This window comes from Lupinus angustifolius, chromosome LG11, assembly GCF_001865875.1.
Source record: "Lupinus angustifolius cultivar Tanjil chromosome LG11, LupAngTanjil_v1.0, whole genome shotgun sequence".
Lineage (NCBI taxonomy): Eukaryota > Viridiplantae > Streptophyta > Magnoliopsida > Fabales > Fabaceae > Lupinus > Lupinus angustifolius.
This window is the reverse complement of record NC_032019.1, coordinates 15,291,365-15,352,066: the sequence shown is the minus strand read 5'-3', so window position 1 is coordinate 15,352,066 and position 60,702 is coordinate 15,291,365. Positions and strand designations below refer to the sequence as shown.

The following is a 60,702-nucleotide window of genomic DNA, read 5'->3' as shown; positions in this document are numbered from 1 at the left end:
TGGCCATGCCTTGGGACACAGCCTTGTCCCAATTAAAAATTTTGGGAATTCCGAACTGAGGTGTACACGGCCTGGTCATGTCCTGGGGCACGCCCATGTCCAACATTTTCCTCATTTTCACCAATATTCAAAGTTACACAATGAATGAAGTGAGAACTCCATTGATATGATCTTGGAGCACTCTCCTTGATACCTTTCATAAGGAATCCTAAGGCATTTTGTACCCTTTTGGCCCTTGCCCTTGTCATGGGACCACCAATGCCTCTTAGTTCATCATTATCTAACCTGGGCTCACTTGGGTTCACATCATCCCCTCCTTCTTGAAAAGATTTCGACCTCGAAATGAGTTTGCCATCACCTGTAGCAAAAGGAGTTAAATCAGAAACATCGAAAGTGGCACTTATGTTACCATACTCACTTGGCAGCTCAAGTTTGTAGGCATTATCATTCACTTTGTTCACCACACGAAATGGGCTATCTCCTCTAGGAAGGAGTTTGGATTTGCTTTGTTCAGGAAACCTTTATTTCCTCATGTGTACCCAAACCAATCTTTGGGTTCAAATATCACTTTTTTCGCCCCTTGTTAGCTTGTTTTGCATAACTTGCATTCCTTTTCTCAATTTGAGCCTTGACTTGCTCATGTAATTTTTGAACATACTTTTCTTTAGCCCATCCATCCCTATGCTTCAAGATATAATCACTAGGAATTGATAACAAATCAAGAGGTGTTAATGGGTTAAACCCATATGCAACTTCAAAAGGTGAGAAATCAGTAGTGCTATGAGTTGCTCTATTGTAGGCAAACTCATAGGGTAAACATTCCTCCCATGACCTTATATTCTTTTTTATCACTGTCCTTAGGAGGGTGGAAAGAGACCTATTGACAACCTCAGTTTGCCCATTCGTTTGAGGACAGCAAGTGGTCGAATAGAGAAGCTTATTGCCAAGTTTTCCCCATAGGGTCCTCCAAAAGTGACTAAGGAACTTTCTTGCATGGGATAAAGTGTGCCATTTTAGAAAATCGATCAACAACCACATAGATTGAATCATTGCCTTTCTTTGTTCTAGGCAGCCCTAAAACAAAATCCATGGATATATCCATCCAAGGTGAATCTGGAACAGTTAATGGGGTGTAAAGGCCATATGGCATGACCCTTGATTTGGACCTTTTACATGTTATACACCTTTCATAAAAGTTTTGCACATCTTGTTTCATACGTGGCCGATAAAAATGTTCTTTCAACATGTCTAAAGTCTTTTGAACACCGAAGTGCCCCATTAGACCCCCCTCCTCATGGGATTTTCTTACCAACACTTCCCTAATGGAGCTTTTAGGCACACACAATTGTTTTTCTTTGAATAAAAAGTCAGTGTGCCTAAAATACCCATTATGGGCCGAATGCATACAAGCAACATAGATTTGTGAAAAATCTTTGTCATGCTCATATTGTTCCTTGATGCATTCCAAACCAAACAATTTGGTTTCCAAAGTGGAGAGCAATGTGTGCCTCCTTGAAAGAGCATCGGCCACCACATTGGCATGTCCTTTCTTATGCTTTACCACATATGAGAACTGTTTCAAGAACTCAACCCATCTTGCATGCCTTTTGTTCAACTTACCTTGGCCCTTAAGATATTTAAGGGACTCGTGATTACTATGAATCACGAATTCCTTTGACAAAAGGTAGTGTTTCCAAGTTTGTAGTGCCATTACCAAGGCATACAACTCCTTATCATAAGTAGAGTAATTAAGGGTTGCTCCACTTAATTTCTCACTAAAATAAGAAATTGGATGTCCATCCTGCATCAAAACAGCTCCAATGCTAATGTTAGAAGCATCACACTCTAATTCAAACGATTTAGCAAAATTTGGGAGCAATAAAATAGGTGCACTAGTAAGTTTGACCTTAAGCTTGTTAAAGGCCTCTTCTTGTTTCTCACCCCAACGAAATACAACATTTTTATTTACAATCTCATTAAGGGGTGATGCCAAGGTACTAAAATCCTTAACAAACCTCCTATATAAGCTTGCTAATCCATGGAAACTCCTTACCTCGGTCACGGTTTTTGGAGTAGGCCAATCATGGATGGCCTTTATCTTTTCTTGGACCACATGGACCCCATTGGCATTTATCATGAATCCAAGAAAAATCACATGATCAACACAAAAAATGCATTTTTCAACATTAGCATATAACTTTTCTTTTCTCAAAACAAGCAAAACAGCTCTTAGATGTTCATGATGCTCATCTAAGGTTTTAGAGTAAATCTAAATATCATCAAAGTAGACAACAACAAATTTACCCAAAAATTCCCTCAAGACATGGTTCATTAAATGCATAAAGTTCTTGGGGCATTGGTTAGCCCAAATGGCATGACAAGCCATTCATATAAACCATAAGTGGTCTTAAAGGCGGTTTTCCATTCATCACCTTCTCGGATCCGAATTTGATGGTAGCCACTTTTTAAGTCAATTTTTGAAAAGATGGTGGCACCATATAATTCGTCCAACATGTCATCTAACCTTGGGATTGGATACCTATACTTTACCATTATGTTGTTCACGGTTCTACAATCAGTGCACGTCCTCCATGTGCCATCATTTTTGGGCACCAAGATGACTAGAACAGCACAAGGGCTTATGTTCTCTTGAACCCATCCTTTTTGCATCAATTCTCCAATTTGGTTTTGAATCTCCTTTGTTTCAGTGGGGTTGCACCTATAGGTTGGCCTATTAGGTAAAGATACACCGGGTATGAGATCAATTTGATGTTCAATACCCCTTATAGGTGGTAAACCGTGAGGTACCTCCTTAGGGAACACATCACCGAATTCTTGCAATAAATTCTCAACAAACATAGGCAATTCTCCTTCCTTAGAAGGGTTAGTAGTTAGACAAAAGCATGTTTTATCTCCCCCTTAGTTGCCATGTGCCCCTCTCTTTTTACAAACTCACTTTTTTTGTCTTGTGTGTATCCTTTTTCCCACTCATTTTCACTTTCTTTTCACTCGGATTTTCACACACTTTTTCTCTCTCCCTTTCTTTTCTCTCCATCTCAATCTTTTCTCTCAATTTCTTTTGATCATCACTAACTTGTCTAGGTGACAATGGAGATAGAAAAACTTACGGTTTTGGTGCTGAAAAGAGAACTTATTGGAACGCCCATCATGGATGGTTCCCTTATCATATTGCCATGGACAACCCAAGAGTAAATGGCTAGCCTCCATGTCAACAACATCACATAAATCATATTCCTCATACTTTCCAATTGTAAATGGAATTTCAGCTTGCTTGTTAACAAGCATTTCCCCAACCTCACTTAACCATGTAACCGGTAAGGAGTGAGATGTGACTTAATCACAAGATTAATTTTTGACATCAATCTTAAACTAACCACATTAGCACAACTTGCACTATCAATTATTAAAGAACATAGCTTACCATCCACAAAACGTCTTGTGTCAAAGATGTTTTCCCTTTGACTTGCATCATGTTCTTTGATTTGGCTTCCTAAGAGCCTCCTCACCATGAACAAATCTCCTTCGGGAATGGTATCTTCCTCCTCTCCATGATCATCCTCTTCATCACTAGAAGCCTCGGATTGAGACTCCACTTCTCCATTCTTCAAAATCATAGTTTTTCTAGTTGGACATTGAGAAGCAATATGTCCAAGGCCTAAGCACTTGAAACATTTCACATCTCAGCTCCTTCGATTGGACTCCATTTATGGTTTTCCTTGGTTTATGGCCACGGCCTCCTTGGTGCTAGGTGTACCATTTTTGAATGGTCCCCCCTCCTTCTTGGACTTGTCCATCCACTTTGAAGCTTGAAATTTAGAACTAGAACTTCAGCAAAATTTTGACTTCTTCCTCTTCAATTGTTGCTCCACTTTCATGGCTTGTTGAACCAAGTCATCCAATTCAACATAGTATTAAAATTCAACAACATCTTGGATATCTTGGTTTAATCCATGTAAAAACCTAGTCATAGTAGCCTCCCTATCCTCCTCGAAATTGGACCTTAGCAAAGCTAATTCCATCTCCTTAAAGTATTCATCATCACTCTTAGACCCTTGAGTGATTCTTTGGAGTTTGTTATGAATATCCCTTTGATAAGAACTAGGGATAAACCTCTTTCTCATGAGCAACTTCATCTCAACCCATGAATCAATAGGCTCGACTCCTACTCTCTTTCTCTCCTTGTTAAGTTGATCCCACCAAATCAAGGCATATTCCTTGAATTCAAGTGCAGCCACCTTAACCTTCTTATTTTCTTGGTAGGAATTGCACTCAAAAACTTGCTCCATTTTGAGCTCCCATTCTAAGTATGCCTCTGGATCATTTTTCCCAGTAAAGGTGCAAACCTTTATCTTGACCCCTTCAAGCTTGTCCTCCTCATCTCTACCTACGTGTTCCTCTTCTTGCTCTCCTCATTCCTCCTTCTTCCTCATCACTTGAGTAATCGTTTGCATGATAACCAAGCCTCTTATCATACTTTACTCTCATTTGCTTCATCTCCCTTCTTAAGGTTTGGAATTGTGTTGTCATCATTGCATGAAGTGTTGCTGTCCTTGGGGATAATGATGGACTCTCACTCTCATTAGACATGTTCACTCAACTCTCTTTGTGTTTCACTCAAATTTTTGGTGGAAAATGTTTCACTCAATACTCACTTGAACACTCAATATTTTGTGGAAAATGTATCTCTCAACACTTACTCTCCTCCACGGCCCTATTGAATGAACCAAGGGTAGAACCAAGAATTTGTGAAAGAAACACCCAAACTTACCAAGAAATGTTGTGACCTGAATTTCTTTGGAATTTTGACTCTTTGACACTTTTGATTTTTGTTTTGTTTCGAACTTTGACATTTTGACACTTTTTTTTGTAATAAAAAAGAAAACGAGCAGAAAACAGCTAACAAAGAACAATTTTACACCAAGTAAGAGCCTTAGCATTGATGCCACTTGATGTGAACCTCTTTTGGAAGTTATTGATAATGATCTATCTTGATTGGTGTTGCACTCTGCCCACGTTTTTATGAGCTATTTTGATAGTGAGTTTTGGCAGCGGATTGATATTATAAGATAAAAGAATATGGGTAAGAAATGGGGTGGTAGGCGCCACAACACTTGAGTGTTGATAAGCCGGGTGATGTTCACCACAAGAACTCGGTTCTTGATAAGAACTTTTAATCTTGGTTCAGCCAAGAAGTTTGGAGAAGACAAGCTCTCACACAAGGAAATACTCCTTAATTATTAACTCAAACAAACTTCATTCCATTCAGCAAAATATAATACACTTATAGACAAACCATGATGGTTCCCACGTGACTCTACCATGAATCAAGACTTATTTTTGGACTAGATTAATCCTAATACATGGCTGGTTACATTGGATCCCTTCCAGCCATGTTCAACACGAAATAATACAAGTAAATATCCCACATGGAAATTCCTAAGTAATTAAATTACAAAATGCAAGATACTTTGAATTTCCATGAAGAAGTTATGCACTTTAGTCTAGAATTCCTTGAGAATTCAGCCATCATTGAATGCATATGGTCCCCACGAGTTAAGGAGCCATCATTGAATGCATACGGCCTGGCCATGCCTTGGGACAAGGCCGAGTCCCAATTAAAAATTTTGGGAATTCCTAACAGAGGTGTAAACGACCATGTCCAGCATTTTCCTCATTTTGGCCAATATTCAAAGTTACACAATGAATGAAGTGAGAACTCCCTTGGTATGATCTTGGAGCACTCTTCTTGATGCCTTTCATGAGTAATCCTAGGGCATTTTGTACCAATTTTGGCCCTTGCCCTTATCATGGGACCACCAATGCCTCTTAGTTCATCATTATCTAATTTGGGCTCACTTGGGTTCACATCAGAATTTCCTTCCTTGACAAAAGGAATCCTATGCCATGCACAAGTGCACCCGAGGACCATTAAGGAGGTTTTAACTACAACAATTCTCATGTGCTGAATTAGAAGAATCCTATGGAGCTCATCAAAGCCTAGCCATGAGCATTATGGAGTCATCAAGTCTCATTAATCATGTGACTTAATTGTGAGTCATGCACTTAAGGAAGAATGGAATCTTATGCTCTTCATAATCTAATCGTGGCATCCTAGGCCTAAGTCATTATGTTTGTCTTTCAATTGTAATAAAGCACACAAAATACATGTGCTCATATCTTTACCATCCAAATGTAATCTAGTTTAGGAGTAGATTCATTTGGCTTATGGTATCCTATGTTAAGATTGTCATGCATTAGCCTTACTAGTTTAACGATAGCCAACTGTGGGAGCCTAGTTGCTTGCCTATATATGTAAGACTTTTGCAATGGAATAAACAAGTTAAGTTGAATCATAATTCTTTGTGAATTTAGGAGAATAAACAAGTTAAGTTAAGTTGAATTCTTTGTGAATAAAAAAGGATTATATCCTTGTGAGAGTATTCTCCAAACCTTCTTGGCTGAACCAAGATTAGAAGTTCTTGTCAAGAACCAAGTTCTTGTGGCGAGCATCGCTTTGGCTTATCAACACCTCAAGTGTTGTGGCGCCTTCACCTCAAATCTATTCCATCTTCTTTTATCCAATTTCATATTTCCGCTGCCTATTTTATTCTCAAAAGCTCTAGTCAACCGTGAGCTTGGGCCAAGCACCAACTAAGATAGATCGTTCAAGAGCCTTTTATTCAAGAGGTTCACATCAATATGCAGGTGGTATGAGCGAATTTTGTAACTATGATATAGCCAAACATGTCCCCCATGCCTGAAGAGGGTGTGTGCCATTAAGTAGTGGAGATAGCAAAAGAAGAGGGCCTTATTATTTGAAGGATTATAAGACATCATGATTGACTATACACTAAAAGCTGGAAAAGTGATATTCCATATACGGTGTCTTAGTCCTCCCATGGGCATACCAAATATTTCATTGAATTTAGCCATGGCCTAGCTAAAATTAGTATCGAGAAACAAAAAGGTTATTTGTCAAAATTGACAAAAAGGCCTTTAAAGGACCTGAGAGTTAATGAAACAAAATTTCGAAGGTTAGTTCATCATAGGTGGAGTGCCTCTCCATTATGAAACGAAACTAGTTGAAATTGTCACGCAACTTCGGCATAATAACACAATATCGTCCAAATAACAAGTTCATACTATTTTTCTAACTGCTAAAAGAGTGCGCTTAGGACTTAGAAATCAATACTTTGTCAATGAACATGATTTAGAATAAAATATTATAGCATTGTTCGATCCATATAGTCAACCTCACCTAGTGGGATAAATGTTTGATTGTTGTTGTAATGTGCCTAATATGCTAAGTTTAAGTTGCAAGTATAAGTTCACAGGCACAATGATTAGTATTACCTCTAGAATAGTTTCCTAGAGGTAATTTATGAAGGGAGAATGGAGTTTGGGTGGTGGGAAAGGTGGATTACGGAAGTTGGGGGTATGGAAGGTTACACTCTATGGTAACCCAATAGAGTGGGAAGATGAAGTGAAATGTGATGAGAATGGAAATAGAGGTATAGAGTGTTTAATGGTGTTTGGAAAGTATTTTGGTGAGGGAAATAGAGGTATGGAATGTTACACTCTATGGTAACCCAATACAACCCTAGAAAGCTTAAGACTATTCTCATGAATTGGGACTTGATTATTATAGGTTTGGTATTTAGGTTCTCTCGGTGTTTCTTGTTTACCCATAAAATGCAAATATATGGGCATCAAACTCACCAGGGTAAACACACTAACAACCAAATTACAATGCTGAACAGAATGAATAAACGATTGAGTGTTCATCATTATTTTCAAAGGACAAACTCCTATCCTAGAAACTATGGAAAGCACTCTCCTGTTATTGAAGAGAAAACTAAAAAAATAAAGAAGAATATCCTTAACACAAGAGGAATGGGATGAGGAGTTCTTCAATCTTCTTTGCCTCTCTTAATCACGGAAACAAAATCTAATTAAGACTCTAAAACATGCTAAGGTCTGAGTACTAACTGTATTTATACAAGTTCCAAGTTGGGTCCAAGCTCATAAAAGATAGAAAGAAAAAAGTACAGTTAAAAATAGTAAAAGGGTGCTGATCTACATTCATGCCACGATACACAAACAAGTTTTGGATCTCTTCATTGATCATCAGTTCTAGGGCGTTGGGTTTATATTGAAATTTCTGACAGAACCCTTTAGCCAAAGAATCTGGCCCTGATAATTGGCTCAAAAAAATTCTGACATGACTACTAGGATCATGGTGGTCATTACAGTAATATGGTACATTATCCATTGAAACCTTGTACTTAACTAATGTCTTCTAAACAAGTAATTTGGAAATCTGTATATCCAACAAATTGTACAATGAGATTGAGGTCCTACCATCCTCAAATTTATCCCAGGTCAGACTTTAAGCAAATCAGCAAGAATTCACCAATAAAATAAGAATGGAAAGAAGCAATAATTGTAACCATTGCATAAAACCCCATCATGGTTGAGGCTAGTAACTTAGGAAGGGCCAAAACATCAAAATGCAGTGATAACTTTCAAATGTGGACTCCTTGTCACAAAAAAATAGAACCTGTTGAGTTTTTCTGTCTCTCCTGCAGTTGATGATCATCAAACGTAAGTGTGTGAGATAGATAGAGAAGAATCAAATGGGAGAGTGGGGCCCTTACCTAAGATGAATTTAACGAAACTCGTCATGGTAATCGAATTCATCTTCATCGTCATTGAAAATAGCACTATAAAATGCATAGGGATTCTCAATCATCTCATCCAAAGTAAGCCTTCCATCTTTGTCAACATCTGCCTGTCATAGCATTATTCCAGGAGGCTATGTGAAGATTTATTTTTTATAGAATGTTGCAATGCATGTTGAGGTCATCAGCAAGAAAACTAAATTCAATGACTAGCATTTCTTAACAATAATAATATTAAAACGAAAGTCAAAAATCGTTCATAAACCACTGACCAACACCCACATCAAAGGAAGAAAAAAAACTTGTCCCTCCCTCCTAAATCAGTATTTATTCACCAAGACAACTTTTCTATGCAGAGAGGAGTGTTAGATGTACTCTGCTAGTGGTGATCTAAGCAATTATTACATGAGTAATAAAGACATGATTCCAAAAGGAGATGTAAAATGCATAGACGATATAGTAGAATTGTGATTAAATTAGTACATGTCACTCAACAAGCATGTAGTGATTCATGCAACTTAACGCATGGGGAGTAAGGGCATCATTCCACCACTAGCAACTGAAAAAGTTGCATTTTCTACATTTAAACAAATTTGAAACTGCAAAGAAATTAACAATGATGTCGTGATTTATTTAAGACATGTCCCACAACAAGTTACAATGATTAAAACAAGCAGAGAACATTTATCCGATAAAAGAATCTGCAAAGGTATATTCTGAAAACCATATTAGACTGGCCATCCAGACTAGTTCTACTGTGAACCAGACCACTAGCCAGTCTAGTCAAGCCATTCAAAAAAGTCACCTAAAAATGTGTCCTCCAACCCATTAAACTGGCCCTGAACCCACCACACCGTTTGATCCAGTGCGTATTTTTGCTTAAATCGGTTTGGTGTTCATTATCACAAAAAATTGTCAAGTTGGGCAGAACAGGGATCGAACTCTGGTACTGGATCATACACAGTGAGTTAACCACTAGGCTGCTGACATTCTTTAGTAAGAGGGCATATATTATATCTTCTATTGTATTATTTTCTGAAGATGTCATAGAACTTATTCGAATATATATACACAGTGCAAAACACATTTAAGTACATTTGTATAGAATAAATCTGGGTCAGCCACAGCTAGACTACAGCTTAACCAATAAACCATGAATGGAGAATCAGTTCCTTTACTAGTTCAATGACTGGTTTGGCTTTCAGAAACTAGCTTGTTAACAACAAATATAAAAAAGCAATATACTAATCTGGAGAAAATAAGAGCCCATTGGTGACAAATGTAGAAGAAATCAAAGCCAAATCAGACTTATAGATTACTAGATTATAAAAAAAAAGCAGCCTAGCACATGTGATTTCCATCATTGTTGGGTATGAAGATGGTCATATTTACACAGCATCACTCTCGTGGTCGGATCGGTTATTTCCACGACACTAGAACCCACGACTACCATTGAACCAAGGTGCGCCCTCTATTAGCTTAATATTTTTATCAACTTTTTTTCTTTTCTGTAAGATAGTATTGAACACAGAACTTGTCAATTAACGCCATGTATGGAGCATATGAAGAATAGTGCTCAGAACATATCAGTATGTTGGCTACTTAAAAGTTCTAGCAATAATTTTTAAAAGACTGAAAACATCAAGGTGAATAGACCATGGCTCAGTAAACACAACAGATACAATATTTACTCAAAAAAGCCATCATAGATATAAGAGTAAAGACCCTCAAAAAATTTGTGTGTACCAATTTGGTCCTTGAAAATTTGAAAACCCCAAAAATATCAAATGTGGGTCAATTAGTCCTTTTTAGCATTTTTGTGATCCCTAACCGGGACCATTTTGACTCACATTCGCGACCTTTGAGTACTAATTTGAATTTTTATTTTTCAAGTGATCAAATTGGTACGCGGAAAAACTTTTAAGAACCAAATTAGGTATTCACTCTAGATATAATTAATGTTATGCCAATATCAATAGCAATAGAATAAAATGTCATTTGCATGTTGACACCTTTGCGAACAATAACAGTATAATTTCATTAGGTCAAATTTAATACCTGTGAAATGATATAAGCTGCTTGTTGCTTTGCATAATAATGCTCAGATGGATGAATTTTCCCAACTACAGGCAGTAGTTCAACATCTGACAAGTACCTGCAAAAGAAGAAGAAATCTTAAAACTGAATGTAATATAAGGAGACTATCATCATAATCATTCAAACATACATAAACAGACTTATAATGAAAACAAAAAGGATAAATACCCATCACCATCTTTGTCAAGTTGAGCAAACAACATTCTAGCAGGAGCATCCCTTGAATCATCAGAATGATGTGAATCATCGTGACTTTCTTCATCATAGTTTCTTACCAAATCAAAGAGCCCATGAAAAAATTCTTTAAAATTGAGCTTTCCATCTCTGTCTGTATCTCTTTCCCTGTGAAGAAATAAGAATATCAAGCAAGACTGTAAGAGTAAGCCAAGGCAGTGACACAATGTGCTAAGTGCAGATAAACTGAATATCAATTTCAATTCACTTCAGAAAGATTAAATGACAAGATTTTCTACATTTCTAATATTTTCACAACGGCCACCTGGAAATTAGTTCTCATGGAAAATCCTCCAAAAGGAGTCCAATGACAGAAAGGGAAAAATCATTTTTCAAGAACAAACCAATAGTAGGTTCCACCATTTAGCAACTATGTTACTACGATATTTCATGAAGGACTGTGACATTCGACGTTTGTCCAAATAGCGTGCCTTAAGGATATAAAACTATTTCTTTGCCTCCTAAGCTTTGGCATTGACACAATCCGGTTGTGGTGGCTATTCAAATTGTAGGATTATATGGAGAAAGAGGGTCAAGAGGAGTCACTGAATAAGATTAGATATATGATTGTTTATAGATACAAAGCAAAGACACATTTTTATACTAACAATCTAAGGCAATTAGAACTACATGCACAAGACTATCCTAATATGATTACTAACATAAAAAGGCTCCTAAAATGAATAATCCCTAACAGTCACAATGTCAAGAATCAACTCTCCTAAAAGCTTAAGCTGTTATTAGGAGGAACAACATAAATGGTTTTATATTTCTAATACTCCCCCTCACATAAGGGTTTGCTAAATTAATTAAATTCTCAGTCTCTCATCTGAAGTTTGGCTTTGCATCCTTTTACACATGTGAAATGACTGCTAGGAGGGATTTTCCCCCTTTGTTTTAGCAATAGAGGATTGGTAACTTGCTATACTACCTACCTGCGAAAATCTTTGGGTAGAACCTTACTGCCGGATCGTTCCTGGACTTTTAGATATAATTGCTGCCATAACTAATGGTAATTAAAAGGGTGATGGAGTCTGGGGGTAAATGTATACAGCTTTACCTCCGTAACCAAAGAGGTTGTTTCCAAGACTTGAACATGTGACCTCCAGGTCATAAGGCAACAACCTTACTATTACATCGAGACTCACCCTCTATGGCACAATTAATGGTGATTGCTATTTTTTAAATGGTACATTTCTTTCCAAGTTCAATTTAAATCAAATGGCGGGTTCCCTTGTCAAATGTGACCATTCTCCTACCACTATACCTGTTGTAATTCTAAGATTATGCAAGACACTCTTTAAATTGAACTAGTGCTAGGTTCTATATTCAAACCCACTTCAGCTTTTCTTACTCTCAGCTGAGAATGAAAGACCTTGGGTGATGGCCCTGCATCATTCTCTGGAAAAGCTTAACAAAGATGAATACTGTTGAGCCTATTGCCTAGAAGGCCAACATTGCACCTTCAGGCTCCCATCTATTGAAGACTTGAAGTTTTGTGCATCCATTACCATTATATATTCTTTGTCCATGGATATGATATATGTTATTTGGTGTGTTCCTTGATGTTGATCCTGTTACATTACGGTAACTTATTTTATACCAGCAAAGATCTTCACTTATGGAAATCAAAACATAGCTTACCCGTTGATAGAACTTAAGCAATGTAAACCAACATGTTAGGTACACAAAGCTGCTACATACAGAAATCATATGTCTAACCAGAACAGAACATGGAAAATCACATGGTCTGAAAGAAGCTGTCAAAGAAGTTTCATAGGTTTTATGAGAGTCACCTTACTTCCTCCTTGCACAACCATTCAAGTAGCTTTGGGTTTTTACTGTCAGCTGGGTGAAGAAAGCTGAAAGATACAAGAAAAAAATGCAAAATGGAAAAGCATCAGCATAGTGTGAAGGAGATCATGAAGTAAATGTATTGCATATATCAAAGTTTTCAAAAAAGTAGCAAGAGCTCACTCATTATATTCAGTTAAGTTTAGAAGACCATCTCCATCTACATCTGATGCATTAAAATGCTCTTCTTTCCACCAACCCATATCATAACCAAATGAATTATTGTCTGCCAAAATAACACCATATAAGACACTCAATACTAACAGACACAGTGTATTTCAGAAACAGTGGGGATTTAGTATGGAAAATTAGATGAAACAGAAACCAGCATCAACAAGCAAATGTTACAAGCATACAGAACTAATCACCCAGAACTACTAAATACAAATTTCAGTACCACAACTTCCAAACAATCATAAATCCACATGAATTTATTCAACATTATTTTTTTCCCTTCTTGGTAAGGATGTCTTTGACACTAAGGTAGCAGACTTGGTACCAGGACAGAAGTTTCATGTTCTGTTTGCTTTGGTTTCACCCTTTTAGTCGAACAAAAATGTCCCACTTTCTAATTTTCCTGTCAAATGCTACCTAACTAATATAATGTGATGAGCTATCAAACATATATTAAATGTTGATTTCACAATACATATTTAAAATTCTTGGAAACACGTTTGAAAGATGAAGCAGTCTCCACTTTCCTTTCCAAAAGAAGAAAATCTAGCTTTTAATCCATGAAAACATTCAAGGGACGAATTGGACTATCACAATGTCAAGGACCAAATCGACTAGTTCATCCATTTTACTCTTTCATTAGCTAAGATGAGATCCCCAAGAGTTAGCTCAGTCAGTAGAGCTATGAGACATTAAACATGAGCTTCAAATCCCGGCAACCCTGATTAAAGGGACGAACTTGACTATCACAAAGCTCAATTTCACTAGTTCTTCCATTTTACTCTTTCATGAGTTAAAATAAGATCCCCGATAGTCAGCTCAGTCGGTAGAGCTGTGAGACATTAAAAATGTGTGCAAGGGTTCAAAACCCACAACCCACTTTAAAAAAACAATAGAAACTTTGCCTATAAAAATGAGCTAAAATGAGATTTTCCTAAAATGAAAACTAAGGGTGTACTCAATTTTTTGTTAAATTCAATCACCAATGAAATGCTAACTGATTCCAAATACAGCAACCATTATTAATTAAGAATGTGATATTTATGTACTATGAAGATTTATACACAGTGCATAAATACAGCAACCATCCATTATCATCTGATGCAATGCAGTGACAGTATATAAAAGTCAGTATACATTTTTTCTAGTTAATTAAGCAGATCCACATTTAAAAAAGCCACAACTTCCACACAAAAAAACCAAATATAAAAACTAGGTTATCATTAATTAACATTGATTAACCTAAGAATAAAAAATAGGACCTGTTTTTTGGACCCAACTAGGAGGATCATACTCGGAGAAAGAAACAAATCCATCATGATTCTTATCATGAACCACCATCTCTCTCTGGCTCCGATGCAAAACCTCTTTCTGAGCCTGCTGAACATTCCACTCCGTCAACTCACTCTCACTCAAAAACCCATCAATTGGATCCAAATCAACCTTCGGGAACAACAAAACCAACCTACTCGTAACATTAAACCTATCATCATCATTAATATAATCCTCAGCATTCATGAATTCCTCCCACTCCGGCTGCGCCTCCTCCCCCTGCGCGGCCGCAGACGCGGCCAATTCGGAGTGGGATTGTTCGATATGCTGCTTCTCGAACTCCCTGTCCTCGCGGCGGCGCTCAAGCTCCGCGAGGAGGGGGTCGAAGGGGACGGGGTCGTGGTGGCGCGTGTGGAGGTGGTGAGGTAGGGTGAAGTTGGAACGGAGTTTGAGGCGGCGGTGACGGTGGTGGAGGGTGGTTGATGGGTGGTTGGGTTGAGAGAGGAATAGGAAGAGTAAGAATGATAAGGTTATGTAAATAAGGATTGAGGCTTTGCCCATTATTGCAATGAATAATGAATTTGGATATTTATTTATTTAATTTACGGAAATAGAAATAGTAATAGGAATTTGGAGAGTGGAGATAGAATAGGGAATTGATTAGAGAGAGAGAGAGAGAGGGAAAGGGTTTTGACGATTTTTTGGAAAGAAGAGAATGTTAGATCTCTTGGGACGCCATGGATTATGGATGAAGATGTGTTTTAGTTTCATCAGATGCAACCAGGGGTAATTTAGACATTTCATGGTTAATTAGAGTGAGGATATATTTTGATTTAAATCTTGTTTATCAATTGGATTTTTGTGAACGACACTTGTTCAGAAATATAATCGTGTATCTTGAAATGGATTATTTCTTTATTCATACTTCATAGGGTTATACCAAAATAAATTAGTTTTTTATTCATAGGGTTATACCAAAATAGATTAGTCCTTAAAAAAGCTTGAAGCAAAAGATATGTTGAATTTGTTTTTTTTAACATTTTATGATCTTAGCATATGATTTAACTTATATTTTTGCTCTTTTTGAACACTAAATTAGATTTTTATTTTTTAGTATCAAATTGATTCTCGGAAAAAATTAAGGATTTAATACGTATATACTAACAGTGTAAGTGGTTTTTACACTGTCAGTAAATCATTCACCATTGATTTATTAATCATCATTGACTCGCAAACAAAAGTAACACAAATCAATGGTAGGTGGTGTGCTGACAGTGTAATTTACACTATCAATGCACACATTTTAAACTCAAAAATTAATATTTTACTCATAATAACTTTTTTCATTTAAGTGTAATCATTCTAAGAGCTAAACCAAATGGCGTTGGTTCAAGTGGTACATATTTGATTCTCCTTAAGCAATGTCTTGGGTTCGAGTCTTGTGGATGGAAAAAATGTCCACTCGGAGATTACCTCCACTGCGATGATACGGTAAACCAAAAAATACTAAGGGTTTAATAGTTATGTGGAATCTGAGGGATAAAACAGGTATCTTCCAAAGTTTTTACAATTAGGCAGTAGTATTAGCATTTATGGTTGCTGACCTGTAAAGGAGTGAAATACAAAATGGCCTGACGGTTACCAATTTGTACAGGCGATAAGCTTACCTCCACCCTGGTTTTACTAATAAATCCAACCAAAAAGACTTACATATACCATACAGATATTTATACTTTTTATTATTATCATTTAGGATTAAATTTTAATTAAATTTAAATTTTTAATGTATTGAAAATATTTTATTGTCTGTCTCCTTATATCTTCACACAAATTATGTGTTTTCCTTAGTAATATTATATTTTTAATTTTGTTTTATTTTATCTTAGTTTAGTTTAAGTCTATGTTTGATAATTAAGATTTTACCTTCTTTGCTCCAAATATAATGTATTGTTTTATTGACTACCTTATTATTAACGTTTAGTTTGAGAGAAGAAAATATAATGAACTAGCTTGTTGTGATGCCTCATTTCAATTAATTAGGAAATTAATAAGAGTTTGACTAATTTTTCATCAATTTATTGAAAATTATAGGAGGTTATTTCAAAAGTTGGAGAATAAAAACTTTTCTTAAGAAACAATTACTTAGTACATAATTACTTAGACCATTATCTAGGAGTTGTATCATAATATAACAAACAACCAATATAAAAAACTTCCTTGTTTGAATACACCACAACTCTACCTTCTAGTCATTTGTATGTATATCAACAATGTAAGAAGTAAGGAGAAATGACTCGCTAGGATAATTAATCAGACGACCAACAAGTGTCATTAGTCATTACATACAGTAGCGGATCTTGGTGCAACGTTTAGGAGGGGCAATAATATTTAATTAAGATTAATTTAGTAAAAAAATGTAAAGAAATATAATTAAGTTTCGAAATATCATGTTAATTCTAAATAACAATAATTAATAATTGAAGACATTAAAGAAAAATGTGTATTTATTTAAAGTGATGATATTCGTTCTTTTAAATATATCAATCTATCGATTATTGAATTATGAGTAAAATTTTAAGCTATTTTCTTTTCAATATAAATAATCATGTTGTCTACATGATTTTATTTGGTTGTCTTTGTTATGAAAATGATGTATGTGTAGCAGCTAAACATAAAAGGTAAGATAAAACGAATAACTCGATCATATAAATAATATGCTTTCATATTTCCTGTATTGTCAAAGTTACACTTAATTCATAGATGATTGAGAGTTTTTTAGACAAGAATGACCAATAACATCAATGATAAAATATTGACATTGACATCTTAAGTCAATATTCTCTTATTCATTGAAATCTATAGGATATAATTTTTGCACAAAAATATATATACTATCAATATTAAATAATTTATAAAATTTGACAGGATCCTATGACTTTTGATGTAAAGTTTGACAAACACAATATATGATTCTCGTAATCTATTTCATAAGAGTAAAATAATTATAAATATATTATTATAAACAATATCAATATCTATATATGTAAAAGAATTTGATCAAATATCTATGATTTTAAAAAGACCACACAAATTATACAAAGTATATATGTTGAAGAAAAAAAAAGTAAAAACTATAATTAAAATTTGAAAATAAAAATCCAGGGGGGGGGCAATTGCCCCCACCTGCCCTCACTAACATCCGCGACTGATTACATACATCTTAGAAAAATGTTTTTTAGTTAATTCCTAAATTAAAAAAACATTCTACTTTTTTCTTTTCTTCATTTAAAGTGAAGAATTATTAAAACAATTAAACCACTTGAAAAAAGTCTTAGTTTTGTTGTCGGAAAATAAAGTGTATAAATTTCAAATGTGTTTTTTCTATAGAAAGGGTATGTTACAACCTACATTTATTAGTAATGATGTACTTGAATTTTCCTAAGAATTTGCTTTTTTAGAATTCTAAACATCCTGATAAGTAAATGTTAGTATGAATTTTTAGTTTTCTTTCTTATGGAACAATCTAATTTCCATAATGAAAGCTCTTATTACTCACCTTATAGTCATCACCAAAATCCACAAATACTAAAGTTATCTTTCTTAAATCAATATCTATAACATCATATGTTGATGCTCTACTTTATTATATGGCAATAATGGCAGATGAAGCAAATTTAGTTTCCATCAATTTCAGTGTGACAATGATGTGGTTGATGGGCTTTCCAGGGTTCGAGAGAACTCAATTGTGTTCAATAAGTCTATCTTTAGTAACATCTTCTAGAGGAAGAGAAGAGTCGAGGTGAGAATTAAGGGTGTCCAAAGGAGTCTTGAGGAGTTTGATGATCACAACCTTGTTAGGCTAGAGATCTAATTGAGGCGAGAGTATAATCTCATTCTGGAGGAGGAAGTGCTCTTATGTAGTTAGAAATCTAGCGAGCAGTTGGTCAAGTTTGGTAACAGAAACACTAAATTTTTCAACACTCAAACAATTGTGTGTCAGAAAATAAATAAGATTCATGGTCTTTTTTGGATGACGGGAATTGGTACAATAATCCTGAGTTGTTGAGGGTAGAGACTAAAAAGGTATTTGAGAATCTTTTTTGTTAGAATATCCAAGTCAATAGTGCAAATCGTTGGATTGATAACCCAACTATTTCTCAGAAGGGGGTTGATGTTTTAATAGCCCCAATGATGAAGGAAGAGGTTACACATGTTGTTATGAGTATGAAATCCTACAAAGCTCCAGGTCCGGATGGTTTCCAGCCTATTTTCTAAGAAATATTGACATCTAGTTGGAGATGATACTTGGAAGCTTGTTTATGATGCTTTCAAGATTGGTTATTCTGATACTCGCATTGTTGAAATTATTGTTATTCTTATTCCAAGGTAAACAGTCCTACATCTTTGAGGGGCTTCGGCCCATTAGTCTGTGCAATGTTGTTTACAAAATTATTACTAAGGTTTTGGTGAATAGATTGAGACCTTTTCTAGACGATTTAATTGGTCCTCTATAGGGTAGCTTCATTCCTGGAAGGGGTACTTCTCACAATATCATTCTGGCGCAAGAGGCTATGCCTCATATTCACAAGACTAAGGCTAAGAAAGGGGTCTTAGCTTTCAAGGTGGATTTGGAGAAGGCATATGATATAGTTAACTAAGATTTTCTCCAATAAACAATCTTACAATTCGATTTTCCCATTATTATTGTTAACCTTATTATGTGATGTGACTGTTCTAGGAAGGTGTACCTTTTTGTGGAATGGAGCAAGGTTGAATACATTTAGTCAAAATATGAGTCTTCGGCAAGGGGATCTCATATCACTGTACTTGTTTGTTCTTTGCATAGAGAAGTTGGCTCTTCTCATCTCTCAGAAAGTCGATATTGGATTATGGCATCCAATTAAGCTTTCTAGAGGATGTCCGACTATCTTTCACCTCCATTTTGCTAATGATGTCTTATTGTTTTGCAAAACTACCAACTCCTAACAAAGTGTTGTTTCCCTTAATTACTTCTGCCAAGCATCAGGTTTGAAGGTGAATATAGATAAATCAACATTTATGTGTTCCAAGTTAGTGACTAACAGGAGGAAGAATAAGTTTATGTGTTTATGTTCTATGCAGGAGGTTAGCAATCTTGGGAATTACTTGGGGATTCTGCTGGTTCAGGTGGAAGGTTGGTAAAGTTGTTTTTTATCCAATTTTGGAGAAGATTCAGCATCACTTGGCTAATTGGAAAGCTAATCTTCTTAATAAGGCATGTCGTTTGTGTCTTGCTAAGTTTGTTATCTCCTCTATTCATGTTTATTCTATGTAGGTTTTGTGGTTTCCTAATGTTGTGTGTAACAACATAAATAGGATGAAGAGAAATTTTATTTGGGTGGTGATGTTAATAGTCGGAGCCTTCATTTGGTTAGTTGAGATGTCCTCACAAGACACAAGCAGGACAATGGGATGAGGATAAGGGATGTTAGATCAATGAACATTCCCTTCTTGGTAAAATGTGCTGGAATTTGACCAGTGGCAATAATAAATTTTGGTGTACGATCTTGAGAGATAAATATATGGGAGATAAGTATTTGCTTATTGCTCATCCCAAAGTTGTAGTGTCATACATCTAGAGAAGCATTATGAAGGCCTTTTGAAAAGCTCAAGTTGGGTTTCACCTTGCATCTGGGAAGTGGGGAGCAATCCTTATGGTATGATAACTAGACTGGACTAATGAGGCTTTGTGCTTATGTTAACTTTGTCCATATATCGGATGCTCAACTCCAAGTGAAGGATATTTGGACGGGAGGTAACTAGAGCTTCAATAGGCTGTATACTACGGTTCTGTCGGAGGTAAAGGGGTTTTATCTATGAGAATTACTCGCCTGGATCTCTTACTGCTTCTTATGGCTGGATTTAGGATGTTCATGTTAATGACGTTGGGTAGTATGATGCAGTCATTGCTGATGTTTGGAGGATGGTTTGGGGATTGAGGGTTCCCAAAAAGGTTAAACTTATGTGTTGGTGTGGTTTTCATGAGGCTCAACCTTAAAATGCTCTATGTTTCAAAAGGCATATGGGTACGAGCTTAGTTTATGCTAGATGTCATACGGGTGTTGATGATCTCATGCATATCATTAGGGATTGTCATCACTCATCTTCTTTGTGGGCATGTCTTGGTTTCTCATTGACTAACTTCCATGTGTCTTAGACATTTCAAGATTGGTTGATTGAGATTTACAAATGTAGTCATAGTCTGCTTTTTTGGTTGGTATTTGGTGGGTGTAGGGATGAAGGAATAACTCTATCCTAGGAGATACTTAAAGTGATGTTACTTTGGTGGCTCGTAAAACACACCATGACTTTTGGGAATGACGCAACTTTGGGTGTTATGCGATGTTGGAGGCTAATTTCCCCATGATCTATTGGAGCTACCTGGAGTTTGGTCAGGTGAAACTAAATGTTGGTGGTATCTGTATCAGAAGATCTTGTACAATGGGAGGGGTGGAGTTCTTCAAGATAATGAAGGCAACTAGATGTCAGGATTTTTAGCTAATTTTGGAGAGGGGTCCTCTATTTTAGCAGTTTTGGCTATGGAATATGAGTTGTCTTTAGCTTGGAACATGAGTTTCAGGAACATTATTAAGGAAAATGGCTGCTCAAAGTTGTTCAGATTATTTCTGAGAACTCTCAATTCAGATTACTCACATTTTATTGTGGTCAACAAGGTTTGATCTTGGTTGGAGCGTTGGGTCGTAAGGACCGAAATCGTTGTAAGAGAGGCTAATGTGATGGCGGACTTCACGGCTAAACTTGGTTCTCACTCTCCTAAGGACCTCAAGATCTGGAACTCAGCTCTAGTTGGTTGTCAAACTTAGATCCAGTTAGACCTCTCTGTGTTATCTTAATGTTATCTCTTGTTATTTTCAATTTATCAAAAAAATCAAATGGATGCATAATGTCGTGCAATATAAACAATTTTGTAATCAACTTAGTCAAGTCACTTTTCAAGTTCCAACAAATATTGTTAAGCATGAAAAAAAATTAAAAATAAATTCACATATATAAGAAATAAGATAAATCACTAAATATTCACTTATTACTTACTCATTGTCATTACCCTATTCCCCCTTTGGTAAATAATAATATATATTGCAAATTTTTAATATATTGATATAAATTAGATAGATAAAAAATTAAGAGGTTGTTGTAGTGATGACATTGAAGAAGATGGATGATGGTGGTTAGAACATTGTGAAGGTGAATGAGAGTAGTCAAAGATAACAATTGACAAAGTTGGTGATTAATGTTGGTGTAATTCACATGAAAGGAAAATGTCAATAGTCATTTAACTATTTATTTTACTCTTTTCATTTTAGTTACTCAAAATTTTAATAATAAAGCAATGATTTTGGAAGCTTGGACTGAAGTTAGACGAACCGAGATCCTCTGTCCCCAAATGTTTTTGTCATCATGTCCCAGTCTAATCAAATTCCATTAAATAACATTAAAAAATTATTTTTTGATTTTTTATTTTAAGAATGTGTCAACTTTCAATTGGTTTGGGACACAATGAGACATGAAAAAATGGGATAAGTGATCTCCATTCGAAGTTAGACCAAGCTTAAATGGATTGATGTAGAAATATATTTTGGCATTTTGAGTTAATATTATATTGAGCTAATAATTAATTTGGACTCTTTAACATTTTATAGTTATGGTTAATTTTGGTTGTTAGGTTAGTTAGTTTTCCTACCTTTTATATAAAGCATTCATTGTTACTTTGCCATTCATTCAATATCGATCAATTCATCCATTCAATCAATAAAATACATATCATTTTCGAGTGAGAATCCACTTACTCCAAGAGTAAGTTTTTTAAACTTACTCATCATCCTAGCCATCAATTCTAAGAAAATCTAATGATTTAGATCTACTCATTAATTCAAACCATTGGATTTTCCTAGAATTGATGGCTATGATGAGGAAAACTTACTCCTCGAGTAAGTGAATCCCCCCTCATCATTTTTTGCTCTTTGATTTCTAACATAGTATTAGAGCAATGTAATTATGTCTTCCATATTATGCTGTTTTGCACTCTTTCTATTCCTTCATTCTCCAGTGTGTACCAGATTGAGAACATCGCAACATCGTCATCTTCTTTTTTTATTATGTTGCATAAAATGGATCAATTGGTTTCTAAAACATGTCTAGGGAAGAGGCAGAAAATGCTGCAGAGTTGAAAATTTAAGATGACCTTTTCAAAGCGGAGTGCTTGATGAACCATGAAGTTTCATTTATTCTTTTGCAATACAAAAGTTCTTGTGTCTCTCCAAGTCAAAGATTTTTTCTCTTTGCATCATTAGATAGGCAAATATATACCTAAGAAACAAGCTTGAAAACAACCTCAACCTTAAGGTGTTTATTCTTATTTGCATGAAGTTGTAAGGCCAATTTATGGTATCTTTTGCGAATGATATTCACACACCTTTTCTTGATCCATCTTTATTATTCTCTTTTACAATATTCATATTCTATATTTCTTTAAATTCTTCTTGATACTTTTGAGGCAAATATTGCCCATATTTCATCAATTCTCCTTGTTATTTTTTAAGCAGTATTGTTCATATTTCATCACATTCTTCTCTTATTATCATTGAAGTAAATATTGCTCATAATTTTTCATATTATTCCTTTGTTATTCTTGTACAAGTGTTGTTCAATTTCATCATGTAACGCCTCAAAAATCACTTGATAAATAATGTAATTAATCTCTTAGAAAATGGGTAATTTTTTTTCTTTTATGTAATATATAAATCACACATGGTTTTCCTTATATCCATTCCCTTTTCAATACGTCACATTTTTATAAACAGTGGAAAGTAGGTAATTGATGCCTAATGGTAATTGAAAATGGTACATCACTTTTCTGAATGCTTTTCATTATAAAAGACTTGACCGCACAACAATACATCAAGGTGTTGCTTGACCCAGTACAATGTGGTTACAAAATACAAGGCATAATCTAATCATCACCTAAACTGAAAATAGTAAAGTAAAAATAAGTACAAAATAAGCTGAGGGCGTCAGCATTACAAAAGTATCCCACACAAGTATCCCTATTCCAAAAAACAAAAGAAGAGAAGCAACTCCTAGCGGGTAGCTCCAAGACTAGCGGGGTACTAGAGCCCTTGCTTGGATCCTCCTCAGGCTCTGAGTTCGATGAGAGGTCTACTACCTCCATAGAGTCCTCTATGCATACTAACTCCACATAGTCGACGTTGTCGTCAACCTCCATCTCCTTCACCGTGTCAAAGTCGAAACACGAAGTCCTAATCCTCGCCCTATCAACTCTCCAAGTCCCCTCCTAAGACATCGTGAATAGTAATTCTGAATCATTATCGATCGGTCCATTTGGACAATGATGTATACAAGTACACTAGAAAGAAAGAGAGTAAAACATGTAATGATTACACTTCATTGACATCTTTGAATTACACATAATATCACACAAAGAAAGAAAAACAAATAGAGATATAACATATTATCATATACGTATGTGCCGATGATGAATGATGCTTGTAACTCAGGATTTGAGAATAAATATCTAGGAGTACAATATATGAATGTTATGTTTGGTTTATCTATCCTTATGTTAATATCTTCCTAATAAACTATTCAAAAATAAACGAGAGTACATGTCCAATAACAAGCTGATTTGAACGCACGAAATTCATTCCACACAAGGATATGTGATCGATCTGTTCCAACGAAACTGTCCATTTCAGGACAATGTCGTATCAAACACTTTATGGGCATCCATCTCGTCGATCCTAATTGCAAAGAGGGTTTGTCAAAGATTGTCTAGTTGGTGCTATGAGAACTGTCCGATCCAATATAATACATCATCCAGGAATACAGGGGACTCGTCTCACCTAGACCTTCCCTCAAGGCTTTGCTGACGCATCACCACAATCACCGACCCTCTCAACATATCGGAACTCATTCGTCTCCCGAAATTTTCCTCTCTACTACTTCATTATTCACAATAAATATGCACACTAACCGGGGTTAGATGCAAAAGATTTTGACAACAAAATTAGAAAAAAAACTACAAAGCTCCCTACATCACCTTGAGATAATTATTATATCATATTGGTTGTTCAAAGCTAAATCATTACAAATAGAATCCAATTAATTCATTTCGTATAAAGAGATGTTTAAACAATGAAAAAAAAATTAAAGAATAAATATAAAAAGGTAGTAAAAATCATAAAAATGGGTTTGTTAAACAACAACACAAACAATAAAAAACGACAATGGTAGGAATGATTTAGAACATTCATCTACATATGCTCCACAATAAACCGACACATTAGCAACGAATCCATCAAAAGGTAGTAAAAAATTAGAGAAAATGAGTTTGTTAAACATCAACCTAAACAATGAAAAAATAGTAATAATAAGAGAAATTCAAAAAACATTATTCTACACACATGCTCTAAAATGAACCAACATATTAGTAATTGATCCACAAAAATGATGAGAAAGAATGAAGATAAAGAAATGAATGTGAATGAAAGGTTAAGAAACTAAGAGGCAATGAAATGGAATGAAGAGAAAGAGAAGGAAGTGAAACATATATATAGTGATACGAGTGTAAATGGGTTATGATATAGTTTGTGACTTATTGCATTATAGTTGATGTGAGTGTTTTTGGGCAGGAAAACATTGTATAAGAGGATGACATATGTTTAAGAAAAATAGTGAAACGAGTTTTTTTGTTATATAAACTAGCGTGTTGATGGACATTTTGTGTCTGCCAACCCGTATTCTTATTTTATGATATTAAGTATTAAATTTGTATTTTTATTTTAGAGAATTAGAATGTTTTTTATTGGATGTACTTCATGTTATAATTTTTGTATTTATTATAATATACAACTTAAAATGAGATGTACTAATTATAGTTATCTATGATTTTACTTTAAATAAAAAATATTAAGGGTAAAATAGGAAAATAAAATCATGGTGATAATTATTTAAAGTTTTGACTTTATATATAATATATATATAGATAGATATAGATGGATTAATATAGTTAATTATAGTTGATATGAATATTTTTGGGCGGGAAACCATATCCAAAAGAAATAGTAGAAATTTGTTTTTGTTATATTGTTAAATAGATTTAGCAATGTATCTAGATATTTCGATCTTGTTGAGCAATTAATTAAAAAGTAAACACTAGGAATTTTAAAATAATGAACGCCGACGTTACCTTGAAACGGTGTCTATTCCCCCCAACGCTGACAATCTTCCCTCACTCCACTTCTTAGTGCATAACTTCTTCAATAACACTTTTCATTCATTCCTTTTGTTATTCCGTGGTTTTCACTTCACACCTTAAAAACAATACATTTTGTAGCTATTTCAATTCCCCACAAAAATAAAACCCTAATCTCAACCGTGATTTGATGACGAGGGTGTACGGAACAGGGACCTACGATTTCCGCCGTCACAGAGTGGCGGAATACCCCGTGGAATTGAAGGCAGTAGAGTTGAGTCAAAAGCCCGGTGGAGGTGGCGTGATTTCAAGCACAATCACTCTCTCAGAGATTCAGCGTGACCGAATTACCAAAATTGCTGAGGAGAATTGGTTGAAAACCAGTGAGGAGACGGCAAAGAAGCCGTTCGATTCGGAACTCGTGAGGAAGATGTATGAAACGGAATTGTTGGTGAAGGAGGGACAGAAACCGGTTCCGTTGCAGAGGGTTATGATCTTGGAAGTTAGTCAGTATTTGGAGAATTATCTTTGGCCTAATTTCGACCCCAAAAGTGCTACTTTCGAGCATGTCATGTCCATGGTACTCATGATCAATGAGAAGGTATTGTTCTATTCTCTTGTTAAAGTCATTGTTTTCATTCATGTTTAGATCAGCTTCAATTATTAGAACATTTAGAAACTATTGCGTATCCTTGGAAAGCTCTTGCGAGCTTATATAAGCTACTTGAAAAGTTAAGTAGTTCGAGCTGAGAAAACCTACAAGTGGTTTATTTTTGTCAAATATGCTAGTTGGCTACATTATAAGCTACTTATTCATTTTACCAAACACATGATGTTCAGATAGGTGGAAATAGATGCAACGGAGCAGAATGGAATGATACTAGGTTCCTTTCTTCGGATTGTTAAAAATAGGATATATTGGTATGTAATTTGAAATCAAATCCCTCCCAATTTTGTGGGTATGAGATGGAATGAGACGGAACCAAAATATTTTTCGCTCCATTCTATTATAAAACATTCCATCCCTTTCCACCTATATTAAATATAAACTGTATATTAAATATCTAAACATAGCCTCACCAAGCTTTTGAATATAAGTTGTTTATGACATAGAAATAAGCTGATCCAAGCACACTAAAATATGATAAATGATTGTTTATTTAATTAAAGCTATTTAGAAACCTTTTATTTTTAAGGTGATTTTAACACAAAATAAGCTAATCTGAATACCCTTTAAGTATGGATGTAGCTACAAGTTGTTATGGTTTGCAGTTTCGAGAGAATGTTGCAGCTTGGGGTTGCTTCTATGATAGGAAGGACATTTTCAAAGGGTTTCTTGAGAGAGTTCTACGGCTAAAAGAGGTCTCTGTCCATCTCCCTCTTTCTTTTATTTTCATTTATTTTGTCAGTAATCTAATTTATGCATTTTGGTGGGATGTCACGATTGATTCTATATCCTACTTACTATTGTTTTTATTGTGAGTATGCGACACATGATCACATAATATTTCTCAAGGTGACTTGTTTTCAGTAGCCATTACTGAGTTTCAAATATTTAGTTGAGAGTCTAACTGTCTTGTCACTATTCAGCTGGACTTTCAAGTGTTTGTTTTGTTTTTCGATCTTCTCCCTCTCATGTGAAGTTTGAGGGTAGCATTTGATTGTCGGATCCTATATATATTGAGCTGTTCTACTGAATCTAATATTCAAATTTGACTGCAGGGAAGAGAATTAAGTATAGCAGAGAAGACAAATTACCTAGTTTTCATGATAAATGCCTTTCAGGTATGTTGCCATTGAATTATTCTTTACTGAAGTCATAATGATTGTTATACATGCTTTCACAATTAGGGATATTCTAATATGTGCTCATGGGTGTTTAAGATTCAAAAAAAAAATCTCATGGTGGAAGTGATACATTATTATCCTTGAAATGTGATATGCATAGTTTTCCCACATGAACTTGCTTTTATTGGAATTAATCATTGACATGTGCCTATGGGTGCACATTAGAAAAACCTTTATAATCGCAGTACAAGTTTATTCTGTTATTAATATTAAAGTACTTTAGATGAACCATTACGCCTCAGCAGTTTTTCCACTAAAGCATTTTTTGGGAGCTCCTAAAACTGAGACAAATGATGGTGTGTTTTAATTTTTAATTTTGGTGAAAGCTATGCTTAAGGAAGATACTTACTTTCTTTGTTTCGAACCATGAATGTTGTACCTTTTTGGTCAATGGAAAATAACCAAAAGTAGCAAATAATTGTAAATTCCAAGTCACCTATTCCGATCTCAGAACATGTATTATGCTAATCTTTCCATCCCTCCCCGAACAACTTTTAAATTTGTTTCTGGTTAATGACTGTTAGTAGGTGCTGCATAATGAACTGATCATGCAAGTCTCACATAGGAATGAAACAGAATTGTCATTTCATTCCATTATTACACATATCTAACAAGACTTTTGGAGTGGGCATCTTGTTATATTCGATTTCCTTTCCCATTCTCACTGAAATAATCCAATGAACCAAATTTGCTCTTAGATCACTGTTAAATGTATATTTATTTGTCGGAACATGATAGCTAAACTAATGATATTGCATTTCAGAGTTTGGAAGATGAAGTTGTTAGCATGACGGTCTTGAGACTGGCCAGTTTGAAATCCTGGTACAGTTTGTCTTATGGTCGTTTTCAGGTAAGATTAGATGGATGGTCAACTTTTTGTGGTAATGAAATATTACTTTTGTTTCGTTTTCTCTTTCTTAAAATTTTGTCATTAATGTTAAATATATTTCTCTGCATGCTAAATGCATTTTGGCCATTGGTCTTCCCTTGCGTAGATGGAGCTTTGTCTTAATCCTGGCTTGGTCAAGAAATGGAAAAGGATGGTAAGGAAGGAAGCCTCAAAAGGAGGACAACATTTAGATCCCTCAACTACAACCGAAGTTATGTTCTTGAGAAACCTCATAGAAGAATTTATGGAGGTTGAGATTTTTGATGCACTTTTTAATCTCAATTTCAATCTGGCATGTTTTCCAATACAAAAAAACCTTTTGGCTCAAAAGTATTAAGGCTAATTCCTTTTTCTTGCCTTTCATTTTTCTTTTCAGATACTCAATTCAGAGGTGTTTCCCCAGATACAATTATCTGGTGAAGATGATGAACTTATTGATGCTTCTGGTTTGGGGTTAGCTAATGATGCATGTATCCTCTATTGTGAGAGGTTTATGGAATTTCTTATTGACCTCCTGAGTCAATTGCCAACGAGAAGGTATGTTGATACGATTATCCGCAGGCTCTCTCATCTTAGGTTGAGTTTTAAGTTATTATGCTTAATACTAAACAACAACAACCAACTCTTAGTCCCACTAGGTGGAGGTTGGCTACATGGATCGAACGACGCCATATGCTCTACTATAAATTATGTTCATTGACAAAGCATTGATCTGTAAATCTTTCTGAATCATTTTGTCTATGGTTTTTCTTGGCCTCCCTCTTCTTCTAGGGATTGGACTAACCTCCATTTATTTTACTCTACTTGTTAGGGATTTTACCGGTCTTCTCCACACATGTCGAAACCACTTAAAGTGCGACTCTATCTTCTTTTCTGTAATCTGAGATTTTCTCTCTAATGCATTCATTTCTCATCTTTTCTATATGAAGTTAATTCTCCTGTCGGTATTTTACCACCCAACATTCAATCCCAGATAATATTGCAGGTCTTATAGCCATGCGATAAAACTTTCTCTTAAGCTTTAGTTGACCTTTTTATCACATACGATACTCGAAGCGCTTCGCCATTTCATCCAACTTGGTTAAACCCTATGGCTAAGTAGTCAATAGCGCGTTATCGCGTTGGGATAGCGGCGTTGCGGTGGTTGTCGGCCCTCCACCGCGACGGAGGGAAGTGTAGCGGCGCGGATGGCCGTCACGCCTGTCGCAGGTCAGAAAGCAGTGACTTCCCTGGCCAAATCGCGGGTCAGAACCTGCTCCAACAAGGTTATGCAATGGAACCCTAATTTTTAAAGGGGAAATGCCCCTTTTACCCTTATTTTTTTAATACGTGGTAGCAAGGCTGTATGGAAGCCTAATTTTTAATGAGGAAAAAACTCTTTTTGCCCTTATTTTTAAATACATGGCAAGGTTTTTTTAGGGTTTTGCTCCCTTTCCTTCTCTCTTCTAACGTGAAAAACTTCATGTTATCCTTCTTTTCCTCTTTCTGCAGCAGAATACATGAAATCCTCTCCCCCTTCCCTTCTGCCCCTTCCCCTCTCCCCCTTCCCCTTTTACCTCTTCCCTTCCCTTCTATGAATTTCTTTTGGTTTTCACTCTACATGTTCAACACTTTCTAATTTTAATGAATTACTTGTATTTTTATGTTCTTTGGTATATTTGTATATTTATATGTGTAGGGTTTAACATATAATTTTGTGTATTTTAAGTTTCTCTTTGTATATTTATATGTTTAGAATATACATTAGTTATATTTTTCCCCTTTAGTTATAGCGGTTATCCCGCCACCCGCTATAGTGTTTTTGGGTTCGTCCGCTATCCGCAATTGACTACCTAGCCCTATGGTTTATATCGTTGTCAATTTTCCCATCATCTTATATTATTGACCTAAGATACCTAAATCTAGTGAGTTGTGGTATATTGTGATCCTAATTTTTTACCTCTACAAAAGGGTTTGTCTTTCTCTTGTTAAACTTTCATTCCATATACTTCGTCTTACTTCGATTTATACAAAAATCATGAGCTTCTAAAGTTTGTCTCGACATTTCTAGCTTCCCATTTAATTCCTCTGTTGAATCTCCTATTAATGCAATATCATCCTAAATAAGTATGCATTGTGGCATAAGATCATGGATGTGCTTAGTAAGCACATCAAATACTAATGTAAACAAGTACGGGGTCAATGTTGCCCCTCTCTATTGTCCCTCCCTGTTGTCCAATGTCAATAAGGAAATCTTCTCTAAAGCTTTTTGCAAAACTTTGCTAGATACCTTATCATGTGTCTGATGCAAATTAATGAATATCATGTGTAAGTCTCTTTGGTTCCTTCTACATCTCTCTATCAATCGCCGCAAAATGTATACAACCTCCATGGACGACCACCCCGATATAAAATCAAATTGATTTTCATTTATACCCGTCTCTTGTCTCAATCTTCGTCATTCCCGTAACTTCATAGTATGACTCATGAGCTTAACCCCCCTATAGTTTGCACAACTTTATATGTCTCCCTTGTTCTTACGTGAATTAAAATGTCTTTCCTCCACTCGTCTTACATGTTTTTAAACTTGATGATCTCATTAATCAGCTTGCAAGTTAACTAATGTCTTGCTCTCCTAGAACCTTTAAGACCTCAATAGGTATATTATTTGGTCCAACCGCTTTGCATTTTCCATCATTTTAAAGTTTTTTCATCTTCAACTCCTGAATTTTACGATAAAATGAATTTTGATTATCGCCTTTCATGTTTAGTATATTAGAAAGCAAGGGGTCATGTCCTCATTGAAAAAGTTGCGAAAATACTTCTTCTATCTTTTCTTTATATCTTTGTCATTCACCGAAGCTTTTTATCTTCGTCTTTAATGTATTTCACTTGGTCCAAGTCTTTCTTTCCCTAATCTTTGAAAACATATAGTCACTTTTTCTCCTCCGTTGGTACCTAGAGATTTGTGTAATCCATCATATGCTTTATCTTTAGCTTTGGTCATGCTTTCTTGGTCTCTTTCTTAGCTACCTTGTGTTTTTTCTAACATTCAGTATTTTTATAGAAAGACCATGATTTATATGGTTCTTTTTCCGCCCTAACTTTATCTTGGAGAGTTTTGTCCCACACCATGATTCTTTCCTTTTTGGTCCAAAACCTTTAGATTCGCCCAATAACTTCTTTGCTAGCTTCCTAATTCCTTTAGCCATCTCTTCTCACATACTGTTTGTACTTCCTGGTGCCTCCCAAAACCCTTCTTTCAAGACCCTTTGATTGAAGGTCCTTCATTCCCCTCCCTTTGATTGAAGGTCCTTCATTCCCCTCCCTTCAATTTCCACCATTTGATTCTTGGGACTCTATGTTGGTCTTTTCTTTTCACACTACTCTTAACCTTTACTTCCATAACCAAAACAATATTGAGTTGTCAAGCTCTCTCCATTATGACTTCACAGTCTAAGCAAAACTTTCTATTTGATTTCCTTGTAAGAGGGAAATCAATTTGAAAATGTGCAACCCCACCCTTAAGAAAGCTCTTTTAGACAATGTTATTTTTTCCGAACATTATTTTCTGCTTTTCCAATATATCAATTCACCCTGCTTTTCTTTTGTGATGCAGGTATTTGAGGCCTCTTGTGGCTGATGTAGCTGTAGTTGCCAAATGCCATTTGAGTACACTCTATAGGCATGAAAAGGGCAAACTTTTTGCCCAGCTGGTTGATTTGTTACAATTCTATGAAGGGTTTGAGATTAACGATCATACTGGCACACAATTAACAGATCATGAGGTTCTTGAATCTCATTACAGTCGTCTGCAGTCATTCCAGCTCCTTGTATTTAAAAAGATGGACAAGGTATGTGTTGTAACATTAGGAGATTCACTTTATTATTAGCAAATCTTCTCATATTGTTATTTTATTTCATAGTACCGATTATGAGATTTTATATAAATTACAGAGATTTTTTACATGTTTACTTTCTTAATTAGTTCAATCTTAGCCTATAAATTGTACTCACCGGTTGTATTCTTATTCAAGCAATAAGATTATCGTTCATCTTCTTTCATGTGTATGTTTAGATGTAATTAGTTTGAAAGTTTAAAATCTAAAAGCTATGTGCCTCTAATGTGTATTGATTGTAATATCATGTAATCTAAACTGGGTTTCCCACTAATATCACATTTGCTGGTATGAGCAGATTCTAATATTTAATTTCTGTTTCTGTTGTGGTTGTAGTTGCGGGAGCTTGCTTTGACTAACATTGGTTCAATTCACAAGCGTGCAGATCTATCCAAGAAATTGTCTGGTCTTCCTATTGAGGAGTTAAGGGATTTGGTTTGCTGTAAGGTGTGATTAATAGATGTAACTTTAAATCTTCAGTCTTTTATAATGTGTATGTTAGATCCGAACTATTCTCTGTACTACATGGGAATGTCGAGATTTGTGAAGTATAGTTGCACCATTAAAAGTTCACTTCGTCTTCATCATGTCGTGGTTTCTATTCCTTTGTTTCTCTTTTTGTTGGTTTACAGTTCTGTGATCTAGGCAATTTTCTGAATGTAAAGTATAACAGTTTTTTTTTCAAACTTAGTTATCATTAATATACTTATCTACACGATTGTGAGTTCTGTCTAAATATAAAGCTTTCTTCACCCTCCTAAAGGCTTCCTTACTTTAGATTATAGGATTACAAGATGGGGAAGTGATCTTTGTTATATTCACAATATGTTAGTGGGCTAGAGTTGTACATTGTACCAAAAGTGTCTTACATAGTATTATGTACTGGTTCTGTCGATTAATTTACAAATAGTCTAATAATGCTTGTGAGTGTGAGCCATGCATCGACTTTCCATTCCACAAACATCTGTTTGTGACAATGTTTCTTAATGCAGCTCAAATTGGTCTCGAAAGAAGATCCCTGGTCAGAGAGGGTTGATTTTCTCATTGAAGTAATGGTGTCTTTTTTTGAGAAGCAACAATCTCAAAAAGAAGCTATCAATGCTCTTCCTCTTTACCCAAATGAGCAGATTATGTGGGATGAAAGTGTTGTACCAAGCATAAATTATTCTGGAGAAGGTTGCTTGGCATTGCCAAAGCTAAACTTGCAGTTCTTAACACTTCATGATTATCTTCTTCGAAATTTTAATCTATTTCGACTGGAATCAACATACGAAATACGTGAGGACATTCAGGAAGCCGTTCCGCATCTTCTTGCATATATCAATAATGATGGAGAAACTGCTTTTCGAGGTTGGTCAAGAATGGGTGTACCAATTAAAGAGTTCAAGATCAGTGAAGTCAAGCAGCCCAACATAGGAGAAGTCAAGCCATCATCTGTTACTGCGAAAGTTACTTTTAGCATTTCAAGCTATAGAGCACAAATTAGATCAGAGTGGAATGCGCTCAAAGAACATGACGTATTGTTTTTACTTTCTATTCGCCCATCATTTGAGCCTCTTAGTGCAGCAGAAGAAGGTAAAGCTAGTGTGCCACAGAAGCTTGGCCTACAATATGTACGAGGATGTGAAATTATTGAAATATGTGATGAAGAAGGAACCCTTATGAATGATTTTTCTGGAAAAATTAAACGGGATGAGTGGAAGCCGCCAAAGGGGGATTTGAGAACAGTAACTGTTGCTTTGGACACAGCACAATACCACATGGATGTCACTAACATTGCAGAGAAAGGGGGAGAAGATGTTTATGGCACATTTAATGTGTTGATGAGGAGGAAGCCAAAAGAAAATAATTTTAAAGCCATCTTAGAATCAATAAGGGATTTAATGAATGAATATTGTATTGTTCCCAAGTGGTTGGAGAACATTTTTCTTGGTTATGGGGACCCTTCGGCAGCACAATGGACTAATATGCCTGATCTTTTGGAAACAGTAGATTTCAAAGATACTTTCATTGATGCAGATAATTTGAAAGCAAGCTTTGTGGACTATGAGGTTAGTAAGCCATCTTCTGATTTATAGATAGTGTTGCATGGATTTGATTGATGTCTTCCATTTATAATACGAACTACAAAGTTAAGATAGTGATGTGACTTGCATCCTACTTTTTCATATGTTCGCCAGGTTTCTTTTGTCAATCCTGACGGCACAGAAAACTTGAATCCTAGACCTCCTTTTAAGATCAAGCTTCCCCGAATGCTGAAAGGAAGTGGTGGTGCCCTTAACGGGAGTACAGTGTCTACTGCTGGTGCGGTGAATGGTATCAGTATGATTGATGGTAATCATCAGAAAGAAAGACTAATTATTGAGACATATACTCCTCCTGACCCTGGCCCTTATCCTCAAGATCAGCCAAAACAGAATTCAGTTAGATTTACATCCACACAGGTGCACTCATCTATAAATTCAAGCTCATAATGTAACTTTTCATGCATGATGGTATTTTTCTTGTAGTACAGTCTTTCACAGTTTTATCTTGCATTTGGTGTTGAGGAATGTCCGTATTTTTAGGTTCCCTTGGCACTTAATTTTTTTTTTAAAATTGTGTGTCGAAGAATATCCAGTTTATGACTTTTTGTTGATGCTCTGCTGATGGCTCTTCTAAAGAAAGTTCTACTACTGAGATATGATAAGAATTTTGGGTCATGGTTGCTTGCTGTTCGCTTTTTTATGCTTTCAGGCAGTGTATTTGTTATCCTTCCAATATGTTATCTCCTTTCTTACTATTATACTCTCCATTTCGGAGTACTAATAATGTGGAATGTTCCTGTCAAGCAGGTTGAAGCAATTATCTCAGGCATTCAGCCTGGCCTAACCATGGTTGTGGGGCCACCTGGTACAGGAAAGACTGACACAGCTGTTCAAATTCTGAATGTTCTCTATCATAATTGTCCTTCACAGAGAACCTTGATAATTACTCATTCAAATCAGGCTCTGAATGACCTGTTTGAGAAGATAATGCAGGTATGATATTTATTTTTTCCTTGTCTTTTCTATGTTACATTTCCTGGGATTTTAGAATTTTGATTTCCATTTAGCTGTGATTCAGTGAATATTATTGTGCATGCTGTGTGATGTTTACCAAGTACTTATGCAGGGTAAGATCTTAATACTGAAAACATTGTTTTATACTGACCATTGACTGCATATGAAGTACTATTCTTGGTAATTAATTGGCGGAGAATAAAGAAACATTTTTATGTATCAATTAAGAGCTTCAAATTTGTATTATTTGGGAGTGTTATATGATTTAGCTACTCAAGGGTCATGGTTCTATGTATTGATAAGTTTATCAATTAAGCCTAGAAGATTTCCACAATTAGGGTCCTAAAAAATGCTGATACCCCGAAAGTAAGTTAAAAGTCATTATTAGGCCACTTTAAGCCCAGTCTGTTATAGAACATATTGAGTTTAAAAATAGCAGTTCTCTATGTAATTTCAATAGCCTTTTAGATTCAGAATCAAGTTAAGTATATCCACAAGGTTTTTTTGTCTGTTTCAACTTAGGAACATAATTTTTTTTATATCTTAATCCCATTCTGTGCGCTGCACTCTATTCCCACACAAACTTTTTATCCTTCATTCCTACAATCCTACCTAACCTTTTTCCTTATTTTCTCTTTCCATCTAACCTAAATTTAAACAAACTTTGGGGCTACATCAGTTCAGTAGCAGGTTTTCTCTCTGATACCAAATAAGAGACCTGTTCTGAATTGAATTATATTCGGAATATATTTGGTGCAGAAAGATAATTATTACTTGAGAGTAATAAATATTTTTACTCAAGTCATTGATTTATGTATTTAATTGTAGAACTACTAGAGTCATGGTTCTCTGTATTTGACAAGTTCATGAAGTCTAGGGAAGTCCAATCTTGTACTTGGAGTCTAAGTAATTAAAATGATTCCAGAGTTAGCAAAATAATATTAATTTTACTCACTTATTAATCCATTCAATATGGAGTCCTATGGATTTAAATAGTCATTTTCTATGTTCTCATGAGAGCAATTCAGACTTCAGAGAATTCAGGGAGTTCAGAAAAGTTTCAGTTAAGTATATTCAGAACTTTCATTCCTGTGCGGTTTCGAATTACAATCATGACAATAACCGATTCTGTCCAAGTAGGGTGACTCCATCATCATATACTGTTCTCCATAATTTCCTTTCCACCCAACGCTTAATTTTAAATAAATTCCTGGGATGCATTTATATCTTCTAGAGTTTCTTAATCCTGATCATATCATATTTCCACATTTTCCATATTCTAAAGTTTAAGCAATTCCTGGTCAAGCTAAAGTCTTCTACTGGCATGATGGTCATTATGCATGTAAAATTTTGAATCTACTACGTATTGGAATGTTTGAAATAAAAGTTGTTGTCATGAGGTTGTGTTATACCAACTTTGTAGTACGATTGTTGGTTACTACTGTTGAGTTGAAGTCTTGCACTAGTGATTATCACCATGGCATCATGCATTTAGTGTCATGGATATCCAATATTAAAAAGTTTATAAAAAAATTTATAAAGTAATACCGAAATGCTATTTAAGTATAACACACAATCATTCTTGGTCTTTGTATGAGTTTAGAAGTTTACATAAGGCATCGCAATAAGTATTGGGCACTCCTCATTTTTCTCGAAGATGAATCTATTCTTTGCTTTTGCTTTTTTCCCTCTCTGGGATTAACTCATGCTAATCCATTGAGGGGTGTTAGGCTTATAGCTTAGTTACTCTTCCTTTGTAGATCCTTGCCTTCTATGCAGAAGGGCATGTATTTCATTTTATTCTTCTTCTTCTTCTTCTTCTTCTTATTGTAGAGAGATGTACCTGCACGTTATCTTCTTCGACTTGGGCAAGGAGAACAAGAGCTAGCAACTGATCTTGATTTTAGTCGGCAAGGCCGTGTTAATGCAATGCTTGTTAGACGGTTAGAACTGCTTAGTGAAGTGGAGAGGTTAGCAAGGTCTCTTCAATTACCAGAGGATGTTGGTTACACATGTGAAACTGCAGGATACTTTTGGTTGCTTCATGTCTATTCACGCTGGGAGCAATTTCTTGCTGCTTGTGCTGAAAACAAAGATAAGCCATCATTTGTCCGAGATCGTTTTCCCTTCAAGGAGTTCTTTTCTGACACTCCACATCCGATATTTAAAGGCGAGTCTTTTGAGATAGACATGCGGGCTGCTATGGGGTGCTTTCATCATCTTAAGACTATGTTTCAAGAACTGGAAGAGTGCCGGGCATTTGAATTACTTAAGTCAACAGCTGATAGGGCTAACTACTTAATGACCAAGCAGGCTAAGATTGTTGCAATGACTTGTACTCATGCAGCTCTTAAAAGGAAAGATTTCCTGCAGTTAGGTTTTAAGTATGACAACTTGTTGATGGAGGAAAGTGCCCAAATTTTAGAAATTGAGACTTTCATTCCAATGTTACTCCAGAGGCAGGAAGATGGTCATGCACGGCTTAAACGCTGCATTCTGATTGGTGATCATCACCAGTTGCCTCCTGTTGTGAAGAACATGGCTTTTCAAAAGTACAGTCACATGGATCAGAGTCTCTTTACAAGGTTTGTCCGTTTGGGCATTCCTTACATTGAGCTGAATGCCCAGGGAAGAGCTAGGCCAAGTATAGCTAAACTTTACAATTGGAGATACAGAGATTTGGGAGACCTTCCTTATGTAAAGGAGGCAGCTGTATTCCATAAAGCAAATGCTGGATTTGCTTATGATTATCAGTTAGTGGATGTTCCAGAATACCTTGGCAAAGGTGAGACAACTCCATCTCCTTGGTTTTACCAAAATGAGGGAGAAGCAGAATACATTGTCAGCGTCTATATATACATGCGTTTGTTAGGGTATCCTGCAAATAAAATATCAATTTTGACTACATACAATGGCCAGAAACTTCTGATCCGTGATATTATAAATAGGAGGTGTGTTCCACATGACTTCATTGGTCCACCAAGCAAGGTATATGCTGCTACTCAGTCATTAATCTTTACCTTTGTACTATTATTTAAGATCAAAATCCTCATCAATTATTTAGTGAAGGATGCCCCCCTCTTGATTTCTAAAGATAAATTCTGGCAATGCCATTTGTCATTCACTTTATCACCATGTATAATGTCTCAGATAGTAGTTTAAATGCATATCTGTGATGTTATTATACATTTTTGAAAGTTGTGATCTCATTCGAGTTATCTTTCTTTTCTGTTGATGACTGCTACCAGGTTGCTACAGTTGATAAGTTTCAAGGTCAGCAAAATGATTTTATACTGCTGTCTCTTGTGCGTACCCGATTCGTTGGTCACCTGCGTGATGTAAGAAGATTGGTTGTTGCCATGTCACGTGCTCGGCTTGGTTTATATGTGTTTTGCCGTCGTTCTCTCTTTGAGCAATGCTATGAGCTGCAGCCTACATTTCAGCTTCTTCTCAAGAGACCTGACCAGCTTGCTCTTAATATGAGTGAGATTACATCATATACTGAACGGGATGTTGAAGATCCTGGACCTAGACATCATATACATCTTGTTAGTGGCATTGAGGAGATGAGCAGTATCATAGACAGGCTGTATCAGGTATTTCTCTCATCTCTTGATACACAAGAAAGTTCGGTTGTTTGCATGTCAGTGGCTCAATTCCGATTCTCAAACCTTAAAGGTTAATATTGAGATACTCTCAAAAGTAGCCTTTCCTAATTATTATTGATAAAAGAAGAAATCCATTAACGTGAATAGAAGGTAAAAATGAATGGAGCAAAGCTGCTCATTCCCTCAACATACCAGAGAGGCTCTATGCACCATTTGGTTTATGCAGAATAAAGCCAAACTCTCAATAATCAAGTGTTGTGCCATACAAACCTCCTCGAAAATACTATCGTTATGCTCCAACCAAATACATAAAAAAAATAGCGTAGACTACACATGCTATACGTTCCTTACATCTGTGTATCTCATAAGCAGATTACCCACTGCCTCTTATACAAGGGACTCTTTTTGTCACATTGTTGGCAATTTCTAGACTATTAGTTTCTTAAGCTCTTTTGGATGTGCATGCTACCCCTTGCTAAGACCTTATGTTATAATCATCATGAAGGTTGTACATATTTGAGATTTGATGGTAGCATTGTTTTTCTCTTATGATGTTTTTTTCTAATGAATTCAGGTTTCTCATTTCACAGTTTGCATTTACTATCTTTATCCTTATGCAATCTGTTTCTGCCTTTCCTCCCGTTTTTCCTAATTCCGATTTTCAGTTCTCACATTATTTTTCTCTTCACCACCTTTAGCATCTAGTTCTGTTAATCACTTAATTCTAACTAACTTTCTACTTGAAATTCTGCTTCTAGGCTTCTTGTCAGACCAGACACTTATCATTCTTCTTCTGTGTCATTCTCTAGTTCTGTTCCTCAATTCTCTGCCTGACCTACTCCTCTGTCATCTCCTGTTACTCGTTCTGTTTCAGTTGTATTGGTGACAAGTGAACATTACGCCAGAGATATTTGAGATATTTATTGTCACATCTTAGATGGATGAGCCTTGGCATGATGGTACAGTTGCAGCTGCATTGTGATTTGAAAGTCACAGCTTTAAATCCCGAAATCAACCTTTTTGCTTTCAGTGTAAGACAGTGTACCTTTATCTTTCCTACCAGGATTCTGTCCTACCAGGATTCTGTCGTCTGCCATTTCCATCTCGTCTCGAATTCTAATAAACTCTGTTCTACAAGACAATAAGTTCTAAAATCAGTGAATACTAACTTTCTTCCTAATTTTGTTTTCCAGGAACGGTTGACACATCAGTTTGTGCAAAACGGATCTTATTTTAGTCATTCAGCGCCATCATTAAATTCAGACGAGGTGCAAAGTAGGAAGCAGACTGTGGCCACTGGCACACCTGAACAAGCAGAGGATATGGATATTCCACACGAAAGCGAGGAGACTGAAAAAGTTGATAACCATGTAGCTGTAAATCAACCAGAAAGCAACGTAGAGGATGTAACAATGGTTGATAGCAGTGCTCATATTTCAAATCAGAGCTCAATGCCATAGGAGCCCTTCAAATGAGGAGTTAGGTATTGGGTTGCCACAAAGGTATGCAAATTAGCACTACAATGTGTAAACATTCCAGTTAAGGTCCATTTGCAAGTTAGAGTTTGGAGGAAAATGAAGAAAAAAGGAAGACTTTAGTACAATGAAATCTGAAGCCTTCTTTTTCCCTTCTTCTCCTCCAAAGCCCAACTCGCAAATAAACTCATAGGTTTTAGGGTGGATTTACAAGTATCAATAGCAAATATGAGGTTTTGGATTTCTGATGTAAAATGGTATGATTTGTTGGGCTATGGTGGGTGCTAATGGTTAGAGGAAGCGTTGGCTTTCCTCGGAATTTTGATAGACCATGAGGGATCTTTACTGTAAGATTAGATGTTTCCTAATTGAGAATTAATGTTTTGTATCTTTGGCCTATGGGAAAAGAGCGAACATGCTAATTACATATTATGCTGTACAGTGGTATATTTACATTCTTTTTACTTTATCAATCAATGAAATTTCATCAATGGAAACCAAACTGAAGACCTTTTTTACTTAGCTGTTAGTTCATTTTCATTGGCTGGGTGTATTTCGGAATTTAGACAGCAAATACTGCACTCAGTTTTGCTGTTGTAGTTACGAATTGTGAAGTTGCAGTTATTAATGACCCAAAAGGGTAGTACTTCAAAAGCATAGTGCGATAGTTATAATAGATAATAACATGCCAACTAATATTATGATACTTAATGTCCCTTATCGGGTCAAACAAGTTTAATCCGTTAAACCGTGTGATTTAGCAGAAAATGTCATATATAATTATTAGTTAATAATCATAATATATAAAACCAAAACAACACTACTCGGACCTGCCCTATTGCTTTATTTTTAGACCTAAACTCGTCCTAGATCCATGTGGATACCTGCTGGGTCTACTACCCACAAGTCATTGGGTATTCAGTAGATCTGGAGGTACTTGTAAATTAAAAATATTAAAAATAGTTTTTAGTAATTTATGTAATTGTGTATTTATTTACTATAATCTTTATATGTTATTTAGGTAATCAACAACAGAAAAATTATAAAAAATAATTTAAAGTTTTAAACATATTCTAAATTGAATATTTCAACACTAGGATAAAAAATTGATTTAATAAAAAATTGTTCGATCAATGTAATATTATATTGCATATCAATTAATAATATAACATTATATCATTATTTAACAATGTAACATGACATATCTATAATGTTTACGAATTAATAATATAACATTATAGATTAATAATACATATATATATATATATAGATCCATATATTTTATATCTTAGCCATTAATTCTTGAGAAATTGGATGGTTTAGGCCTACTCACTAATTCAATCATTGGATTTTCCTAGAATTGATGGTCAAAATGTGAAGTAAGTTGTTTAAATTTACTCTCGGAGTAAGTAGATCCCCTTCTATATATGTATAGGAAGAAATAATGGGTCGGATACTCATAAGTCTGAATACCTCATTGTCCGAATCTAAAATTATCTAACACCGAGTCTTAAAATCTCGAGTCTTATTATCTGCAATTCCAAATGAACACAAATGAACAATACATTTTGGGCATGACATGATTGAAGGTGGGTGTAGATATGACATGATGGATCGTGCTTATTGGGCTAGAAGCTTGAAAAAGAGTCCAAGTAACTTATGGTTTGGCCCGATAACAAAATAACTTTCTTTTCCACTTCCCATTCGCAATCAGACAAACATTTGTAGTGTTCTTTTCTCTCTCAAACTGAAGCAAAATTCATGGCCTCATTTCGTCTCTCAAATTTGCAGACGCAATGTTTCTTTCTTTCACACACAAAAGAACTCCATGTTAGACTCTCTTACGTGGTTATCACTCATGCGAGATAGCTCTATGCTTCCTTTGTTCTACCCAATCTCTAATCACTATTACTAGTTGTTTTCTGATCTAGTGGGACATGTTGGATGGTAGCAATAGTAGGGTTATGCTACCCACCATGTGAAGGATCCTGGGATTCATGGTGGAACATAGTGCAGTGAAAGTTATATGGTTTCATGAACCTATGCTATTAAGAAACTAGATTAATTTTTTTTAATGATCATGTGTACTTCTCCAAACATAAATTATATATAAAAAACAGGTTATAAAATTCTGTTTAAAATAATAGAATTTTTTTTTTCACTCTGGCTCGAGGCGAACATAGGCTGGACAAGGATCACCTGTCCCATTGTTTTCATGTCTCCCTATTTCGGACTAATCAAACATCATAAAATAATATAAAAATATTAATTTTTGTTTTTGTAATTTTTCTTTTTGAATGAATGGAGCTATGTGATTGGCTTGGTACACCAAGTGAAATATGAATAGAGACATGTGATCCCTATCCAACATAGGCTAGCCTGAACCCATCTGAATTTCCAATTTTGACAGGTATAGGTGGGTGTGATATAAGCCCTATGAACCTAAGAGTAATACAGAAATTGAAGAGCAACTACAAGAGGTCTTTCTTACTAAGAAAACTAAATCATATTGGATGGTTCAATCAGACACTCAAGTAACATTTATTTATATTTTTAGAGTATGGTCTACCATTGAGTAACATTTATTTAACAAATGATGTAAATAAAAATAAATATTATCTTCTTTATTAAATTTTTAACATTAATGTTAGTATAATAATATGTATATTTAACCTAACCGATATGCTATTTAATTAGAGAACCAAATAACATTTGTTTATATTTTAGAATATGGTCTACCACCAAGTAACATTTATTTATATTTTTAAAATATGGTCTACATTTGTTTATATTTTTAGAATATGGTCTATCACCAAGTAACATTTATTTTAACAAATGATGTAAATAAAAATAGGTATTATTTTCTTTATTAAATTTCTAACATTAATGTTAGTATAATAATATGTATATTTAATTTAACTGATATGTTATTTAATTAGAGAACAATGCTATACCACCATAATAGTTTCTTGACCACTTTTGATGATGGATGCCACATTAATAACGCTAATCTTTCTCCTCATCTTCATGTCTGAGTGGTCGACCATGAGACAAGAGTGGTCAATGGATGTACAAGAAGAAGGCACATATCTTTCATTTTCAACTCTTTTGTGTTTTATCATTCTCTTAGCTAAGATGGCATTGTACGATGAGATATGGGTGGTCGATGATTTTCTATGAAATTTGAAATGAAAATAATCATATGAAACCATGTTTATGAAAACAGTTTAGCAAAATGGGTATTCAATTTTTGTCGATCAAACCTTATATGACAAATAGTTTCCCTTTGGACTATTCGATCATGGTTCCATGTCACTAAATATGTGTTTGATGTAGATTATGTTACTTAGTTTTAGTTTATAGAAAGTAATATTATATACCGTAAAATTATAATTTGTTCATAGTATAATCTGCTTATGTTTGGGTACTTTAGCCAAATACTGAATATAAATTTATATGTTTCGTTTGGGAAAAATAAAAAGATTATTTTTTACAGAATAAATTACAAAACAAATATGAATTTATTTGTTTATTTATGATTATTTTAAATTTTTATAATATTTTTACCTTTTTAATCTTTATCATAATATATATTTTAACTATAAATATTTAACTTTTAATATCTCATAACAAATGCTAAAAAATATTAAAATATGTGTGATCAATGACTTTCTATGAAATTTGAAATGAAAATTATCTATGAAACCATGTTTACGAAAATAGTTTAACAAATGAGAATTCGGTTTTGATAGATCGAACCTTATATGACATATGGTTACCAAAGACCGTTATGATCAAAGTTCCATACCACTAAACATATGTTTGGTATAATTATGTTTCTTAGTTTTAGTTTATAAACAAATACAAAAATATATCCTAGCTTGTTTATAAATTAATGTTTCGTTTGGAAAAGATAGAAAAATTAGTTTATCACAAATGAAATTACAAAATAGTATGATGTTTTTTTGGTACATCTTTTTTTTCTTTTAGAGTTCGTGACTGCTACTCCCAACAAGGGTCGTTCACATGAATTAAACCCTTGACTTTAAGGATCCAGTGAGGTCTTGCACCACTAGACCAACATATTGTTGGTAAAAAAGATGAAGTTATTTATTTATTTATGATTATTTTGGTTTTTATAATATTTTTAAAGTGTATCTTTATAATATTTATCATCATATATATTTTTAATATAAATATTTAACTTTTAGTATCTCATAACAAATGCTAAAAATATTAAAATAAAATATAATACAAAAACCAATATCAATATTTAAAAATAAGATAACATAAAAATAAATAAAAATTACTAAAGTTGAATTAGATAACCTACAAAATAAATAGTGCACAAAGGATACAAAAATCAATTTAAGGATAGACCAATCCAAAAAAGATGAAAGTACTATTGAAATTCGAATGGTAAATATGAACTGAAGTTAGTTAGAAAAATAAGAAATAGAAAAAGCAACTCATCATAATAAAATGTCACTTTTCGCTTATTTTCATAAATAAAAGTTATAAAGATATTTATATTACAATTTTAAACTTATTTAAAAAAAAAGCAAAAACTTTAAACTTTAGTACAATTACTAATGTCTCAACAGCATTACAAATTGAATGTGGAGGAACCAAGCTCACTAAGTAATTACGCCTACCCTGGTGAATGGAATCTAGGTGATCGTTTCAGGTAGAAATTATTGAAAGAATGCTCTAAAAAATATATTATGAAGGCAAGTTTGTTTGTCACCTTTGTGATGACGAATCTGAAATCCAGAAACAGAGTGTGTAAGATATGTCAAAAATTAAAATAGTAAATATTATCAAGATGAAAATATTAATGTCAAAATTACAAAATTTAAATATATTTCATCACATAAATTGCATATTTTATAATTAATTTTAATCCGATTTCACATTTTGAAATCGTTGAATGATCAACTCGTTAGAAATGTTGTTGAATACTTCTCGCTAAATATGACTCACTAGACAATTATTCATCAATGCATCTCTCATTTGATTATATAACTTATTTTTCAAAATTTCATAGTTGAAAAACTCTTTCTATAAACGTATTGTTAACTTCAAAAGAATGTAAACTAATGTATAAACAATTCACTTTCAGAAAAATTATTGATTCACTTCAAAGAATTAAATTCAACATTGTTATGCATTATTAATAATGTATAGTAAGTCTAAAGTTGATTATCAAATATCACTGAATCAATTGAACAAAAATCATGTGGATAAAACATTGCAAATTTAATCAGCATTGTCATATCAAAACTAAAAAAGAAATCAGTTAAATTCAAACAAGACATAATTGAGTAGTTGCCTCGGAAAAATTATCATGAAGTTCCTTAAATTACATATTCATAATGTTATAAAATAATTCAACACGATAATGATTATTTTTTTTAATGAAGCATGTCATATGGTTTATAAAAAATAAAGTTGGGGGACTTATAGAGTTATAAGTAATATAAATAAATAATTTTTTTTTGGAGGGTATGCATTTGCACACCCTCACTAATTTGTTTTTGAGGTTATGCATTTACACACCCTTACTAACATATAGCAACGTCCCTGCCTTTGTCGGTCTTGCAAATTTATAACATTGTGCAATTGGAAACATTGGAAAAAATATAAGATAGGCTGGACTATTGTTATGTCTATCCCACACTAAAAGAAAATGAAAAGCTTAATATTGTTGAAATATATTTGGTTTTTGGATAATATTATATTGAACTAGTAATTAATTTAACCTATTTACCTTTTACCGTTAGAGTTAGTTGATTAGTTAATTTTAGTTGTTAGGTTAATTAGTTTTCTTATTTATTCTATTCATTTAGTAAATACAATACACATTCTTGACTTGCTCTTTGATTTTTAATAAAGATAGTGTTAACTGTTAAATTGACTTTCAAATAACACTAAAATTTTATAGCACTTAACAACTTAATCAAGTAATTCATTGAAAAAACATACTACTACGTGATTAAAAAAATCAAATTTTAGGCTAAGTCTACTCCTAATTGGTTTTGTAGGCTTATGATGGACAAAAGAACATGAAAAACCAAAAATATGATTTCAGAAGGTTCACACTCAGCGTCATATCCGCACCTAATGAATTTGACAACATTTGATAGTTGCGCTCAACGCCAAGTTCATGCTTAGTGCACATCCTGCGTTGAGCGCACAACTTCGAAGAAAAATTCATGGTTACTACATGGAATACGCTTAGCATCGCTTCCATGCTCAGCGCCTTGGATGACACACTCAACACATGCTTTCACGCTAAGCACAACATGACTCAACCAAACGTCATGCTCAACACATAACTTCACGCTCAATGCAGTCTGACACATCCATGACTCAGGTGAGACAACTAGATCCCACGTTCAGCACATTGAATGACATGGTCAACGCATGCTTTCATGCTAAGCGTAACAATGATCAACCAAACGTCACACTCAACTCAGAACTCCACGCTCAACATAGTTCGGTGCATCCAAGCGTTAGGCCAGGCAGCTGGATCCCACGCTTAGCGCAACAACGATGCGCTGAGACAAAAGCCAACATAAGAGCACTATTTAAGGAGTTTTAAACCATTTCATTTGTACATTTTTTTACTACTTCGAATTGTATATGCAATTTTAGCTTTTCTTTAGAGAGTTTAGCTCACTTAGGTTACTAAAACTAAGTGTAAGCATAATAGGTGATAATCGTTACTCAATTGTGCTTGGTTTTACCATCCCATGAGTGTATTATCCTTATCATTCTTACATTTTATGAATATGAGCAGCTAAGAATCCTTTAGTTGGGGTTAAATGTAGCGTAAACTCAATGTAACCATATTTCATTCAAATATATTCCATGACGTTCATTTCCAAATTTGAGTTTTGTCGTTACTTAATGCTTGCTTTAGTATTGATCAACTTTAGCATAAACTTAGAATAAATTGCTTAAGTTAATTCTGCATGAATTTTGAATTTACATTACTCAACAAATATTGCATTTGCTAGACATAGATTTGCTTTATTTGTCTTTGCATGCATGTCACTTTTTGGTATCTAGACATATAACTAATATTGTGATTTTATAACTCTCAAACTGAATAATATATGTTACTAGACATAGAGGTATGTTTGAAGATTCATATATCTGAAATTTGTTATTATATTTACTAGACATAAACTTACCTATGATAAAGTATTAGCATAGACCAAGACATTGGCAGCTAACACACTTGAGGTGTTGCATTTTCACTCAACATACATACTTGCATCACTTGACATAGGAGCTTGATATTGCAAGTCATAAAATCACTCTTGTGCATCAAAATCACTAGATATAGGTTTTTCTCGCATAAGTAACTAAATGACTAAGACATTAATAAGTAGCTAATTTGAGGTAATTTGTGGACTGATTGTTTTGATTGATACAAAAATAAGAATCAAGATGGAAACTGAGTGTGAGTGTGAAGTTTAACCCCGACTACATTCACCATAAGATAAAGTACATTTGAAGTGTTTGTGTCACACAACAAACAACCCAAATTCATTGAGCTGAGAAACTGTTAAAATACTATAGTTTTAAGCAATTCCATGTGTAGATGATGAATTACTTTCTATACTTGTTTGCGAGGTAAAACTCCGAAAAATTGTATCTTATATGCGAGGTAAAACTCCGAAAAATTGATTACAATTTGATTCGACGATTGAAAGAACTGCAAGAAATAATAACAATCAGACAAGGAGATAAAGGCTCCTAACCCAACAAATGGTACAAAATTCCCATTCGGAGACCACAACCGAAGAAGCTATGGCAAAACAACAATAGAACCAAGCCATCGGGGCCGATGGCTTGGGATGTATGAATCCCCCTTATCGAAATTTCTTTAATGGTGATACACCGAGGTACCCACTGAGGGATGCTCGGTGTATGGAATTGGAAACTAGCATTGTCCAGTTATTACAAGGTGTACCCTTCACAGGTATGGACTATGAAGATCCTCATTCTCAATTGGTCAAGTTTTATGATTTGTGTCGTACGATCAACATGACTGAAGAGGAGGAACTCAAATTGTTCCTCTAAATATAAACGTTTTTGTTGATCGTAGAGGATTGAGAACTTTTAAGAACTAGGTTCTTAGCCCGATTCTTCTCCCATTTGAAATTTATGGAGGCGAAAACAATGATATCGAATTTTTCCCAAAATGTCAATAAAACCTTAGGTGAGGCATGAGAGAGATTCAAATCGTTATTAAGGAAGTGTCCTAATTATGAGTGTGACAAAGAAATCGATATACACTTCTTTTGGCATGGATTGCAACAACAAAATAGGCTGATCCTAGATGCTACAAGTAGTGGCTCTCTTGCTGATAAGAGCTATGATGATGCTGTTAAGGTTATTGGAGCCATGACTCTAAGCAACAAACAAAGTCACAATGACCAAGGTAACCCTCTTAAGAGGGGAGTTTTGAACTGGGCACACACAATGCTATTCTTTCCAAAATAAATTGCTAACTCAATAGCTTGAAGCGCTGACAAAGCAAATGACATACTTGTCACATCAGCTTAACATGATTTATGAGAGTCCCTATAGCCAACAAGCTATGCAGTGTGATACTGCTTTGGCGATCACCTAACTCAATGTTGCATTCCTCAATATGAGGAAGTGTAATACGTGGGGAACCAACAAAGGTCTTTTGGTTACTATCTGAATGACAACATGAGGTTTAATAATCAGAATTATAATCATCCTTGGAGGAATGATATTGGCCCCTCCAATAGGCAACCCCCATTTAAACCACCATATTAAGATAAAACAACCAAATTAGAGGATACCGTTAACCAATTCATGCAATTGTTCTTGGCCAAACAAAAGAGTACCAATGCCTCAATTAAGAATTTAGAAATTCGGTTTGGACAAATTGTCAAGCAAGTGAGTGATCAGAATTGGGGTGCCTTTGCAACACATACTAAGTTGAACCCCAAAGATCAATGTCAAACAATAACAATTAGATGGGAGAAGTAGTTAGTTATGATGTGGGTGGTGAAGAGAAAACTAGGAGGGCTGAAAAAGAAAAAACTCAATGAACCTAGTCCTCATTAGAAAATCCCGAACCAAGTGGTTCAAAAGACAAAGGGAAGGTAGATGATGAAACTTCTGAGTTGAATGAAAAACCAACTAAGATAGTTCCTTATCCTGAGGTGCAAACCAAACAATGTCGTGAACGACAATTTAAGCGATTTGTGGACATATTCTGCAGATTGCAAATCAACATCCCTTTTGCTAGAGCATTAGAACAAATGTCGGCCTATGCGAAGTTCATGAAGGAACTTCTCACTACCAAGCGCCAACTTCCTGAAAATGAGAATGCGGAATTAGATGCGAGCTGTAGTGCCATAACTCAAATATTCACCCCACCTAAGTCCAAAGACCTCGATAGTTTTACCCTACTAGTTACTATTGATAATATATCTATAGGAAAGGCCCTCATAGATTTAGGAGCTAGCATCAACTTAATGCTCTTATCCATGCAATGTAGGATAGGTAATCTTAAGATTAGGCCAACTCAGATGTCTATACAAATCGTAGATCGTTTTATGAAGTATCCTCATGGAGTTGTAGAGAATGTTATAGTAAGGGTAGACAAATTTGTCTTCCATGTTGATTTTTATCCTATACATCGATAAGACGTCATTTTGCCTCTCATTCTTGGGAGGCCCTTCATGAAGACCGCCAAAGTCATCATTAATGTGGATAACTGAAAGTTGAATGTGAGGGTCCAAGATGAGGAAATCACATTCAATGTCTTTGATGATCCTAATGATAGGGGAACTATTTTTCGTTAGATGTCGGCGATGAAGTGTGCATAGAAGCCAATGATGAGACGTCTTTGATTGACCCCTTAGATGAGGTCTTGGACTTCGGTCCAAAAGTGTCCTCCATATTATCTAATGATATGGAGGAAGGAGCTACTGAACTCATTCTGGTTAAGAAATCAGATTTAAAAACCTTGTTTTCCCATCTCAAGTATGTATTCATGGAGGGCAAGGAAGAAAAAACCAGTTATCATCAACAACTCCCTATTTGAAAGGGAAGAAGAACAACTAGTACAAGTGCTCAAAGCCATTGTGGGCCCATCGACTGGACCCTTGTCTATTTAAAAGGGATGAACCCGAGTTATTGTATGCATAAGATACATATGGAAGAGGTGTATTAGCCGGTTGCTCAGCCTCAAAGGAGGCTAAATCTCACCTTCAAAGAGGTGGTGCAAGGTGAAGTCAGGAAGCTTCTTGAAGCTGGAATGATTTACCTCATTTCGGGGAATGCATGGGTAAGCCTCGTGCAAGTGGTTCCGAAAAATAGGGATAACGATTATCCCCAATGAGCATAATGAACTCATCCCAACTCGCACGGTTACAAATTGAAGGATGTGTATTGATTACCGAATACTTAACAAAGCCACCTAGAAAGATCACTTTGTGATGTGACCCTACCTAGGGCATACAATGAAGAGGATTTATTTGGGATTGGAGGGCCCATGACTCGGTCCAAGATCAAGGCCATACAAGAATGGCCCACCCCCAAAACTGTCACTAATGTTAGAAGCTTCCATGGCTTGGCTAGCTTCTACCGACGTTTTGTTAGGGACTTCAGTACCCTAGCTGCACCTTTAAACGAGGTTGTAAAAAAGAACGTCGGGTTCAAATGGGGTGAGAAACAGGAAGAAGCCTTTAAGAGGCTTAAGGAAAAATTAACACATGCACCCATTCTTGCATTACCTAATTTTGCTAAATCTTTTGAAATAGAATGTGATGCTTCTAATGTGGGTATTGGAGCTGTGTTGATGCAGGAAGGCCACCCTGTGGCCTATTTCAGTGAAAAGTTAGGTGGACCCATGCTGAACTATTCCACCTATGATAAGGAGTTGTATGCCTTGGTAAGGGCATTACAAACATGGCAGCACTACCTCCTCTCTAAGGAGTTTGTCATACATAGTGACCATGAGTCACTAAAATACCTCAAGGGGCAAGGTAAGTTGAATAAAAGACATGCTAAATGGGTTGAATTTCTGGAACAGTTCCCTTATGTTATAAAACATAAAAAGGGAAAGGCCAATACTGTGGTCGATACCTTATCAAGAAGGCACAATTTGTTGGCAACCCTAGAAACCAAACTTCTTGGTTTCGAACACATAAAAGATTTGTATGCTGATGATGCTGAACTTTCTGAATTGTTTAATAAAGGTGAACATGTGGCCGTTAATGGATATTATAGGCAAGATGGTTTCCTTTTCAAGGAAAATTGCTTATGTTTGCCTAAGGTATTCATTAGAGACTTGCTTGTTAAAGAGTCTCATGAGGAGGGGGGAGGGGGGTCTAATGGGCCACTTCGGGGTCCAAAAAACCTTGGACATATTAAAGGAACATTTTTATTGGCCTCATATGAGGAGGGATGTCCAAAAATTCTGTGAAAATTTTATTATTTGTAAACGGGCCAAAACTACGAGTATGCCTCATGGGCTTTATACTCCCTTGCCCGTACCTGATAATCCTTGGATAGACTTTTCCATGGATTTTATTGTTGCACTCCCACGCTCTAAGGCGGGGAAAGATTCAATCTTTATAGTTTTAGACAAATTTTCGAAAATGGCACATTTTATTCCTTGTAAAATGATTGATGATGCGACACATATTGCTGATTTGTTCTTCAAGGAAGTGGTACGACTACATGGTCTACCATGAAGTAATGTAAGTGATTGAGACACTAAGTTCCTTAGTCATTTCTGGAGAACCTTGTGGGGAAAACTTGGGACTAAACTCCTCTTTTCCACCACGTGCCATCCCCAAACAGATGGCCAAACTGAAGATGTGAATAGAACTCTAACCACCCTGTTGAGGGCAATAATTAAAAAGAATATAAAGAGTTGGGAAGATTGCTTGCCCCATGTTGAATTTGCTTATAATCGGGCCATTTATAATACCACTAGAATGTCACCATTTTAGATTGTGTATGGATTTCAACCACTAACCCCTCTTGATTTATTACATGTGTCTAACTCTTCTATGTTGCATCATAAGGATGGGAAGTCTAAAGTGGACTATGTGAAGAAGATCCATGAAAAGGTCAAGGCCCAAATAGAACATGAAAATGAGGGCTATGCTAAACAAGCCAACAAGGGCCGAAAGGAGATCATCTTTGAACCCGAAGACCTAGTATAGGTCTATATGAGGAGGGAGAGGTTTCCTGCACAAAGGAAATCCAAACTCCAACCTAGAGGAGATGGACCATTTCATGTCTTGGAGAAAATCAACAACAATGCTTATAAATTAGACCTCCCAGTTGAGTATGGAAACATTAGTGCCACATTTAATGTTGTGTGGATGAGGATGAGGTTAGGAGGAGGATGAGGATGAGGATAGGATGAGGAGGAGGATGAGGATAGGATGTGATGTGACCCTACCTAGGGCATACAATGAAGAGGATCTAATTGGGCTTGGAGGGCCCATGACTCGGTCCAAGAGCAAGAAGGCTCATCAATCTCTCAATCAACTCATCAAAGGAGTACTTGAAGATGCAAGGCCCAACATGGAGATCAAGCCCATCAATTGCTCTATATTCATAGAAATTCCCCAAGTTGGCCACGGCCAAGGAGGGCTTGATTAAGGCATGCTTTAGCTGATTTAATAAAGTGAGGGATTAACACCCTCACTAGTATTTAAGAACTTGATAGTTACCTATTTTACTTTGGAACTTTTATTACTTTGTATCTAAAATAAATATGGCCGAAATTACCTTATTAAATGGCCATTAGGAACTTGTAATCCAGGTTTGAATTCCTTTCCTTATGGGAGGACTTGAAGATGGCATGCAACCAGCAAGGAATTAAAGGATATCACCTCCCTGATTGAGCAACATCATTATGGAAACAATTCAAAAGGTTACCAAAGAGGGAGTGCACGTGTGGCTCAAAAGAAGGAAACAAATTCAATGGCAAATCAATCCACACATTAAAAAGGAGGATGCGGATGAGAAGGGATTAAAAGTTTCCATACTTGTTCCAAAATTCAAATCAATTCAGATTAGAAACAAGTATGCCAATTAGGAAAGAATTTTCAAAATTCAAACTCTTCCTAAAAAAGAAGGCTACACGTGAGAAATTGAAGATGAATCAAGGAGTTTGAACCTTATGCTAAAAGAGGATGGACACATCACACAAAACAAGCTTCCATATATGGAAAGAGCAATCTGAGTGCATCAAGGGTTTTAACACCATTTTACACATTTTTCTTAGTTTGAATCAAGGCTTGAATGCCAAATTAGTATGCTTTCAATTAGAATCAATAGGGTAACCAAATTTCCTATATGTAATGGCAAGAAAAATCAAATATTCAGATTTTGTTGGAAATATTCCATAGCTAGTGAGTGCATTCCCCCTAGTGTTCTTGGTTCAACCATGCTTGTTTTCTTATCAAGATACTCATCTTGTGGTGAAAATTCCTTAAGGATTATCAAGAGTCACGTCTTGTGGCGCCTCCATCCCTCTTGTCTTCTCCATCTTCTTGTTCCCAAACTCACGGCCAAACACTCACCAAAACCACCCAAAATCCCCTCACTTCCCACGGCCAAACACCCATAAAACACCCTCACATAACCCTAATCCTCACGACCAAAATTCCCCAAACATAGCCCAAACACATTCCACAACCAACATCACAAGTACACCAATCATCAACCAAACTCCCCCCCAAACAACCACCAAAACCATCAAACACAATCAAACCCCCACGACCCTAAACACAACCAAATAGAATTCAGAACGACCAAAACAAATACAATTCCAAAGGCCCCAACAAGTATTTACCATCAAGAATGATCCAAAACAAAAACTTAATCCCCCTATAGGATTACATCAAGTGGTATCAGAGCTAGTTCTTGTTGGTAAAATTGTCTCAATAATTTATTTTCAAAAAGTTTGTATTTTTGCTGTTTCAATTGATATTATTATTCGAAAAAGTTATATTATTGTATCCACAGCCATTGGCTATCATAAATCTGAAAAAGTAATACTGCTAATCACAGCCTCGTGCTATCTCAATTATTATACCAAAAAGGTGCCTCATCATATAAATTGCTTGATATTGCTGTTGCTGTTTGTCACAATTGAGTACTCTTGACCTTGATCTAATCAAGAACACAAAGAAGGAATAAAGAGTACGTGAGGGAGAGACATTCACAACAACAACAAAAACAGAGAGAAAAAAGTGAGCAAGAGAGTTTTATTACTAACCAAAGAAAAAGTATGTCTAATTTTGCAAGTTCTGAGGAGAGTGAAGAAGATGCTGATGTTCCAGATGGAGACTTACTCATGGTGCGAAGGCTCTTAGGGAGTCAAGTCAGAGAATATGAGGAGAGTCTGAGGGAGAACATCTTCATAGATGTTTAGTACAAGGGAATGTTTGTTCCCTAATCATTGATGGTGGCAGTTGTGCTAATGTGGTAAGCACAAGGTTGGTTTCTAAACTTAACCTTGTGACGAGGACCCACCCAACTCCTTACCGACTACAATGGCTAAGCGAGGTTGGAGAAATGATTGTGAATCAGCAAGCTGAGATCCCCTTTTCTATAGGGAAGTATGAGGATTCGGTCCTCTGTGATGTGGTTGTAATGGAGGCCAGCCATATGCTACTTGGCAGGCCTTGGCAGTATGACCGAAAAGCCATTCATGATGGCTTCTCCAATAAGTATACCTTTATGCATTGTAACAAATGTTTTTTTACTATCACCCTTGTCCCCAAGGCAAGTAGGTGAAGATCAAAAAAAGTTGAAAGAAAAGATGGATCGAGAAAAAAAAGAAGAAAAAGAAAAAAGAAACGATCCAGAAAAAAAGAATGAAAAAGAAAAAAATATTGAAAAAGAAAAAAAGAAGGAAAAAGAAAAGAATGAAAAAAAAGATGAGAAGAAAAAGAAAAGCTTTATGGCTTCCAAAGGGGAAGTAAAGGGTGCTATCCTTACAAGACAACCCATTTACTTACTCATTGGACAACAATTTTGTTTGAATACTAACTCTAATGTTGTTGTGCCTGATGCTGTTAAAAGTTTTCTGCAGGAATTTGAGGATGTATTTCCTCAAGAGGTCCCACGTGGCCTCCCACCTTTAAGGGGAATTGAGCATCATATTGATCTCATCCCCGAATCATCTTTGCCCAATAGGCCTGCCTATCAGAGCAACCCTCATGACACTCATGAGATACAAAAGCAAGTTTAGGAACTGATGCAGATAGGATGGGTACATAAAAGCATGAGTCCTTGTGCTGTCCCTGTCATTCTTGTACCAAAAAAGGATGGGTCCTGGAGAATGTGCACTGATTGTAGAGCCATCAACAACATTACGGTAAAGTATCGTTACCCTATCCCTAGACTTGATGATTTGCTGGATGAATTGTATGGTGCCTCTGTTTTTACTAAAATTGATCTAAAAAGTGGGTACCATCAAATTAGAATAAGGGAAGGGGATGAATGGAAAACTGCTTTTAAAACCAAGTTTGGGTTGTATGAGTGGTTAGTTATGCCTTTTGGGCTAACTAATGCACCCAGCACATTTATGCGATTAATGAACCATGTTTTAAAAGAGTTTTTGGGAAAATTTGTGGTTGTCTATTTCGATGACATATTGATATACAGTAAAACTATGCATGATCACTATGAGCACCTCCGAGAGGTCTTACTTGTTTTGAGAAAAGAAAAATTGTATGCATATTGAGAAATGCTCTTTCTGTGTGGACCATGTCATTTTTCTGGGCGTTCTGATAAATCCCCAAGGGGTCCATGTTGATCAAGAAAAGATCAAGACCATACAAGAATGGCCCACCCCCAAAATTGTCACTGATGTTAGAAGCTTCCTTGGCTTGGCTAGCTTCTACCGACGTTTTGTTAGGGACTTCAGTATCCTAGCTGCACCTTTAAATGAGGTTGTGAAAAAGAACGTCGGATGCAAATGGGGTGAGAAACAGGAAGAAGCCTTTAAGAGGCTTAAGGAAAAATTAACACATGCACCCATTCTTGCATTACCTAATTTTGCTAAATCTTTTGAAATAGAATGTGATGCTTCTAATGTGGGTATTGGAGCTGTGTTGATGCAGGAAGGCCACCCTGTGGCCTATTTCAGTGAAAAGTTAGGTGGACCGATGTTGAAATATTCCACCTATGACAAGGAGTTGTATGTCTTGGTGAGGGCATTACAAACATGGCAGCACTACCTCCTCCCTAAGGAGTTTGTCATACACAATGACCATGAGTCACTAAAATACCTCAAGGGACAAGGTAAGTTGAATAAAAGACGTGCTAAATGGGTTGAATTTATGGAACAGTTCCCTTATGTTACAAAACATAAAAAGGGCAAGGCCAATACTGTGGCCGATGCCTTATCAAGAAGGCACAATTTGCTGGCAACCCTAGAAACCAAACTTCTTGGTTTCGAACACATAAAAGATTTGTATGCTGATGATGCTGAACTTTCTGAATTTTTTAATAAATGTGAACATGTGATCGTTAATGGATATTATAGGCAAGATGGTTTCCCTTTCAAGGAAAATCGCTTATGTTTGCCTAAGGTATCCATTCGAAAATGGCACATTTTATTCCATGTAAAAAGATTGATGATGCGACACATATTGCTGATTTGTTCTTCAAGGAAGTGGTACGACTACATGGTCTACCACGAAGTATTATAAGTGATGGGGACACTATGTTCCTTAGTCATTTCTGGAGAACCTTGTGGGGAAAGCTTGGGACTAAACTACTCTTTTCCACCACGTGCCATCCCCAAACAGATGGCCAAACTGAAGATGTGAACAAAACTCTAACCACCCTGTTGAGGGCAATAATTAAAAAGAATATAAAGAGTTGGGAAGAGTGATTGCCCCATGTTGAATTTTCTTATAATCGGGCCACTCATAGTACCACTAGAATGTCGCCATTTGAGATTGTGTATGGATTTCAACCACAACATCACAATACACCAATCATCAACCAAACGCACCCCCCCCCAAACAACCACATCAAACACAATCAAACCCCCATGGCCCAAAACACAGCCAAACAGAATTCAAAACATCCAAAACAAATACAATTCCAAAGGTCCCAACAAGTATTTACCATCAACAAAGATCCAAAACAAAAACGTAATCCCCCTATAGGATTACATCACTTTGCATTATCTTTTATGGATCAAATTATTGAACGAATTTCCGATCGAGCATTTTATTGTTTTCTGGATGGCTACTCCAGATATAATCAAATCATGATTGACCCTGCTGATTAGGAAAAACTGCTTTTACATTCCCCTTTGGCGTCTTTGCTTATCAGCGAATGCCTTTTGGGTTATGTAATACGGTAGCCACTTTTCAACAATGTATGTTGGCTATTTATTCCGATCTTATGAAAAAATTCATAGAAGTTTTCATGGATGACTTCTCTATATTCGGTTCTCCTCTCATTTGTGTTTGAAAAATCTTGAGACCTGGTTTAAGCGCTATATTGAGACCAATTTGGTCATAAACTGGGAAAGACACCATTTTATGGTCACTGAAGGGATAATCTCGGGTCCTAAAATTTCTAGTAAGGGACTTGAGGTGACCAAACCAAAATAGAAGTGATTGATAAATTACCTGTATCATCGAATGTTAAGGGAATTCGTAGTTTCCTTGGACATGTTGGGTTCTATTGGTAATTTATCAAGGACTTTTCAAAAATTGCTAAACTCATTAGCAATCGCCTGAATAAGGATTGCCCCTTCCTGTTTGATGAGGTTTTCCTTAAAGCCATTAAGGAGCTTAAGAAGAGCATAGTTACTGCTCCAATCATTGTTGCACTTAACTGGAAAAACAATTTTAAACTAATGTGTGATGCGAGTGATTATGCGATTGGGGCTATAAGGCAATTATGCAACTACTGAAAAAGAGTTGTTGGCTATAGTGTATGCACTTACAGACTCCGAAGCTACCTTATAGGCTCTAAGGTAGTCGTGTACACTGATCATGCTATTATAAAATATTTGTTAACTAAGTCGGATTCCAAGCCGCGATTAATCCACTAGGTCTTGTTGCTCCAAGAGCTTGACATGGAAATCCGAGGTAAAAGTGGAAAAGAAAATGTTATTGTTAACCACCTTTTGAGGTTAGTCAATTCTAAGGTGACTTCAAATGAGAGGGAAATTGCTGAGGCATTTCCCAATGAGAAACTGTTTCATATTCGCTAAGGGCCATGATTTTCGGACCTGACCAATTATAAGGTGGTTGGGATAATCCCCAAACTCGAGTATCAAAAGAAAAAACAGTTTCTCCAAGATGTTACTTACTATTTGTGGGATGATCCTCATTTCTTCCGTATTGGAGCTAATGGGCTATTACGCAGGTGCTTAGGCCTAGAAAAAGCTAAAAGTATCATTTGGTATTGTTACAACTCGCCCTACGGAGGGCATTATGGTGAAAGGACCATCATTAAGATCCTTCAATCTGGTTTTTATTAGCCAACTCTATTTAAAGATACGCATGCACATGTGCAGAGTTGTTATACTTGCCAACAAATGGTGGCATTGGGAGGCGAAATGAAATGCTGCTCCAAAATATCCTAAAAGTTGAAGTCTTTGACTGTTGGGGTATTGATTTTATGGGACCCTTTCCATTCTCCAATTCTAATTTATATATCTTAGTGGGGGTGGATTATGTATCAAAATTGATAGAAACAATAGCCTCCCCCACTGCAATGGTGATCAAATTTTTGAAGAGAAACATTTTTAATTGATTCAGTACAATTCGAGTCATTATTAGTTACGAAGGCTCACACTTATGTAATACTCAGCTTTCCAAGGTCCTAAAGCATTATGGGTTGAACCATAAGGTTGCTTTACCTTATTACCTCCAAACTAATGGACAAGCTAAGGTATCCAACCAAGATGTGAAACTCATCCTTGAAAAAATTATTTCATCACCTTAGAAAGATTGGTCCTATAAGCTGGACATTACCTTTTGGCATATTAGAGAACTTTTAAAACACCAATAGGGTGTAGCCCATTTCAGCTCATTTATTGCAAGTCTTATCATTTAATAGTAGAGTTGGCCTGCAAGGGTTATTGGGCAATCAAGTTCTTGAATTTTGATGAGAACTTGCCTGATGACAAGCGTATAAATCAAATGCACCAATTAGATGAATTTAGGCTTCAAACCTACAACTCATCTAATTTATACAAAGAGTTAAAAAAGAAATATCATGATAGCACGCTTATAAAAACAAAGTTTAGAGTAGGCCAACACATGCTACTCTTCAACTCTAGACTAAAACTTTTTCCTGGAAAGTTGAAGTCTAAGTGGTCGAGGCCTTTTGTGATAAAAAAGGTTATGCCCCGTGGGACATTTGAGTTGTTGGAAATTGTGAAGAAGATCTTTGCTCCTGACCTTGACACGGTTTTGATGGAGACACCAACATCACTGAAAAGAAGAAAAGGAAGAATACTTATGAAGACAAAGAAGATTAAAGCTTCAAGATAATTAGACTAAGTTTCTATAGGTACTTCTATCCTAAAACTCTTAAAATACAAAGTAGTAATGCTCAAACTATTTTTAAAGAAAGTTGAAACACTTTAAAATACTTAAAACAATTTTCAAAAATAGTGTGTAACGAGTTACTTCATCTAAGTAAAAGGTTACATGTGTGAGAAAAGAGTTATCCAACTTAAAACGGTTCAGAGTAATCCATTACTGTCTTTGAGTAATAGATTACCAATTTTGAAAAGTTGAGTAACCGACTACCCAAATTTATGTAATCGATTACTCTAATTCATTTTTAAAAGAACAGTGGATTGAGAGTTTGGGTAATCAATTACCTACTGTTAGTAATCGATTACTGAGAGTTGTTGCATCAGATTTCAGATTTCAAAATGAAATGTTTTCATTCCAAACGAAATCTCTTCACTTCAAACAACTCCTACACTTTCAGAAAGACACCATGAATGTTTGGAAAGTCTATATAAAAGCTCTAACTCTCACAACACAAACACACAACAATACACAACTCTTATACAATTTCCAAAAGCTCTTAAACTTATTATGAAGTTATTTCTCTATACGTTTTGCAACTTGCACTCAAATTTTCAAAGTCATTTTTCTGAAGTTGCTTAGAAGTGTTTCAAAATTTTCCAAAGAGCATTATTACTTGGTATACATAAAGAGTTGATTGGATTGTAAGTTATACTACTTTCATACTTGTAAAGGCAATCTCCCATTGTTGTACATTCTTCAATATTGTTGCAGAATACTTTCTTTCACGGGGTGTGAAAAGAAAGGGGATTAG

At 35.5% G+C, this 60,702-nt stretch overlaps 2 protein-coding genes across 2 annotated transcripts; one reads left to right on the top strand and one right to left on the bottom strand.

Annotated features, from left to right (window-relative positions):
• LOC109360922 (reticulocalbin-2-like) lies at positions 8,000–15,083 on the bottom strand. Its single transcript, XM_019606140.1, has 7 exons — positions 14,324–15,083; positions 13,011–13,113; positions 12,830–12,895; positions 10,968–11,141; positions 10,761–10,857; positions 8,679–8,812; positions 8,000–8,603 (listed from the first exon to the last, which is right to left on the bottom strand). The coding sequence occupies exons 1-6, from the start codon at positions 14,892–14,894 to the stop codon at positions 8,690–8,692; spliced, it is 1,134 nt and encodes a 377-aa protein (XP_019461685.1). The 5' UTR covers positions 14,895–15,083; the 3' UTR covers positions 8,000–8,603; positions 8,679–8,689.
• Positions 25,609–40,835, top strand: LOC109361150 (intron-binding protein aquarius-like). The gene is made up of 14 exons (XM_019606486.1): positions 25,609–26,206; positions 26,878–26,967; positions 27,328–27,390; positions 28,217–28,303; positions 28,449–28,592; positions 28,719–28,879; positions 31,941–32,175; positions 32,557–32,667; positions 33,213–34,271; positions 34,401–34,664; positions 35,055–35,240; positions 37,095–38,249; positions 38,510–38,857; positions 40,063–40,835. The coding sequence occupies exons 1-14, from the start codon at positions 25,796–25,798 to the stop codon at positions 40,327–40,329; spliced, it is 4,581 nt and encodes a 1,526-aa protein (XP_019462031.1). The 5' UTR covers positions 25,609–25,795; the 3' UTR covers positions 40,330–40,835.

Bases quoted from the DNA above. Each gene is read 5' to 3' on its own strand.
- LOC109360922 (XM_019606140.1), bottom strand. From the start codon at position 14,894: ATGGGCAAAGCCTCAATCCTTATTTACATAACCTTATCATTCTTACTC. The intron at 12,896-13,010 runs GTGAGCTCTTGC...TGTATCTTTCAG, and splicing joins AACTTAACTGAATATAATGA to CTTTCTTCACCCAGCTGACA. The intron at 8,813-10,760 runs GTATTAAATTTG...ATGCTATGACAG, and splicing joins CAGCTTATATCATTTCACAG to GCAGATGTTGACAAAGATGG.
- LOC109361150 (XM_019606486.1), top strand. From the start codon at position 25,796: ATGACGAGGGTGTACGGAACAGGGACCTACGATTTCCGCCGTCACAGA. The intron at 26,207-26,877 runs GTATTGTTCTAT...TATGGTTTGCAG, and splicing joins TACTCATGATCAATGAGAAG to TTTCGAGAGAATGTTGCAGC. The intron at 38,858-40,062 runs GTATTTCTCTCA...TTTGTTTTCCAG, and splicing joins TCATAGACAGGCTGTATCAG to GAACGGTTGACACATCAGTT.